The sequence below is a fragment of the Nyctereutes procyonoides genome, unplaced genomic scaffold, assembly GCF_905146905.1.
Source record: "Nyctereutes procyonoides isolate TBG_1078 unplaced genomic scaffold, NYPRO_anot_genome, whole genome shotgun sequence".
NCBI lineage: Eukaryota > Metazoa > Chordata > Mammalia > Carnivora > Canidae > Nyctereutes > Nyctereutes procyonoides.
In genome coordinates, this window is record NW_026575148.1 from 7733935 (window position 1) to 7806023 (window position 72089).

At 38.0% G+C, this 72089-nt stretch overlaps 1 long non-coding RNA gene and 1 other non-coding gene across 4 annotated transcripts; both read left to right on the top strand.

The window, feature by feature from the left end:
• Window positions 1–5145: 5145 nt before the first annotated feature.
• Window positions 5146–23419, top strand: LOC129501675 (uncharacterized). 3 transcript variants are annotated; one of them, XR_008662788.1, is made up of 3 exons: window positions 5146–5179; window positions 11401–11686; window positions 20071–23419. It is a non-coding gene; the product is annotated as an uncharacterized LOC129501675 (long non-coding RNA). The 3 variants fall into 3 exon arrangements; XR_008662787.1 differs by lacking the exon at window positions 5146–5179 and adding an exon at window positions 5334–5489; XR_008662789.1 differs by lacking the exon at window positions 5146–5179 and adding an exon at window positions 5334–5489 and having other exon boundaries at window positions 11460–11686.
• LOC129501713 (U6 spliceosomal RNA) lies at window positions 20930–21038 on the top strand. The gene has a single exon (XR_008662802.1). It is a non-coding gene; the product is annotated as a U6 spliceosomal RNA (small nuclear RNA).
• Window positions 23420–72089: the final 48670 nt, after the last annotated feature.

Consider the following 72089-nt stretch of genomic DNA (forward strand, 5'->3'; position numbering starts at 1 on the left):
GCTATTGAGCACTTGAAATAGGGTTAGGGAAATTAAGGAATTGAGTTTCTCATTTTAAATACTTTTAATTAATTAAAATTTAAATTTAAATAAGGTACACATGGCTAATGGCTGCCCTATTAGACAGTACAGATCTGGAAGCATCAGAAGTAACTGGTACATTTTAAGAAATCCACTCAGCTGCCAAAGATCCACTCAAGCAAAAGAGCCTGAATTTCTGAGAATGCTATCTGGCCATCAGTATGTTTTAAAAGTTTCCCAGGGGACTAACGTGCAGGCACGACTGAGAAGCATAGTGTTATTGATTCACCAACTGCATGTACCCTAGAGTTTTGCTGATTCCAGACATTTTGAACTCAGAGCACTAGGTAAGGGAGTATTGTGGGTAGAAAAGGGTGTTGTGGATGGTAAGTAATAAACAGTTGAATGAGTGACTCACGGAACCTGAAGGTAGATAAGACAAAAGAGTTGTGATAAGTGCTTCGGTCATAGGAGAGCTTCGGTCATAGGCGATGTAGATGGGTGCAGTGTAGGAAACGCTGGTGGAAGAAAGAGCTTTAGGATAAGTAATCTGTATTGACCTTTCTTCCATTTGACATCATCTGTTGAGAACCTTTTGCACCAGCCCCTGCCATAAAGGGCACAAAGGTAGAAAAGAAGGGTCGTCGCCATGGAAAAAGTTACAGGGTGTGGAATTAACAAAAAAGAAGAGAAAATTTTTAAAAAAAATTTTTTAAAGAAGAGAAAAATCAGAAAAACTTGACCAAATTGAGAGTAATCCTTATTTAACTCCTTATGTGTGTCATTTGCCATTATTACCTAGCATAAGTAGCCGTCATACACGTCATTAAATGGAGATTGGGTTATCTCTGTTGTAACATGTGTTCCTTTGCAGCAGTAGCCTCTGTTTATACCTTCTTAGCCTTCGTGTGGTCTGTTTGTGAACAGTTTAAACAAATTGAAAGGAGCCTTAGTACAAATCCACCTGCAACTTCCCATAAGCAGTATGTATGGAGTAAATGTCTGTAATAGTTTTTGGCAAGTGCATTAAATAAATCTTCTCATCTTGTTGTCCACCCACCTTCACCCCTTTCCCTTGACCACATCACACGTAGCACATTTCTGTTTCTAACCATAGCCTAAATCAAAGTATTTTCGGTGCTCTGATGGGAGTAAATAGGAGAATTAAGGCAAAATTTCTCTAGTAGTTAAGTGTCAGAGGGTGTGTATGTGTGGCGGGGGGAGCAGCCCACAATCCTCCTCTCCCTTGGAAGCAGCATCAAGTATGTCTCCGTGGCTTTGTGCCTTCCTGTCAAGTGCTTCAGCATCAGCATTCACTTGAAAAACTGCCTTAATTTTATCATGTGTGTAGTGTTTGGGATAGGGCTTTCTACCAGGAGGATGTGAAAGCTTGGAGGATGACAAGCACTCCTATTCTCTGGGCACTGGACTTCCTCTTCACACCAGCCTAACAAATAACAAACACAGCATAAATTAGTTCCATCCATCTTTGTGCTTTATATAAATGGTACCATAGAGTGTGCATGGCTTTTATGTCTGCCTTCTTTCCTTTAACACATGATTTGTGAGATTCATTCATATTGTTGCATATAATTTTAGACTGTTTACCTTCTAACTGTAGTGCTTTCCCCTGTGTGACTAAACTCAAATATATTTACCCATTCAGCTGTTGAGGGATGTTTGGGTCATTTTCAGTTTGAGGTTATTACAATTGCTGCTATGAACAATCTGATACATGCAGTCCAGTGAATGTATGTATATATTTCTGTTGGAAATATAACTAATAGTGCACTTGTCAGGTAATAGGATATGTGACTATTTCAGTTTAAATAGATACTTGCCAAACAGATCTCCGAAGTAGTTACACTGATGCTCCTGTCCATCAGCAGTGTAGGAGAGTTCTGATACCTCTGCACATCCTTTTCTATCTTCTCATTTGAGGCTTTCTGGTATATGTCCAGCACCACACTGTGGTTTAATTTGCATTTTCTTGATGACTATTGAACTTGAGCGCTTGTCATGTTTATTGGCCATCTACAAATAATTTTTGTTGTTTGCTCTAATATGGTTATTCTAATAACATATAGCCAAATTTCTTACCCTATTTTTTCTCTAGTACTTTCATAGCTTTTTAAATATTTTTTTAACCAGTTAATGTCACAGAGAAATCAAATTCCCTCCTTTTAGGCTAATCTAATATAGTTGTTTATTATATAGTTTTTTTTTTTAATTGTTCAGTTACCTGGTAGTAAAGGGAACAATTTTTATCTTTCAAAACAAAGGGAAAGATTTCACCAAAATGAAATAACTTGATGTATAATAAATGTGAACAGACTCAAGGAAAATTATGCATAGTCATATTGGAATATGAATAACTGATGTAATTTTTTGGATAAGATAAAATGTTTTACATCAATTATATACTTAAAAGGCAGTCAGCCTTAATATTGAGAGAGAAAACAAGCCTAGAGAAGAAGGCTGATGGAATTTGCTTTCTATATGAGAATACTTTCTAGAGTTGATATGACATTGACAGATTTTATTTAAATCAAATGAGCTATTGTTTAAGAGGCCTTTTATATTATTAGAATTCAAGGCTGCCAAGCTGTTCTGTGAAGTGCAGTCATGGAATTTCAGAGAAGGCTTCCATGGTTAGGTGAGTTGGATAAACTCATTAAACAGAGTGATTGGAGCATTTTGAGCTTTGCTAAAGACCACATGGGTAGTGTGACAGCTAAGAAAAGGAATGCTAGAGTAAGCTAGGTTGTCTGGCTGTGTCCTCATTCTCCTGTTTTAAGCAAATACACAGTGGATTTATTACCTGACAATGAGTGACAAAGGTATATAAAAAGTACTGGCTCTCCTTGTTGAAGGAAAACTTAGTTATATATTGCTGACTGAAGCTTCTTATCCTTTGAGGCATCAGTAGGATTTCAACTGACCCCAAGTCTTTCCATATTGCTAGCTTAGATATTATTCTACACAGAAAAGATTTTTATGAAAATGTCTAATTCAAGGAACAGTTTTCTCACAGGCTTGAATGTCTTTGAATGTTCTATTTCATTGACCAAGAGTGAACACAATGCAGATCTCTCATCACTTGATAGTTCTTGCCTATGTGTGCTCCTGATTGGCCTCAGTGGCAACGGATCAGTGATGTACTGAGGGGGCCCTGGAGCTTCACTGACCATGGTCTCATTCCTGTGCCTGTCATTCTATCATTATTGCTGTACCCCTTTGAGTTTTGGAGGATTTGGGAGTAGGATTTCTTTTTTTATTTTTATTTTTAAATATTTTGTTTATTCATGAGAGAGAGAGAGAGAGAGAGAGAGAGAGAGGCAGAGGGAGAAACAGGCTCCATGCAGGGAGCCTGATGTGGGACTTGATCCTGGGTCTCCAGGATCAGGCCCTGGGCTGAAGGCAATGCTAAACCGCTGAGCCACCCGGGCTGCCCCGGGAAAAAGTACATGTATACTTGAAATTTTTGTCATTTGGCATCTTATCAAGGACGTGCTAAAATAGGTCCTGCATAGGGAAGAGGAGGAGATGGGAGGGAACTTGTGGGAGAAGAAATGAGTTAGAGCTCCCAGTTTTACTGTCCAGTCTTGATTCTGTCCCAAAAATTTACCAAAAGCATCACTCCTGAAAGGTGTTTGTGTGTAAAAAACAAAACAAAACAAAACAAATATATATATATATATATATATATATATATATGATATATATGTTCCCTTTTTTACCCCAGGAGTATCACAAATTTGAGAGTAAAATGTATTTTGAAACAGATATCAAGAAATGTGTTCAAATAGTTTCTGTCATTATTAAATCTGTCCTCTAATCAAATATAGGGTATGTGTGTGTGTGTGTCTTCATTTACACTGTTACTTTCTAGAGATGATGGGTGTGACAACAAAGAGGAAGGGAGACAATAATTTCTCCTTATTATTGGCCATTGCCTTTAACATTTCTCCTGGCCTTTCAAACTGGCATGCTTCCCTCTGCCTCTAAGTGGCTCATGTTTCAAAAATATTTTGAGAGAATTGTTCCAGCGTGTTTTCTATCCTATACTGAAAATCTCTGGTTATATGTTCTAGAAAAACTTGGTCTGATTAATAAACAGGAAAGAAGGGTTCACAGAAAAGATCACCTGATAGACCTCTCTTCAGTTCCAGATCTGCTCTGTGACACTCTCTTTTCTTCATCCTTTCTGGAAATGCCTGAATTATACCCTAATGGTCAATGAACTCTTTGTGCTTTAAGGAGGGAGAGTTGAGGATCTGTTTGACTTTTGCTGAAGCTAGTCAATTAACACCTTGAGGTAGTAGCAGATGTTACTACCTGGAACACATAATGACCTTTGATTTGAAAGAAGCCAGCACTTTAAAGTTTTAGTTAATTATGTTTGAGATAATTCACAGCTGCTCTGGGGCCCTCGCCTCTTTCATTGACACTAAGCCATATTTTAACTCACCCCCAGATGTACCAAGTCTATTCATTGACTCAATGAGTCATTAATTGCCTTTAAAGTTTCATTAGAAGCAGAGACATTGCTAAAGAGCTTGTATTAGTCACCCTTTGATCCATGTTCAGTTAGACATTTGAACAAGAATTGATAACGTAACCAATGATGTCAAAAAAGAGAGACTAAGGCGGGTATTGGATTCTCCACTGTCCAGGTCCAATAAATAATGAAAAATGTAAAGGACCTCTTGGAATGGCTTCCGGTCAGCCAGTGTGAGATGCTGCAGAGGTTAGATAATAGATTGTCGTAGATGATAGTTTGTGTGAGCTCACATGTTTGCCCTGTCTCGCCCTCCTTTCTGCGTCCTCATTTCTAGGTCATTTTTTGCTACTACCCCTTTCACATAAATAGCACATTTGCTCAAGACATAGAGTTTATTTTGAAGGACACAGGTAATTCAAAAGCTATTTATGTTCGGATACTACTTACCTAACTTAAATAGCCCAGCAATGATGAAATACTAGCATAGCATAATCTAAAATAGTTTGGCCTAGCTTATTAAGTTGTTATGATGCACATTACAAGCTCATTTGCTGTAATTAATTAGTGGAGCAAGGATAGAGCCTCAGCTTTAATTGCTTCTATCTAACAAATGTTTTCGAGGAGAGTTCATTTATTAAGAGCAAACTGAGAAGGGTACGTATGCAAAAAGCTCCTTTTGTTCTCTCTTCACTTTACATTTTTTTCAATGCTATTATTTAAAATAAAATTTTTAAAGGTCTAAATAGAAGCAAGTATTGTGTTTCTTTGCCAGCAGTGTTTTTTACTAAATTGACATTTCCTAAAATATCATCTTTACATGCAGTGTGTTTTCCTCCCAATGTTGCTGGCTGATCTTCATGCTTTAACTCTTTCAAATCCTTGGACTGCTGAGGGGCTAGAGTTGGGAGCAACGATGGGATGGGATTCCATTTTCTCCCTTGCCTTGTCAAGTCTCCAGAGTAAGGTGAGATGACAAGTATAATTTCGCACTGTGAAAACAGCAATATGAAACCAATGGAATAGATAATACTGTGTGTTGATATCAGCCCCCTGAACTAGTATTATTATTTTTTTATGGATATTCATTTTTATACTGTCAACATGCAAACAGTAATAGTTCTTTCATTATTTAGCTCTGAATAATTTTCAAGGTGACTTTTTACATATATTGTTTCCTTTAGTCATATTCCAAACACTGAAGCTGGCTGGGCAAAGTCCTGTTCCTCTTCCTTTACAAGTAATGGGACTGACATTGAAACATGCTAAGGGATTTGGCTGAGAGCATGTATCTGTGTTTAGTAGAGACTAGAAACAGACCTGGCCTTCTGATAGCTGGCACATATCCCTCTATACTATTGTTGTTAAAGATTTTAAACATATGGGAACTCAATGAAACAGATACCCACAAAGCCACCTTCTTAGATTTGATAAATGTTAGCCTTCTGTTTACTTGCTTCAGATCATTTTTTGTTTGAGCGTTTGAAATCAAGCAGGCATTGTAAATGCATCTAATACTGTCCTTCCCCCATCTCTTTTGCATCCTTCTGCTCTCCCTTGAGAGTCACCATAATCCTGAATTTGTTGGGAAGCCTTCCCATGAAACTTCTCAGAGTTTGTATTTATATATCCATGAACATATACAATATTATGTTATGCTTTAAAATTTAACATATGAGGAATCATATGTACCATTTTGCAACTTCAGTTCTGTCCTACTTCTTCAGTAGTATGTTCCCAAAATTTATTCCTATAAATCTAGTTCATTCATTTCAACAGGTGCATAGTATTCTATTGTATGAATAAGCCATGTTTATTATTCCATTCTTTATTTATGGACATTTAGGTTATTGTCCATTTCTCCCTATTTCAAACAGTGCAGTAAAGAATATCTTTGTGCAAAAGAATATCTTTCCTGCTTGGCAAAAGGTACAATAATTTCTCTTGGCCTGAAGGATGTACCTAGGAGTTTAATTAATATGCTATACTCATTTTCAAGTTTTCTAGGGGTTAGCATATCTCTTTCCAAAGTAGTTGTGCTAATTCGTTCTGCCACAAGCAACATATAAATTCTCTTTCCCTATATTTTTTCCAATAATTGGTTCCATATTGTTCTCTCCTACTTCCCTAATTCCACTGGTGTATAATGATTCCTCCTTGTTTTAATTTGATCCTTATGTTTACCTGTCTTTCCCTATACTTAGTGGTCACTGAGATGTCTTCTTCAGCCAATTACCTGTTTATACTATTTGCTTTTTTTTCTGTTGAACTTTTTGCAGTAATCTTATTATGTATAGGAATTTCATATATATTCTGGATATTTTAGCAATTATATCTTCTCCCAATCTGTGACTTGTCTCAACCTTGCCTATGGTGACTTTTTTGTGGTACAAAAGATTTTTATTACAATGTGCAATATGATTTATTAATATTTCCCCTTGTTTTTGTAATATTCTGCCTTTTAAGAAATTCCCTAGACTGACATCATAAAGATATTCAACTATATTTTGAGAGGGCTTAAAGCTTTTTAGGTCTCTTTTTTTAAGATTTTATTTACTTATTCATGAGAGACAGAGAGAGGCAGAGACACAGGCAGAGGGAGAAGCAGGCTCCCTGTGGGGACCCTGATGCGGGACTCGAACCCAGGACCCCGAGATCATGACCTGAGCCAAAGGCAGACGCTCAACCACTGAGCCACCGAGATGCCCCCCTTTATAGGTCTTATAATCATTTTGAACTTATTTTTTGTGGATGTTGAGAGTTAGAAATCTACTTTTACTTTTCCCTTGTGGATAGCAGTTATCCCAGTGACATTTATTGACTAATCCATACTTCAACTTTTGACTTTTTTAAATTTAGTTTTTATTTTCTATCAAATGGCATGTACAAAATACAAATGCTCAAGAATTCTACAGTCTATTTTAGAAATGAAAACTAGAAGTTCCCTGCCATTATACCTCTTACCATTTCCTGCACCCCAAATATAAATGCTATTTTATTTCTTTTAGTCTTTATAAAGTTAAAAAAAAAAAAAGAAAGACAAAAGAAAAGAAAAAACTCTTTGTCCCTTAATCATATGCTTGTGATAACAGCTCTTAATTTGTCATATTGGGACATTAGTCTTTAAACTTTGGAAGTTGAGGGTGTTTGTTTCTGTTCTCCTAAACTAATGATACTGTAATGTTGGTTCAATAAATATTCCATATTTACATTATTTTCATTATGCAAACTATTTACAAATGATCTTTGTACTATACTTTAATTACTTTTTCTTTCCTGCACATTTTTGGGTTTGTTTTTCTTGGAGTTATGGACTTATTTTATTCATGTATTTATTTTTTATGATCTTATCATAATTCGCCCCAAGCTATTTCTTATATAAATCTCCTCTTATATTCAAACACTTCCATTTTCTGACAATATTGTCTTTTAAAAAATATTTTAATTGAGATATAATTGACATGTTACAAATTTGTTAGAGGGGTACAACATAATGATTCAATATTTGTATACATTGAGAAATTATCTCAAAAAAAAAAGAGAAATTATCTCTACGTTAAGTTTAGTTAACATCCATCACCTCACATAGTTACAATTTTTTTCCCTTGGGATAAAAAATTTTAAGATCTATTCTCCTAGCAACTTTCAAATGTATAACATGGTATTATTCACTATAGTCACCATGCTGTACATTATATACGCATGACTTATTTATTTTATACCTGGAAGTTTGTACCTTTTGATTCCCTTCACCCATTTTGCCCATTCCCCAACCTTCCTACATATAAATGAGATTAAATAGTATTTATCTTTCTCTGCCTGACTTATTTCACTTAGTGTTCCCAAGATCTGTTCATGTTGTTATGAATGGCAAGATATTCTTTATTTATGAGTGAATAATATTCCATTGTGTATGTTTACATTTTCTTTATCCCTTTATCCATTGTGAGTAATAGTGCAGTGACCATAGGGGTAATGTATCTTTTCAAATTAGTGTTTTCATTTCCTTTGGGTAAATACCCAGAAGTGGAATTGCTGGATCATATGGTAGTTCTATTTTTAATTTTTTGAGGGACCTCCATGCTGTTTTCCATAGAGGCCATACCAATTTACATTCCTACCAACAGTGCACAAGGATTTTCTTTTCTTCACGTCTTCTTAAACACTTGCTATTTTTTGTCTTTTCGATAACAGCTATTCTAACAGATGTAAGGTGATATCTATTGTGGTTTTGATGTGCCTGTATCATCATCAGGCACTTTTTAAAGATGGCTGTCTCAGAGCTCTCTGACCTGCAATCTGGACAAGTTGTTCTCTTGGAGATAAATAGCTGGTGTCTTGAGATCTCCTGTTATCATCCTGGGAATTCCCTTTGCTTCCCTCTTGTATTAGATTGCTTGTTTTCTGGATCCCATTCTTCCTCTCTTTGCTTAATTCCCTTAATTCAGTGGAATATATTCGTTAGTAGCTCCCTAAGAAAGAGTACATGTTAGATAAAGTTTTGGGGACCTTTAACACCTGAAAATATTCTCTCCATAACTTGACAAGGTATATGTTTTTAGATTATGTTCCTCGGGTTACATTTTCCCTCAGAATTTTGAAGGCATTGTCCTACTTTCTAGTAATGCTCTTAAAAAGTCAGAGCCATTTTATCCCTAATCTTCATTAATAAGAGAGGACCGGAAATATAGAAGAATCTTCCTGAGCTGCAGAGCATGAGTCCCTTAATGCTAGTGTGGAGTAACAATGAAAGAATTTGGAAGAAACTAATGCATGGTCACTCTCTTCCTGCCTGGGGGAGGTGGGCAAGGGACACCTATAGGACCCCAGTGAGGAGAGAAGTCAGTAAGTGAGGATACATGAGCTTCCTGTGGGCCAAGTGAAAATAGATTTGTATTGTCTTCAAAGAATCTCCCCCAGGAACTACCTCCTAGGCCTGGAGACCCCAGCAGTAAGAAAGTATGGGTATACTCAAGATCTGGGGAGGTGCACAGGAAGTCAACTGGAAAGTTGCACTGTTGCAATGTGGAGGCTCCAAGGTCAGGGGTCAATCCTCAAAGGGCCCTCAAATTTAACCTTTGCACAGTCAGATTTCAGCATGCACCATGGAGGGCTCAATGGAGATGTTCTCAGTCATACCAAGTTTGCCACTAAAGAACCACTTTGTAAACACTTTTGGAGGAACTACTCCAATGAGAAGAAAAATAATTCTAGGAGATACAACCAAAGATATGGAAAATAAGGATAATTAGATAAATGTACTAAAGGGTATTTTTTGTTCAAAAAAATTATGAGAGGCCAAAGGGCAAACAAACAAACAAACAGAAGCCAACAAAAACCTCTTACTATTCCAGACCTAAAATTCTAGGTAATTCTATGATGGGGAAAAGAAAAGTGTAAACTAAAGGGATGAGAGTGTATCGTAACAACACAGCCTTAAAATCTACAGACCATTATGATGATGTATGATTTTTTTCTTCACAAGAAGTGGGGAAAATCCCCTCCTTATCTTGTACCAGGATGATTCAATGTCAGAAAATATCAATGGATTACAATATATTTGCAGTCTTAAAAATAAAAATCATATATTCATTTCAAGAACTACAGGAAAGTTATTTAATAATAGTAGGCAGCCAATGGTGAGTAAAGCAGTGGTATGCTGGAAATGTAATAAAAAATGATCCACTACCTCTTCCAGACAGCTCTACCTTGAATAAAGGGTGGAAATGAAAATGGAGGTTTGCTTTGTTTTATTTTGTCTTAGATCAGGTTCTCTAGAAACAGAGAGTGACTGTAGAATTCAGGGCAAACGTGTTTTTGAGGAGTATTCTTCAAAAAAAAATCAATAAGGTTAAGGATAAGAAAAGTGGGAAAATGGAGCAAAGATATGATTTCAGGATACATGCCATGTAAGTGACACAATAGAACTGTCCTTCCTGGAGTCAGAGACTGGCCTCTTGCACCTTTGAAATCAGTTGATATATATGTAGTGGTAGTGGGGTGGTGGTGTCATGACATCTCAGGAAAGTTGGCACCTGTCAGGTGAGGGCAATTCTCCTGAGAGAATTGTCTGGTAATCATTCATAGACAGCCTTCACAGCAGCTGAGAGGAGAATGTGCAGGCCCAGTAAATGGATGAGGGCAGGCTGGAGAGGAACAACTTAGCTTCTACCACACTAATTTATATATTAAACTGAAAATTCTAGTTTCTGGATCAAGATTGCATTTTACAACTTGAAGTGATTGTAGGATTTTTTTTTCATATCACATTGAAGATTGCTTGTTTTTATCCCAAGGCAGAGGAAGATGTTCTCCAACTGAAAAGGACAGCAGAAAACAGAAAACAAAAACATTTGTTTCTTTTTTAAGATTTTATTTATTTATTCATGAGAGACACAGAGAAAGAGAGAGAGGCACAGACACAGGCAGAGGGAGAAGCAGGGTCCACGAAGGGAACCGGATGTGGGACTTAATCCCGGGTCCCTAGGATCACAGCCTGGGCTGAAGGTGGCGCTAAATCGCTGAGCCACCTGGGCTGCCCAAAAACATTTGTTTTTGTTATTTGTTATTATTACATCCAATGAGTCCTACATGCTCGACATACTACATATGTATACACCTATTATACACATATGCATATGTACACACGTCGTCACATTTCATGCCACACATACATGTTGGCACATATGTACACGTATGTGTACCTGGATATTTCATCTACTGTCTCATATTCTATAGACTAGAAAAAATCAGTGATATATTCTTACAATGATCTTATAAGTAGCTACTGTTAACATCGGTATTATATATGCATTAAGATCTAAATGACTGTTATTGCTAGAGTGAAAGTGTAGATGATATTCATATTTTCTTTTTAGCATTCCCCTTCTTTGAAATAAAGAAAGTTGAAAAGAGGGCACTTCTTTTTCTGCCAAAGATCTGGAAACACTTTGTCCCTGGATGGACTTTCAGCCAAATGAGGATCTCCATAGGAATGGAAGAAATCACACGCTCTGCTCCAGGATCCTCCATTTGCCAGGTCACATTGCTTTACTTTGGATTTCTACCATCTGAGAGAAGGTCAGTCCAAAGACCTAAGACCTACCATGGTGCTGCAGATTGCTGAGCAACGCCAGGGAATATGTCCTCTTGTGTCTTTGCCAGGTAAGGATCTGAAGATGAGATGTTTGCATCCCCGGTACCTCACATTTTGTGCCAAACCAGGACTGCACTGCAAGAACTCTCTTTGCCAATTTTCCTTTATTAAAAAGATACTCCTCTCCATGCCCAAGAATAATATTATGGAAAAGGATAACCATTTAGCTGTGTTTGACCATGGTCCTAAGGAATTCAGCAGGATCCCACAGAATTCCAAACTACACATTTTTTAATTCATAAGCAAAGGATGAAAGGTACATCATTGGACATGATAATAGAAAATATGCAAATCTTTAGAATGCTTTACAGTGTCCCCAGAATGCAAAGCTTCGATATGATGGATGTCATGTACCATGGTTATATACATAGTATGCAAACATTATTCTCTGAGCAATAATAAAATATGCTTCTTTGGAAATTGTGAAAGCTGAGCTGACCATTAAGGATTTGGCATTTCGTTTTGCTGTATGGAAAGACATTTAGCATGTGGTTTCACACCCAGTATTTGGGAGGTGGTCCAAGCTCAGTGGTCCTAGACATAGTCAACATCCGCTTCTTCTAGGATTTAGATAGCCCCACTAACATTCAGAATCTCCGGGCACACATTGCACCATTATTTTAAAGCACCTTTCTTAGTGCCAGACAACAGGCAAACACTAGTGAAGTTCCAGGGAGAGGCATGTTTATTTGTTTTCTGTGGTTCAGAAACCATTTCCGTTTGCTTGAATAAGACAGTGTCTAAAAGCAACTTCCTTTCTTTTCCCATGGCTCCTTGAAATGGCAAATTATTAAAATTATCAGGATTACTGGCGTGAGAATGAATGAGAGGTGATCTCATTTTGGAGGAGGCACTGAGCAGAAGAAAAGATTTGAAAAATTAACATAAATCCATTCTATGGGACTCAAGGTTGGGTTTTTTGGGTGATTGTTTGGTAATTCCTCTCTTCCCTCCCTTGATAAACACACACACACACACACACACACACACACACACAAACCCCTTGGTTACTACATCATAAAGATGATTCACCTCGGGAATTCAGCCCATGTCACTACTCAGGAGAGGTCATAAATGAGAAGAAAACAATGAACAATGAAGTAGAATTAACAAACAAATGAAGTTGCTGAAAAGGAAACTTTGTTTATAGGTGGCTTTCTGAGTACAGAGAGATCTGGTATATCGATACTAGATTGCTAATCAGAAAATCTGGAGTCTGACCCCTGCTCTGACACCCATGTGAGTTTGGATGAGACCCATAATCATACCAAGCTTCAGTTTCCATTTCTATAAAATGCTGAAACTAGTTGCTTTGCTTACTCCAAAGAATTATTGCTAAGTGTCGAATAAGAGAACATGTGAAAATATGTCATGAACTACAAAGCACTTTACTAATATACCAGTAGAGCATAAATATGTTAAACCTAAAGATTGAATTGGTTTTCTTAACTTTGTCCCTTCCTATTTGTTCCCTGTGCCATGAGGCCCTCATCATCTCAATTCCTACTCAAAACTGGTCTCCTATTTCCAGTCCCATACTTCAAAATCTTTTCAGTCTCTTCTGTTATTGAAAGCTGGTAAATCTTCCTAAATTACCATTTTCCTCGACAATGTCTTAACTCTTGGAAGCCACTGAAATCCCATGTGGTATTTTAAAATAATAAAAATAAGATGCTATGATAAAGGCATAATGTGGGTGCTAATGTAATCTAGATATCAATTTAGATCTCTCTGTTGCTTGAGAATCAGGCATCTAAATAAATTGGTTCCTATTCCCGATTCCATAGCCCATAATTGGTCAAAATAATGTCACATACATTATTGAGAACATGCTTGCTAAAGATTGCTAAATTGATCTGGGCCTTCCCCCCCCCCCCCCCAAATGATAGAAACTCAACTTAATGGGATTTCTGGGTGGCTCAGTGGTTGAGCATCTGCCTTTGGCTCAGGATGTCATCCCGGAATCTTGGGATCGAGTCCCACATCAGGCTCCTCCCTGGGGAGGCTGCTTCTCCCTCTGCCTGTGTGTCTCTGCCTCTCTCTTTCTCTCTGTGTCTCTCATGAATAAATAAATAAATAAAATCTTTTTTTAAAAAAGTGAATCTATTTACTTTTAAAAGATATATATATATATATATATATATATATATATATTTAAGATTTTATTTATTTATTCATGAGAGACACACACACAGAGAGAGAGAGAGAGAGAGAGGCAGAGACACAGGCAGAGGGAGAAGCAGGCTCCAAGTAGGGAGCCCAACTCGGGACTCAATCCTGGGTCTCCAGGATCACGCCCTGGGCTGAAGACCGCACTAAACCGCTGAGCCACCCAGGCTGCCCCAGATTCACTTTTATAACTAAAAAATAGAAAAGAAGTATGGCTTCAGGCATGGCTAGATCTAGTATCAACAGAATTGTATCAACAGAATTCTGCCTTTTTCTTTTTGCTCTAGTTTCTCTCTGTGTTGTCTTCACTTGAAGACAGTGTCTCTTCATGTGATAGACATGCTAATGAATGATTAATTAAGATTTATTAGCAGTTAATTAGTGCTACAATTTAAAAAATAAAATAAAAATGGTTTAAACAAGATATTTCTCACTTATGGGTCTAGATGTAAATCATATAGACAACTATGTCCTGTAAAGTCTTCAGATACCCATTCTTAAAAGTGTGAATGGCCATCTCTCAATCACCCTTTGGTGATTGGTAATACTAGAAAGTATTACCATTGGTAACACTAGGAAGGGTTTTTATTTTCCATGACTCTTTTGGGTAAATATTCATCATTGCTACAACCTAACCACATGTTGTCTTTTTAAAAATCATTGTGAAGTTATTATAACCTTAGGAATATTTACTAAATCTACTATTTAGAAAACTGCTATTTTTATCAGGTTAGTGCTTTCAACTTTGGCTGCTACACCTTAGAATCATCTGAAGGATCTTAAGAAAAAAATGGATTCCAAGATTCCATTGTGGACCAATTAAATCAGAATATCTAGGCAATAGAGCCTGGTTTGTTTGTTTGTTTATTTAATTATAGGTTTGGGGGCACCTGGGTGGTATAGTCAGTTGTGTCTGACTTCGTTTTGGCTCAGGTCATAATCTCAAGGTCATGAGATTGAGCCCTGTATCAGGCTCTGTGCTTTGGACTCTCTCTCCCTGTCCCTTTGCCCTTCCCTGACTGTACTTGCTTTCTCTCTAAAATAAATAAATAAATAAATAAATAAATAAATAAATAAATAAATAAATAAATAAAATAAATGTAGGTTCATCACACTGGTGTCCATATGCAGCTAAGATTAATATTGTTTGAGGTCTATGTGGACTAATTGGTCTTCCCTAAACAAAAAAAAATTTTTTTAAAGATTTTATTTATTTATCCATAGAGACACACACAGAGAGAGAGGCAGAGGCACAGGCAGAGGGAGAAGCAGGCTCCATGCAGGGAGCCCGACATGGAACTCGATCCAGGGTCCCCAGGATCAAACCCCGGGCTGCAGGCGGCACTAAACCGCTGCGCCACCAGGGCTGCCCAACAAAATTTGTCCAAAATGGAGTAAGAAAGACAGAATGACTTTGTCTTGTATCTGGTCACATATATGACTTAGGTATTCTCTAATGTCTCCATCATCTGAAGATGTAAGAACTCCAAGCATCTTCCTAGTCATGGGTTTTTGGACTCACTCTCAAGAAGGATCCCAATTCCCTGTCCTCCCCATGTCTCTGACCCTTTGGCTGGCAGGGCGTATTCTGTTGTTTGGACCCTGTGGCTCATCTTTGCTGATGAATAGTCTTATCATAATTTCCATTTTGTCTAGACTAAAGCTCAGGGCAGCACACACTGTTTAACAATTGAAAGAAATATCCTGAGCTCAGACCTGCCCTAGGACACTCTTCTAAAGCTCCCATTTGCCTTAATATATGTGCAGAGGCCCCTTGCAGCCTAGAGTTTGGCATTATACCAAGCAACTATCTTTTGCTTATCCAGTGTCATAAATTCATCAGTAAGCCTATTTATTTAACTTGGTTTCTTTCTCAAATGACTTTACAAAATGTTAGTAACTGAAAGTCAGGTTCAGAAAGAATTTATGTTTATGGTCAGGCATTTTCAATGACAGAAATCTGGTTACTGAAACATCTGTGTCTTTCCATCCCTTTTCTTCAGCCATTGTTTAGAAGGCACCATATTTGACTCCAGTGAAAATGTGAGGTGCCAGTTTAGAGGCGGAATCTGCACCAGCTGTTAGGAGGGACATGAGAATCACATAGTTACCTGCTATAGCTGTTACTTCTAGTCTACAAGGAATGAGCTTAGTGTTTCACTAAGAAGAAAAGGAAAGAAAGAGCAGGGGTTGGTAATAAAGGATAGCATGGTATCCTTACAAAAGTGTTTGGGTGTAGCTGGTGAGGAAGAAAGATAAAATTGATCCACCCATCACCATCGGGGACTGAGTCCTGCAAAATAACTATTGACTGGATTATTACCTTCTTTCTCATTGCAGTTGTAAATCAAATCCTGGGGTAGGTGAGTTCAGATACCTCTAACCTCTCAGGAACACTGGAGTGCTAATAATCAGGTGTCTAGTTGCCCATGTTTTACTCATATGCCACAGCACCCCCGCAGCTAACCAGTAGAGGGTTAAGCTTTTGTTGAGTTCCCATGTCAAGGGTGATGGTGGGCTCTGTTCTGGGCCTACCAAGAACTGCCTCTAAGGAGCCAGGTCCTCCATTGAGGCAGTCTGGTGGGGAAAGAGTCTGGCTTTGAAGCCTGATCTACAGTTTCCTTGCAGTTTCATTCCAGGGGATGAATGAAAAATGCCTAACAATGTGTAAGAGGGGCTCAATAAATGATATCCGTAGGAAGGGAAGATACCAGGAGGGAAATCATAAACACAAAGTGGGTGCTGAGACAACAAACATATCAGCAGGGGAATTTAATTTAGGAAGTGATCCAAGAGAAAAGAAAGCTGACAAAGGTTGACAGCTGTGGTTGTAGAGAAGGATGTGAACTTACTCATTTTTTTTTCTCTTGCATCAATCTTCATGAAAAGTGGAAATGGGCTGATTCTGATGGCAGTAATCTTGGACTACCCATAGTCTTTGCACAAGTCAGCAAAGAGTAGTACTATAATGGACCTGGATCTTTCTAAATATGACTGTTTATACTATTATTAAATAATTTACTGTTTTGAGTCCTGGTTTCCTCACTTGTAAAGAGAGTGAGATATACCTGTCCTTTTCTCTGGGGTTTTCAAAGCTCAAATTCAGTAGTGTTTATCCATTTTTATTTATCTCATTTGTTCATTTAACAAATATCTATTGTCTACTATGCATCAAGCACTGTTCTGGGTGCTGGAGATATAGAAATGAACAGTGCAGGATAACATCCTTGCTTTTATGGAGCTTACATTTTAGCAGTAGGCAAAAGATAATAAGGAAATAAGCAAATAAATGTCCAATATATCAGGTATCAACAATTGCTATGAAGAAAATACATAGGTAAAGGGGATAGAATTACTGAAAAAGCTTTGTAAACTATGAAGAACTACGCAAAATTAAGATTTTACCCTATTTCAAACTCGACTGAATAATAGGATTAAGCTCAAGGTCTTTGGCACTGGAGAGTGCATTTGACATTTTCAAACAAGAGGAATTTCTGTTATTGCTCATTACAAGATCAGCCTTTTTTAAAAGGCCCCATTTTCCCACCTTCTCTTAAGTCCTTATATTGGCCCGAGGCTTCTTGGAAATGACTCATCCTCTTTAAAATAGAGGGAAATTTAAGTCAGCATCAGAAATATCTAGGATTTGAGTGTTTTCTAAATCTTAATTCTAATCTTTCTGTCTATGGAAAGTTCTTTTTCTTATTTTGCCTAATCCCCATTTTGGGAAATAGAAGCACTCTTCTTTTTTCTTTTCTTTCTTTTTGTGAACTCCTCAGTGCTTTATTTTGTTTTAATGTCTGTTGAAGATAGAATCATATTATCTTTATAGGTGCTACGTATTGAATATTAATCTTCAATAGAGGTTACACTCAGTTCATTTAATGTAATTTCTTGATTAATGTTAAAAGCGTACTTCTCAAACATTTATGACTGTCTCTAAATGGAAGGCATGTCTTTGAATAGAAAGAATAGCAAATCACTATTCTTTCACCAGTGTGGGCACAACTGAATTAAAAGTGAAGCTAGAAGCCAGTTGCAGTTTTTATTTTAACATGGAAATAGAGCACTCTCACCCAAGAGTCTGAGTGCTAGCAACTCCACCTGGAAGGATTGCTTCCATATAATATAAATTGCCTTTAGGCGTAAGGTAATAGATTCTAATTATTTTTGATATTCATTCCATTAAGCTGAACTACTTTAAAATGGAACTCTCCTACATTAAAACTCAGTAGTAACTGTTCATAATCTCTTGTTCTAAGATACTTTATTTTAATTTTTTTTTAATTTTTATTTTTTTTTAATTTATGATAGTCAGAGAGAGAGAGAGAGAGAGAGAGAGAGAGGCAGAGACACAGGCAGAGGGAGAAGCAGGCTCCATGCACCGGGAGCCCGACGTGGGATTCGATCCCGGGTCTCCAGGATCGCGCCCTGGGCCAAAGGCAGGCGCCAAACCACTGCGCCACCCAGGGATCCCCTTCCCAAGCTTATTTAACAGTGACAAGACATTAGCTTTTTCTCAAAGGTCAAGGAGGGGTTGATGGCTAGATGCTGTGAACAACTCCGATGCAGAAGTTTTCCTTCACTTGCTTCCTGGACTCAAAGAACAAATATTAAGAATCGATAGAGGATTTTATAAAAGGATGTGCCCTTAAAGTGAGGTGCAGAATATGGACTATATTGTGACTTTGAAAATATGAGGCTTTGCACCACTATTCAATATTATTAGCTTTAAATTGTCCTCAAAGTTTAAATCCAGGGATTTTTCTCTACGTTTATATCTCCAAATATTTTTGATTTGTATGAACTAGAAAAGACCCCTGCATTTTTATTTTTAAAAATTGCTAAGAAGGCTAAAAAAAAATTAAGATAGCATTGAGATCCTAAAACTGAAATCCAATTTAATAGTCTCAGTATGAGGGTGAGTACTTTTTAAAGCAACAGTTCATTATCACTTCCCTGTCTTCAATTTATTCTTTTGTTTTTTAATGGAATTAAAGGTTTTATTTTTTGCTGTTTGTTAAAAGAAAATAAAGTTCTACATGATATGAACACCAAAACAAACACTCATTTAATTAGGTATTTAAATATTCACTAAAACATTATCTATTTCTTTCTAAAATCCTACTTAAAAAAATCAATTACTTGCTTTGAAAAGTAGACTTTTTTAAACGTTTGTGTGTGTTGTAATTTCCAGTATGAAACTTGCCTTTTTAAATTAAAACTGAGGATCAGAGACAAATGACCTGTTGCATTTTTTTCTTTCTTAGTTTGCCTACCTTTCCTCTCCAGTCTCAATAGGCTGTGTCTTTGTGCACCTGAAGGAGAAGACAAACTTCTTTTTTTGAATAAAGCTATTCTATACAACTTGCTGGCATAAGTGAGAGGAATTCTCTCAGGCATGCTCTTTTTTCCTCCATTTCCTCCCACTATCTTGACCAGAGGTTCTCTCTACCCATACTCTAATCTCATAATCTGAAAAGAAAAAGAAAACGTTGTTCCAGCTCATTCTGGTTTGAAATAGGCCTTTGAGCTCTATTTACAAAGAGTCATTTCCATGACAATATCAAAGCCCTCAATTTCTATTCGGTGTTATAAAGAGGAAAATCTCTCATTCAAGTGACCCTTCAGACCTGTATTTTTTCCAAGGTGTGAGATCAGATGTGAAATGAGCCCATAAAGAAACTGGTTGGGAAAAACCAATAACTACACCCTGGGATTCTTTCCTGGGGTGTTAACAGTTCCATGTAACCCTCAGTTCTATTTGCATTAGTCCTCTGTTGAATATAAGAATTAGAGAAAGCACTTTAAATAAGGAAATTGAAACTTTATCCACTTCTATTCTATATTCTATTGAAAGTCTAAGGACATTTGATAAAATAAAATCACTTTTGTATAGGTAGTGGCACTTCCAAGAGATTAAAAAATGCAAATAAATAACTAAGGAATTTGCAAGATGAGTATTTAAAGTGCAGTCATATCTGTTGTTTCTTTAATGCTGATGAAAGCCATCCTGCAAAAGGAACCTCAGTATTTTCGGTAGCCTTAGAAACAGGAAACTTTGTTATGGTGAAATTTTGAATACAAATTCTGCTTTTGGTATTTTTCAAAACACTGGAGATAGTGAAATAAGACAGAAATATGCTAAACTTTAGAAATATTCACTTTTCCAAAAGCTGTTCTGAGTTTCCGATGGAATTTTATTCCTTTTCTTATTTTGTAGGAACGATTTTGGCTATTAAACTGCAGAGTGAATCTGACTGTTAAGATCAAGAAAATCTTGGATACACGTTGAATTAATGCTATAAACTTTCTTATATGTCTTCAGATGCTTTGGAGGAAATTAAATAGACAAGGGGACTGATTCCCATCCAGTCTACTGCCATTTGTGAAGTAAAAATTACCTCTGAACACAGAGCTTCATAGTAATTGCATAATTATTTTTGTTTTCTCATCAATGCCAGCCTGCTACGAGTGAGGTACAGCAGTCTGAAAAGAAGTAATCTGAGATGGAATTCTAACAAATTAAAAAATATTTCCTGCAGCCACCCCTCTTCTTTCTGATTTGTAAAAAGCCATTTCAAGAATTTATGGTGACACTGTAAAAAAAGTAAACTAAAGATCAATATCTCTGATGAATGTAGATGCAAAAATCCTCCACAAAATTCTAGCAAACTGTATCCAACAATACATTTAAAAAAATCATTCTCCTCAATCAAGTGGGATTTATTCCAAAGATACAAGAGTGCTTCAATATTTGCAAGTCAATCAACATGATACATCACATCAATAAGAGAAAGGATAAAAACCATATGATCATTTCAATGGATGCAGAAAAAGTATTTGACAAAGTACAACATCCATTCATGATAAAAACTGTCAACAAAGTAGATTTAGAGGGAACATACCTCAACATCACAAAGGCCAAAATGAAAAACCGACAGCTAAAATCATACTTCATGCAGAAAAACTAAGAACTTTTCCTCTAAGATCAGGAATAAGACAAAGATGTCCACTTGTACTCTTTATTCAACATAGTACTGGAAGTCCTAGCCACAGCAATCAGACAACAAAAAGAAATAGTGCTTGCTTCTGCAGCACATAATTTAAAGAATTGGAACAATGCATGGAAGATTGGCATGGCCACTGTGCATGGAAGACATACAAATTTATGAAGTGTTCCATATTTAAAAAAAAAATCAGCCAATCAATAAAAGACATCCAAATTGGTAAGGAAGAGGTAAAACTTCCACTATTTGAAGATGATATGATAGTGTATATTGAAAACCATAAAGAATCCACTAAAAAACTACTAGTACTGATAATTCAGTAAAATCATAGGGCACAAAAATTAATATACAGAAACCAGTTGCATTTCTATATAATAATAATGAAGTAGCAGAAAGAGAAAGTAATAAAACAATCCCATTTACACTTGCACTAAAAAGAACAAAATACCTAGGAATAAACTTAACTAAGGAGGTGAAAGGGCCTATACTCCAAAAACTGTAGAACACTGATGAAAGAAATTAAAAATGACATAAACAAATGAAAGATGTTCCATGCTCATGGGTTGGAAGAACAAATATTGTTAAAATGTCCATTCTAGCCAAAGCAATCTATAAATTTTAATATAATCCCTATCAGTATTTTTCACAGAACTAGAACAAATGATCCTAAAATATGTATGGAACCACATATTTTAAAGCCCAAAGAACCAAAGCAATCTTGAAAAAGAAAATCAAAGCTAGAGGTATCACAGTCCCAGGTTTTAAGATGTACTACAAAGCTGTAGCAATCAAAACAGTTTGGTGCTGGCACAAAAATAGACACATAGGTCAACAGAATAGAATATAGAGCCCAGAAATAAATCCATGGTTTTATGAACAATTAATCAATCACAAAGGAAGCAAGAAGATACAATGGGGAAAAGGCAGTCTCTTCAACAATGGTGTTGGAGAAACTGTACCACTTTCTAATACTATGCATAGAAATAAACTCAAAATGGTATAAGGACCTAAATGTGAGACCTAAACCATAGAATTGCTGGATGAGGGATGCCTGGGTGGCTCAGTGTCTGAGCATCTGCCTTTGGCTCAGGATGTGATCTCAGGGTCCTGGGATCGAGTTCTGTACTGGGCTCCTTGCAGGGAGCCTGCTTCTTCCTCTTCCTATGTCTCTGCTTCTCTCTGTGTCTCTCATGAATAAATAAATAAAATCTTAAAAAAATAAAAATAAAATTCCTAGACAAAAACATAGGCAGTAATCTCTTTAATACCAGTTGTAGCAATACTTTTCTAGATATGTCTCCTCAAGCAAGAGACTCAACAGCAAAAATAAACTATTGAGACTACACCAAAATAAAAAGCTTTTGCACAGTGAAGGAAAGCATCAACCAAACAAACAAACAACAAAAAAAACAACTTAGTAAATGGGAGAATGTATTTGCAAATGATGTTTCCAATAAAGGTTTAATACCCAAAATATATAAAGATTCATACAATGCAACATAAAAACCCCCAAAATAATCCAATTAAAAATGAGCAGAGGGTTACCCAGCTGGCTCAGTTGGTTAATTGACTGGGTCTTGATTTTGGCCCAGTGCCTTAGAATTGAGGTCCACATCAGGCACTGTGCTCAGGGGGCAGTCTGTGTGAGAATTTTTTCTCCCTCTGCTCCTCCCCCTGCTCTCTCTCTTTCTCTCAAATAAATAAATAAATAAATAAATAAATCTTTTTAAAAAAATGAGCAGAGGAACTAAAAAGACATTTTCTAAACAAGGTATACAGATGACCAATAGATACATGAAAGGATCGACATCACTCATCATCAGGGAAATGCAGATCAAAACCACAATGAGATGTCACCATACACCTGCCAAAATAGCTAAAATCAAAATCAACAAGAAATAACAAGTGTAGTGAGAATGTGGGGAAAAGGAATCTGTTTGTGTTGTTGATGGAAATGCAAGCTGGTGTAGCCACTGTGGAAAATGTTATGAAGATTCCTCAAAAAATTAAAAACAATTACCATATGATCCAGTAATTTCACTTCTGGGTATTTACCCAAAGAAAATGAAAACACTAGTTAGAAAAGATATATGTACCCCCTGGTTATTCCAGCATTATTTAGAAAAGCAAGCTATGGAAGCTGCCCACATATCCACTGGTAGATGGATGGATAAGGAAGATGTGGTATATATACACAATGAAATATTACTCAGCCATAAAAAAAAGAGTGAAATCTTTCCATTCGCAGAAACATGGATGGACCTAGAGGGTATAATGCTGAGTGAAGAAAGTCCATCAGAGAAAGACAAATACCATGTGATTTCACCTGTGTGTCAAATTTAAGAAACAGAATGAACAAAGAAAAAATATACAAACAAACAAAGCCCATACTCTTAACTATACAGAACAAATTGGTAGTTGTCAGAGGGAAGGTGAGCAGTGGGCTATGTGTGAAATGAGGGGATTAAGAGTACACTTGTGATGAGCAGTGAGCAATGGATACAATTGTTGAATCATTACGTTGTACACCTGAAGCTAATATAGCACTGTATGTTAATTATAGTTGGGTAAAAAATTTCTGAGCAGTGATATAGCTACATAGTATGAAGTGATAAAATAGTAATTATATAATTATTAGATTAACTCCAAAGTCTATGTATTAAAATAATAAACTTCTGCTTGTTAAAATTTTCAGATTATGTTAATCTTAATATATGTATATATATTTATATGAACTATCTCATTTTCCAAAGGATGAGGAAACTTTGGGTATAAGACTATGTTACAAGGATAAGTAAAATACTGTACCTTTCTTTGGCTGACTCCATTTGTATGGCTTGGGCAACTCACAAGAAGGTTGACTTCTTTTGACTCGGTTTCTCTCTTTAAAACATGGATAAAGAGACCCTTGGCTAACAATCACAAATGTTCAAGTCTCAAAGTTAAATTTGCCTTCTGGTAGTTGTAACTAGATGAGAATGAGGAAATAGGATAGCTGAAGAATATTTTATAAAATGAAGACATCTAAGGTTTTCTCTTAGAGCTGGTTAATTAGTATGCCTTTTCCCTTATGTCTGGTCCGAGAAGTTTTGCAGTCAATACTTTAGACTGCGGAACCCACTGTGTGGTAAGGCATTTTTCATTTTAGCTGTCATGTTCCATCGCACTGCTGCTGCCATGACACACTGCTCAGTTTTGGAGGTATGTTTTTAATTATTATTTTTAAAATCTTAGAGTATTTTGGACATAGTAGGTACTTGTTAGAATTGATAATGATGGTGAATTTCTTTCTCCTTCTATGTTATACATTTGATATTTCTGTAGTAAATATTTTTCTCAAAATATTTTAAATTTGCTTTCTGTTCGAAAAGGAGACCACTTTATTGGCAAACATGTGCTTAAGGGTAGTGAACACAGGTTTTGGAGTCAGGAATTTCAACCCTGGCTTTACTAAATATTCTTGGGTAAGTTATTTAACCTTTCTGACTCTGAGATTTCACATGTGAAAACTGTAAATAGTAATGCACAAATCTCAGGTTTTTTTTGGAGACAAATGAGATGAAAAAATGTGCCTAGTATATAGTGCTTAACATACAAGTGATTTATTTTATTATTTTATTATTGTTGTTATTTTTAATAGAAGTAAGACTATACAATATAATTCTGTTTAAAACCTTTGAAGATTTTTTTTTAATTGAGTTGACTAGGGGCACCTGGGTGGCTCAGGCAGGTAAGTCTCTGACTTTGGCTCAGGTTATGATCTCAGGGTCCTGGGATCAGGCTCCCTGCTCCTGAAGGAGTCTGCTTGTCCTTCTCCTTTGGTCTCTGCCCCTTCCCCTGTTTGTGCTCTCTTTCTCAAATAAAATACAATTTACAATTAAAAAGATAAAATGAAATCTCTAAAAAAATAAAATAAATTGAGTTGACTAAGTGAAGTGACCAAATAGATTAAATTTCCAAATTGTTTTATTTCATGTTGATAAAATTAGTGATATTTTTGTCTTCTACTTCAAGCATTGGTTCAATTTTTATCAGAATCCTTGGGTAGTGGGTGTTTTGGACATGTGTGAAAGAAATACAACCTATACCGTCTTTCTGTGTCTTAATTTAGCTTAAGCCTTTATTGTGCTATTTGCATTTTACTTACCTTTCCAGGATTATACACAGGTTTGGGGGCTTACACAATACCAGGGCACAGAGGTGGGAGTCGACAAATGCTCCATTAGTCATTGGTACACAGCAGTTGCTGCTAGTAATTCTTTGGACACAGATCAGGAAAAGCTCTATTCTCCTTGCCAGGTCCTAAGTTAGTTGGTTATTTTCATTAAGTGATGAGTGGAAGGTTAGGATTTTAGGAAACAGATATTAATCAGAAGAGTTTTTTTTTTTATAGCAATACCCCTTATTTTCCATTGAAAATAAAATTAAATAAAAATCAGATATATCCACAATGGCTTCCCAGTGCTTTACTGATGAGGTTTCATGTTTCATTTTTTTGGCGTAAGCAACAAAGATGAATCTTTCCATATCCCTATGATGCCTTGTCTTTGGGAAATGAACAAAAAGTTCATTCAGAGTTAAGTTCAAAAAACACTGCTTCCTTTAGACGGTGGTAGCCAGCCTTCAAGGTGGTGCCTAATGAGGCATTCCTTCTGGCATTCTTGTTCTTGTTTGATCTTCTCTCATAATCAGTAGATTTGATCCATATAACCAATAGGATCTTGGAGGAAATAACAATGTGCAATTTCTGAATGTTAGTCATAAAAGAGATTGTGGCGTCTGCCTTCTCTTCACTATCTGTCTCCCCAGGAAAGCCAGCCACCATATTTTGAGAATCCTCAAGCAGTTTTGTGGAGGAGAGGAACTGAGACCAATTGCCAACAGCCACGGTGAACTTGTTCGTCCTGTAAATGACCTACCTGGGAAGTCAGATCTTCCAGACTTAGTCAAGATGTTACATGAGTGTAGTCTTAGCTGACATTTTAACTCAGGAGAGAACCTGAACCAAATTGACAGAGCTAAGCCACTCTGAAATTCTTGACCTACAAAAACCATGTGAGATAAATAATTATTATAAGTTTAAGCCATTAAGTTTGGAATAATTTATTGCAGCAATAGATAACTAAAATACAGGCATATAAGAATTCTTATGAATAGATGTAAAGGCTTTGTCAATAATCCCTTGCTTCCCCCCCCCCCCCCTTGTAATATATACACATTACTTTTTGGGAACAGAATGGTTCGAGTTTTGTGGTCTTGCACTCTGCAAATGACATTTCATCTTCACAAAGTTCATTTTTTTCTCCAGAAGAAAGATTGAATGCATGTCAGATGACCAAGAGGTTTAGTCAGCTGAGTCAGGACAGTCTAAAATTCTCCTATTTGTGTCCACCTGGCTCTCTTAGCTTCTCTATCTCCTTTTATTTCTGTGCCAATCTTGGTGGAGTTGAGTGGGTGGGGTACAGGAAAATTTTTGCTGTTTCTGTGTCAAGCTTTGGGAGTAAGGAAGCATGAGAGACTCTGGGTTTTCTTTATTCTCATCTGCTTAAATTCACCACAATTATGTCTTCTCCCTAAGGGTCCTGGCCCCATTATGTCTTCCATATAGGGCTTTCCAAAATCTCTATAATCACCAATTAGAGAACTTATTTCTAGTCTATATGTGTGTCTGGCAGAGGGGGTAGGTGGAGGTGACAGATATGGTACCTTTCTTTCTTCATTTCTTCTGAGTATTTTGTCTCTACCCCAGATATTATCCATTTAAGTTCTTTGGCTGTTGAAAACCATAGCCAGAATGACTGTTAGGCTTTTCTGGTTTTTGCCTTGTTTTACTCCTCTCAGGCATGTTTTTTTTTTTAATAATAAATTTATTTTTTATTGGTGTTCAACTTGCCAACATACAGTATAACACCCAGTGCTCATCCCGTCAAGTGCCCCCCTCAGTGCTCATCACCCATTCACCCCCACCCCCGCCCTCCTCCCCTTCTACCACCCCTAGTGCGTTTCCCAGAGTTAGAAGTCTTTATGTTCTGTCTCCCTTTCTGACATTTCCTACCCATTTCTTCTCCCTTCCCTTCTATTCCCTTTCACTATTATTTATATTCCCCAAATGAATGAGAACATACACTGTTTGTCCTTCTCCGACTGACTTACTTCACTCAGCATAATACCCTCCAGTTCCATCCACGTTGAAGCAAATGGTGGGTATTTGTCATTTCTAATGGCTGAGGAATATTCCATTGTATACATAAACCACATCTTCTTTATCCATTCATCTTTCGATGGACACTGAGGCTCCTTCCACAGTTTGGCTATTGTGGACATTGCTGCTAGAAACATCGGGGTGCAGGTGTCCCGGCGTTTCACTGCATCTGAATCTTTGGGGTAAATCCCCAACAGTGCAATTGCTGGGTCGTAGGGCAGGTCTATTTTTAACTCTTTGAGGACCCTCCACACAGTTTTCCAGAGTGGCTGCACCAGTTCACATTCCCACCAACAGTGTAAGAGGGTTCCCTTTTCTCCGCATCCTCTCCAACATTTGTTTTCCTGCCTTGTTAATGTTCCCCATTCTCACTGGTGTGAGGTGGTATCTCATTGTGGTTTTGATTTGTATTTCCCTGATGGCAAGTGATGCAGAGCATTTTCTCATGTGCATGTTGGCCATGTCTATGTCTTCCTCTGTGAGATTTCTGCTCATGTCTATTGCCCATTTCATGATTGGATTGTTTGTTTCTTTGCTGTTGAGTTTAAGAAATTCTTTATAGATCTTGGAAACTAGCCCTTTATCTGATACGTCATTTGCAAATATCTTCTCCCATTCTGTAGGTTGTCTTTTAGTTTTGTTGACTGTATCCTTTGCTGTGCAAAAGCTTCTTATCTTGATGAAGTCCCAATAGTTCATTTTTGCTTTTGTTTCTTTTGCCTTCGTGGTGGATGTATCTTGTAAGAAGTTACTGTGGCCGAGTTCAAAAAGGGTGTTGCCTGTGTTCTCCTCTAAGATTTTGATGGAATCTTGTCTCACATTTAGAGCTTTCATCCATTTTGAGTTTATCTTTGTGTATGGCGCAAGAGAGTGGTTTTTTTTTTTTTTTAATCAGGCATGTTTGTTTGAATAAGGGAAAGGGATGGAGGAAATGCTGGGGAGAAAAAAAAGAATGTATGTTAATACCTCAAAGATATGCCAACACACTTATGGCAATTCATACTGAAGGTGAGAGTAAACACAGGGAATAAAGTCTGAGAAAAGCTGAGATACTTCTGTGGGTCCTGGCCATTTTAGAAAACCTGAAACACTCTTTCTTAAGACTGCCACAGATAAAAAGTTTGGCAATAGTATAATTTAGATACATTTTAATATTAGAATAACTATTGAATTCATTTAAACATTTCACAAAGGTAGGAAACTAGTTCTTGGTGCTATCTGTTGAATGTGCAGACCAGTGGTCTTACGCAACATATTAAGTAGGCACTCAAGCCCTGCCCCAGCAATTCTGATTCAGACCAAATTATCTGTTTCATTTTAAGGGTGTGGTCACTTTTATTCCTCAAGTTATATATCCATTTATTGACTAATAGGCTGGTTGTTCTCACAAGATAAGTCTGTTTCCTTTGGAATTGATGAAAGCAGGAGCAATGATTAGTAACAGAAAAGTTTGTCTTTTAGTAGTTTGTACAGCTCTAAACAATTTACAAAGTACTGTCAAAGAACAGTCAACACAGAGGAAGTGGAGCCAAGGAGTGGAGAGAGACACACAGGATTCTCATGATACCATCTATTTGTGTAAAGTCAGTATACCCCTGAACATGAAACAATAAATTCCTTTAAAAAAAAATAAGTTAGGTTGAATTGGATTTTCTGACCCCTTAATTAAAAGAATCTCAACTGATAACAATTCCCCCCAAATGGTTGTTGAATATATTCTTGAATGGAAGATTGAAGTATACATGGGAGATGGGGAACATACAGTAGCCAACCTCTCCTGACATTTCTCTTTGGATAAGAAACATCGCTTTTGCATAGTACAGTTCCAGTGGTCACCATTTATATGGAATATAATACTAATAGTGCTCCCCAGAATGTAGGCAGCAAGGCAGCCCTGAAGGAGGATGATTGTGGGGTGAGAATTTGTGGTTCTTAGTGCTGCATCATTCATATCCTAGAGTCCCATTTCCCAAAAGTGGACAGACCACATTCTCTCTACGTTCCCATGTGTTGTTACGGATCCTTACTCTTCGGGAGTTCTATCCAGTTTTTTTCTTCTCCTATTAGGACAAAGCCAGAAACATTTAATTTGACTGTATGAAATAGTATTTAGAATATGTGTAGGTTGGGCAGCCCAGGTGGCTCAGCGGTTTGGTGTTGCCTTCAGCCCAGGGCCTGATCCTGGAGACCCGGGATCAAGTCCCACGTTGGGCTCCCTGCGTGGAGCCTGCTTCTCCCTCTGCCTGTGTCTCGGCCTCTCTCTCTGTGTGTCTCTCATGAATAAATAAATAAAATCTTAAAAAAAAAAAGAATATGTGTAGTTCTTAAGCTTAGACCTCGTTATCATGTACATAATTGTTATTTTTATTGTAAGTTTTATTCCGTTAAAGTACTTATTTTACTGAATCACCTTATGGTGACTCAGGCTTTATAATGTATTGGTCAATAAATGTTCAAGTAGTTACAACTTTAAAAAAAATTGGGGGAATTCTTGCTCTATAGCCATGCATTGACTTCAATTCAATCTTTCTGTTTTCTGTTTCTTTCATTTGTGTATCTCGCTTCTTTGTACACTCATTCAGTAGTTTAAAGGAACACAAGGAAGAGAGAATGGAGCAGAAAATTGATCTCTTTGTTCTCATTTTTAAAATCTAGCAGTATGCTTCCTCAATAGAGCTCACCTCGGGGATTATTATTGTTTTCTCATGAAATTCTGTGACTCTCTTGCATTTAAGTGACTCCTTTTGTTCAGCTGGCATAGGTCCAGCTGAATCAGTTTTCAATGCCCAGGAAGTTGAGAAAAATCTGATTTGTTTTTCCCTATCTGCAGAGAAGGAACACATGTTGCTATGTACAAAAGGAAATTGCCAGTCTCTGAAAATTTCCTTTTGCAATGTCTAATAGAATAATGTGCAAGCATTTTTGTTGAGTTCTGAAAATATTCTGTCTTGTAATATTTTTGCAAGTGGCCAAACCTAAGTAATATGTTTTATACACTTTCTCATTTAAAAAAAATAAAGTCATCAGCCAAGATTGCCAGTTTAACATTGAACATTTCTATCCACCAGGCTTTGAAAGGGTAACCATACTCTATATGATAGAGGAAGGTGAACAGTTCTAAGTAGTAGCCAGCATAGATACCTTCTTGCCTGGGCTTATTTTCATAATTGTTGAAATGGTTCATTTCCATAACTTTTCATTAAGTTTTCAGAAATAGAGGGAGAGCAAGGCATAAAATATTTATCTACTTATGATACCTGGTCAGAGCTGCTGAACACCTGTGCATCCCCAGAAGAAAGCTTCATCAGTTAATAGGGAAACTTTCTCCAATGTTATTCCCTAGTTGTGGAACATTCACTACTAAGTGAAAAGATACTTCCTAATGTCTGTTCCTATGATGAATACTGAAGCAAGCAAACTATAGAAAGAAATTTCCAATAATAGATTTAAATGCATAATGGAGATAGATAGATGGATAGACGATAGATAGGTATTTTGTTTGTAAGAAGAAAAAGAATTGTCATTTTGAATAGCCACATTTAACATAATAATAATAGTGCTTTTATTTTTTTATTTTTTTATAATAGTGCTTTTATATCTTTCTTTTGAATATAATGCCCTGCATGGAGATGTAGTAAAAATGAACTAATGCTTTTATGCCCAAGTAGGATAAGCTGATTTTGGAAGGGGGGCATGTTGGACTTTGGGAATGATGAAAGGGTAGTACATTACAACATTTTGAACCAGTGGGTCCACTGAGGATGTTATGCCCTTGATGTTACCCAATTCTTTCATAAATATGACTTGATAATGATATTGACAATGGCCTAGGAAAGTATTTCATCATTAATTTTAAGACAAGATTTCTGGTTTCCAAAGTGAAATAGGAACATACGTTAAAAGCCCTGAAGAAATTTGGAACAAATAGTAAGGGTGTATTCCACAGGACCAGGGTGTATCAAATCTTTATTAAGATAGTCATTTCTGAATATTTTAGTCTAGGAAACCAAATTAAGGTATTATACAGCTAAGAGATTCATTCCACTAAAGATTATTTATTATTGTTATTTCTTTCAGACAGTATAACTGGATCTTTTATTTGCAATTGCTTCTACTTGTCAAAAATAATGCAAACTGAAAAAAAAAACAAAAACAAAAATAATGCAAACTGGAAAAAGATTAATGAAATCAGAACAATGGAAAAAGTCCTAGAAATAATGTCACATAAGGCAGATGTTAATTTTAAAATATTAAAAGTGAAAAAAAACTATATTTGCAGTAAGATACCCAGTTTTGCATATAATAAAGCATATAATATAAAACACACACACAGAGTATAATGATTGAAGGGCTGTAAATGTTAACAATGGTTATGTCTAAGTAGTGGTATTTTGGAAGATTTTGAAACTCCTCATTGTACTTTACTATATTTTTCACATTTCCTACCGAGAACAGTTGTTATTTTTTAACTAGAAGATAAATGTTATAAAATGTCTAAAGCTTTATATAAAATTTAATTTAAAAAAATCTTTACACAAAATTTCAGAATAGTATTTCCTATTGAAGAGAAGCCATGTTGTTTTAAGTAAAAAACTATCCAACATACTAAACTCTAACTGAATTGCACATTCTACATGACATCATTTTCTTCTACAGGGCTTGCTACATTTTCTGCTTTGGTTAGATCTTCTTTTATTTCTCCATACCAAATTTTTTCCATTGAACCAGTATAGTATCTTTACCTTTGCTAGTACCTTCTACTCTTCTCTCTTAAAATCCATGTCTGTAAAGTCATAAGCTGTCTCCTTTCAGGAAATCTTTTCTTACTTAGGTTTCTTACTTAGGTTGATTACTTTTTAATGTAAATCTTCAGCTAGTGTGCATTTGTTTTTAAGATAGTAGTTTATGGCAGTTGTCATGTAACTTTATATATAATTCTCTGTAATTTATTTTTTGTTGAAGCATTCCATTATCTAGAGGAGAAATTCTCAAGGTACATAGGCTAGAGCTTTGCTATTTTTGTTTCCTGCAAAAAAACTGGAATAGTGAATCTATACTAATCAAGCAGCTGAAAATATATAGTAACAGGTGAATCAAGAATCCTGTGAGAAAAATTGGACAGAGATAATGAGGTAAAATTCTGAACCTTTGGCTGCTGGTTGAATCAAATCTTTCCTGATGGTGTCTGATCAGCTGTGCTGGTTATATCCAAACTATTTCAATAATGTGGATGTGGATGAAAATGTGTCTTGGCTCTTTATTCCTCATTTTGCATTATGGACTGACTGGTTTTCAGAGACAGGAACCCTAGGATTTAACCCAACCTCAGATTCCATAGCAGCTTGCTGACCACTCTCGTAGGCCTGATAGTTTTCTATTGTCCCTCCACATTGGACAGTGTTTGGTAATTGGGCATTGTGTTATTTTGAATTATCTTTATGTCTTCCAGTGTCAGTTCTAAAATAACACATGTCATAGGAACTAGAGACTATTTCAGCGTGAACCGTTATACACAATCTTAAAAAGTATTTTTAATGTACAGGTTGAAAGTTAGTTTTGTTGTTATTGTTGTCATTTGTACATATTTAGGCAGCTTTCTTTTTCAGTAAGTCTTTTATGAAATGTGGCATTTGACAAAGGGTCAGTATTAGAAAGTTTAGAGCAGGGAGTTAATATGGCTAGGTGCTTATTCTTTCCAGGAATACTAGTTTTTGAAAGTGAGATTTGGGGAACAACTGCTTTATACAAAAGAACAATCTGAGGGGAAAATTTGGGGGTTAGGAAAGAAAGCTAATAGACAATTTCTTATTTCTATTCTCAATAAGGTTTTTCTCCATATCCAACCAGATGTACTTGTGCTTATGTCTCAGGGATTTGCTGCTGTTGTGGCAGTCTACTGGCAATGAGGGAGAGGACTGGAGTAATGCCTGCATTTATCTCATCCAACTTCATGTTTGATGTGAAACATGGTTCTTGGGATGACATTTTAGAGGAGCTACACCAGCTGCTGGAGTATTCTTAAACTCTATATCCTCCTGTTGACTGAGCAGAAAGATAACCTGAAACAGTGGGAATTAGAAAGCTGTCTTTTACTAATGGCAGAAGAGCCAAAAGTGAGCTAGGAGCAGGTAATCTGAAATAGATAGCTATATTGTTTTTGTTTTGTTTTGTTATTTCCCCCCCCCCTTTTTTTGAGTTGTGTTATGGCTATGCCAGGTTTCCAAGTTTTTTAAATCTTAGTAGGCACAAGAAAACATTTTTCCTAAGTTTATTGTACCTCCCATATAAGTCTTGGGAGCACTGTTTGCAGAATAGTTTCCAAATATAAAGGTTGTAAGCAAATTAGAAATTACTGGAGCTGATCTTGTATGGTCCTTTCTGTAGTGAGTGTGTCCATGTCCTCAGAGAATAGAGAAACATAGAAGCATCTGATTCCCATCCATTTCACTCTAGTCCTACCACAATATACAGATGTTGTGTTTTCACATGGTATCTGCTGGCTGTGAAGTAGAAATCTAGCCACAGTTAATGCACGTGCATCCAGCATGTTTGTTGGATGACCCTAGGCCCACTGGCATCTTTCACAACTCATCTTAGACTTGTTTGGAAACCTGCCTTCTCTGCATCAGTGATGTAAAACCAGCAAATGACCATTTGCAAAGAAGGGATGGAAACAATCCATAATGCAGAATCCTGGACTCAGAATATTGCCTTTCTCCTCTTTTGGCTCTAAATCTAGTCTTTTTGTTTGCTGCTTGATAAGAGAACTGCTTGTACCTGAGTAATGCAGACCTTCCTTGCCAGGAAATCATATAAATTCATCTTTGTTTAAAATTACTATTTGGCAGTCTTTGTTTCTCATAGTCTTACACAGGATAAGTATGATTGCTCACCTAGATGGCAAAGAGGGCTGTGAATACAGGAAGGATGTTTGACTTCATTTCTCATTGTTAAAGTACTTATACCTAATTCTGTGGATTTTTTTGTGAAGTTCAAATAAACTAATACAAGTAAAGTGACAGAGCCTGACATATGGTAAAGATTAGCTATTATTATTAATTATGTTATTTAGGGATATTAACATCATTTTCCAGTGTCTCAGGACAACTGTTCTGCAAATCCCTGGCTATGGCTTGAATGATAAGGAACTTTAATCTATAAATGAACTTTCAAGACTTATAAAATTGAAATTTAAACAAATAACAGTTTTAATGCCAAATACTTGAACAAAGGGTCCAGGTATTAGCTCCTTTAAACAATTTCAGTCAGCAAGAAGATTTGTGAAAAATGCAAATACCCTAAAATAAGTATATGCATGTGTTAAGTGTCAAAAATTAAAGGCAGAATAATAGAGAATTCTTATTTTTATAGAAAGGCCTATTAATTTGCTAACTAATTCAGTATCTGGGTTCAAATTAACAAGACACTCAAAAGGGAGGCAGTGTAAAAAGGCTGAAATATTCTAATAAAATCACTTTAAAGCGGTTGGCTTCCAATAACGTATTGAAATGCTGGGCGAACAAATCACAATGTTGGGAAACATCAAAATGTTCTGCTCTTTGGTAAAGTTGTACTTTATGCCTGCCCAGCCCCCATGCTCCTGTTGGCTGGGAGCCTCCTCCCTGCTCCACCACACACTAGTTACTGCTTTGTTGGCACATGCACATTTCATAAAAGTACTACTGCCAGGAACACTGGGTGAAAGACACTGATACGAAGCAATATAACCAGCAGTTCACATGTACATTCACAGCACATAGTTTAATGGAAAACTTGCCTAAATATGATTGTGCTTTATAATGTCAATGCTACATGGATTTTTAAGGTTAATTTTCTCCATGCCTCTCACTTGATGAGTAGTTGGTTGTAAACTTAGTGCCAGATGTCTCCTGACATGCTTCAGACGTCACTGTAGAAAATTGGTCTAAGGGCTACTCTTTTGTTGTGTTTCTCAAGACCCACTGATTTTTTTTTCTGTCCCCTTGATGAGCAATTTATTAACTTAGATTAGCCATTCACAAAAGAAGTCTAGTCTATTGAAGGAACACCTCCGGAGTATTACATCCCAACACCAAGACTATCAAAACAAGAAAGATAAGAAACCTGTTTTCAAAGGGAAACATTGGCTGCTCTGGTGAATTAGTCTTGGCTTTGTGTTTTGAGATTTGTCTCTGTCAATGTTCTAAGAAAGCAAAAGAACTTTTGCAGAAAGAAAGTAGTAAAAGACCATGGGGAAAAAAAAAAGACCATGGAATATTACTCAGCCATTAGAAACGACAAATACCCACCATTTGCTTCAACGTGGATGGAACTGGAGGGTATTATGCTGAGTGAAGTAAGTCAATCGGAGAAGGACGAACATTATATGGTCTCATACATTTGGGGAATATAAAAAATAGTGAAAGGGAATAAAGGGGAAAGGAGAAAAAATAAGTGGGAAATATCAGAAAGGGAGACAGAACATATGAGAGACTCCTAACTCTGGGAAACGAACTAGGGGTGGTGGAAAGGGAGGTGGGCGGGGGGTGGGGGTGACTGGGTGGCGGGCACTGAGGTGGGCACTTGATGGGATGAGCACTGGGTGTTATTCTGTATGTTGACAAATTGAACACCAATAAAAAATAAATTTATTTTTTAAAAAAAGAAAGCAGTAAAAGAAACCTGTCCATATTTCCCTCTGTGGTACTCAGGACTACTTCATAAAATACAGTGCTCAAGATATACAACTATTTGGCTGCCACTGTGTTAATATTCCCAAGTGGCCTGTTTTTTGCCATTTTAATCTATGTAAACTACAGAGTCAGTTGGGATTCCTCATCTAAACCATAAAAGACAAAATAATTTGAGTGACTATATCCTCAATCTTTTTAAAAGACAGTACGTAACTAGCTACATAGGGGAGTTTATTACATACAATGAATGCCATAATTAGTAGGAATAAATTCTCTCAAAACTGGCTACAAATGGCTGATAGACTTTCAAGTCTATCTTTAAATATGATCTTTAGGATATATGTTATGCTCAATAAAAGTCTAACGAATGGTCAAAAGCTTCCAGAGCTGGAAATGTCAAACGATACTCAAATGAAAATTCAAGATAATGCCCATTCATATTTCGTTTTTTTTTTGACTTAAATAACAAGTTGATTTTGCTCTTTCTTGAGCTATAATCTACACATAGTAAAATTCCCACTTTTTAGATGTACAGCTCAATGAGTTTTGACTAATTCATGTAGTCATGTAACTACCACCGAAATCAAGATATGGGATAATTTCTCATTAGCCTTTTTAGTATGCCCTTCCCCTGACCAACTACCAAAGCTACTGATCTCCATTTCTATATTTTTTTCCTGTTTTGTAATAACATATTAATTGAATCATTCAGTAGATAGTCTCTTGAGTCTGATTTTTTTCTCTTAGCATAATGCTTTTGAGATTTATCCATGTTGGTGCATCTATATATAGCTTTTCTTTCTTATTGTCATGTGGATATAACAATTTATCTGTTCACCAGTTGATGAACATTTTGAGTTGTTTTTGGCTGTTAGCATTTGTGAATTAAGTTATTGTAAACATTCATATGCATATCTTTTTTTAAAGATATTTATTTATTTATTTATTTATTTATTCATTCATTCATTCATTCATTCATTCATGAGAGATACAGAGAGAGGCAGAGAGAGAGAGAAGCAGGCTCCATGCAGGGAGCCTGACACAGAACTCGATCCTGGGTCTCTAGGATCACTCCCTGGGCTGAAGGCAGACACCAAACTGCTGAGCCATCCAGGTGTCCCTTATATGCGTATCTTTGTGTAGATACAAGTTTTCATATCTCTGGGATAACCTGCATGTAAGTTTACCTGTACAAGAAACTGCAAACTTTTTTCCAAAGAAGAATTCTCACCAGCAATATGTAAGTGTTCTAGCCACTTTGTATCCTCATCAGCATTTGATATTGCCATTTAATTTGAGCCATTCTAATAGGTGTGTAGTAGTATCTCATTGTCTTTCAAGTTATAATACGATTATAAAATCAGTTATGAAAGACATATCAAATAATTGAAGTCATGTTACACATCAGAAAGACAGTTTCTGTTATTTTGTTAGACTTGCACATTGGCTGTTTGCCATGTTCTCCTACTGATGTTGTACCACTGAGCCATCTCTAATCATAAATTATAACTACATAATACTCAAGCATACATAGCATTAGCAGGCACAGAATCTTTGCTTTCTAGCCAGATTGAAATCTTGCTAACAACAGGATTTGTAATAGAATCATTAGAAGCTTTTTGCTCTTTTTTTTTTTCCATGCAATATGACAGGATAATACCTACCTGGGAAATGTCTCTGCAGCATCTCCAAAATTGAAATGTAGCCAATTACTTCCTGGAAACTTCCAAACCAGCCTCATGTAGAAAGCTGGTTTTTGCCACAGTGAAATAGGAATAAAAGTTGTTAGAGCTACAGCAGCAATTTACTTTTATCTTTACAGAAGTTAGATTCACCTTTGATTATTTGTTGGGCCCTGTGACACTTGCTCTTATTCTTCAAGAGTTTTGATTTGGACTGAGGCCATCCCTCATCATTCCTATGTAGTAGTAGTATGAGTGAAACTGAAAGATTGTGGCTCTTGTCCCTCCTCAGAGTTTTGACTAGACCAGAACCTTCCCTGCCTTACAAGTATAGCAGCTCCTTCATGACTTCATGACTTTTTTTTTTTTTTTTTTAATCCCTGCTGGGAATCCCTTTGCTCTCCTTCTCTGCCTGGGAAGTTCTTACTGGTCCTTCAAGACTAGATCAAATGTTACCTCCTCTAAGATCCCCAATTCCTTGAGTCCTGTTAGTCACACTGAACTGCGCTTTTGTTTTGTTTGAAAAACTATCACATTGTTGTGTGATTACCTATTCATGTTGCCGTATCTCTCCTGGATTCTGAAATCTTGCCAGGCAAGAACCATATGTTAATCATTGTTAACACATAGTACACACTCAATAAACATTTTTGACTGACTCTGTATACATTTGCTATATGGCTATGCTTAAATGCAGAGATTTTCTTCAGCTTAAAAAAGGAATTATTAAAGCATCTGCTGAACAGAATTTTTTTTTAATAAAAGCCATTCATATATAGATTGGCAAAGTGGTGGTTGTAAGCTTTGATTGATCTCAGAACTGGATTCGTCTCACCCTTACCCTCCCGGTGAGATTATAAACCTCTTGTAATGGGAAAGAAAAGTCAAAGAATTAAAAGAATTCTGTGACTTTCATCTTCATTATTGCTCTTTGATATGTATTTAAGTAATTGCTTTAATTGTGTCACCAAAATATTAAGGCTAGGAGACTAAACAAAAAATTGTTTAGTATGAATATATCCCATGCAATATTTGAGAAAAACTTATACTAAAAATGGTTTTTTGTTTATCTGAAATTCAGATTTAACTAGGTATCCTATATCTTATCTGGCAACTCTAGCCAAAGCAAAACCTCTTCATCTTGTATACTAGAATCACTGATAGGGAATGGTTAGTGCTCTTGGAAGTCAGTTCAGAAATATATAATGGACAATGTGAGACTATTACTCCCCCAGTTTGGCCAGTATGGGTGAATTCAGCTGGATGATCATCTTGGCCAGTCTAGGGTACAAGACCAGGAAGAGAACTGATGCCAGAAAGAGAAGGAGAATTAAAGTCACTGATGCTTATAGCGATTTGGGTCATGTAGAGGTCTATAGATATATGCTATATTTTTTTCAGATTTAATTTATTTATTTATGAGAAACACACAGAGAAAGGCAGAGACATAGGCAGAGGGAAAAGGAGGCTCTGTGCAGGGAACCTGCTGCAGGCTCAATCTCAGGACCTCAGGATCATTACTTGAGCCGAAGGCAAGTACTCACAACCACTGAGCCACCTGGGTGCCCCTGTAGATATGCTAGATTAAAGAAGGCTTCATATTGTATACTACTCTTCTCACAAGAGATCTGTTTTTTTTTTTCCTTTTGAATGTGAGAAGGCTCTGTAACTGCTGTAACTAATAAAATATTAGCAGAAGTACCACTGTGCCAGTTTTTGAGCCAAGGCCCTAAGAGCCTCTCAGTTTCTACTTCCCGTCTCTTAGAACTCTTTTTGGGAACTGCGAGCTCCAAACAAGAGTTCCAGCTTCCCTGACACTGTCATGCTAGAGAGGGCTTGTGTGGGAACTTATGTTGACAGCCCACCCTTTCTGCCATCTGCATCAAGCCACATGACAGTGAGGTTTTTGTGGATGCCTCCTGCCCCCAGGACCCACCTAAGAGTTGAAAATCACCAAGTGAACTCTTTTACTGCCACAGGGAACAAAAGAAACACCCAGCTAAGCCCAGCCTGAATTTTTGACCCATAATATCTGGAGATAACAATAAAATGGTTGTCTTTGTAAGCTGCCAAGTTTCAAATGGTTTTATAACACATCAATAGATAAATAGAACAGTAAATACAGACACTAAGTTCCCCAACTCCGTGGTGACTTTGTCAAGAAAAGGATACCTTTGATCATGGAGTATTCAAACTTCTCCATTTGTTTGTTTGCAAGGAACTCAAAGCCACACTACCCCAGCTAAAGCATAGATAGGAATTCAGGGTGACGTCCTCTCTGCCCATCTCTTGTCCTGACTCTCCAGAAGCCAGGAGGTGTTCTGCAGTGCATCCAAGAAAAATTGTGAGATGTAGCTGAGGCCTAACCTAGGATGCAGGTTAACAATGAGATAATGTACAAATCTGGATCTAGATGCAGAGAAGAGCATCACAGGGGAGCAACACTACCAATATGAGATAAAGCCACATAGAAATGTTCACGGGGTAGCAAGAAATCTGGGCTGAAATTACCCATAGTAGTATTTGCTGTAACAGAGAAACTTTCTACAGGCAGAGGGAAAGGCTGAGAGTCTGCAGACAGAATCTGAGAAGCCCCTTTGGGGAATGTCACTGGGAATCCCAAAGGTGGATGATGCAAGAAAGGGGTTGACCCAAGCCACCCAGGGCCAAAGACTTCACTAGTTTCTCTGTGAGGAAAGTAAATAAGACCACACCAGGGTTACATATGCTGTATGTGATATTTATCTAACTTAATTGTCAAATAAATCTGTTTCCAGTTTTACTTTGGGTCTCCTCAAAGAAGGTCATTTGTTTTCTGAAATATTACCCAAAAGATCTCTTTTGAGATATTGCTGGGTGAAAGGTACCCAAACCTGGGTGGTCTTAAAAGATTATCTAGCTATCTTCTTGGTGTCTAAGGACTAGATATGAGTCAGCAAGACCTCTTCATAACAGATGCTAGTGAGAGAACAGATGCTCCAGGAGGGACTCACCCGGCGTGGACACTGCCAAGGAACCCTTTCACACACAGTTAACTGATCAGAAAACCGCTGGTTTTTAGTGGTTTAAAGCGAGGCACACCTGCATTAGAAAGCTGTTATCCTATTTCAGAATTCAAGTCTAGCATATTTTATTCTGTATGTGCTTGAAAAATAATTTGATTTAATGAATATGTATGATGATTATAATAATTTAGTCACATTACATGAACCCTTTCCCTAAGGAAGTTCAAAGCCTTTAAATAAGCCACTTCTAAAAACCATCACATCCTACTGCATGCAGCAACAATCAGAGAAACCCTGACTTTGCACGTTACTGTATTAACTTAATAAGCTGAGTGAACTCCAAGGTTACCTGAGGCAGGCTCCTTAGAGGATCTTACAAGAGTTTTATTAGGAAACAGAGAGCACGTTTAAAGGTTTGTTAATATTTGTACCCTGGTATTACTCATAATATACGTTCACAGTCTACAAAGCCAAGGCTTCCTTCAGAGCCAATAATGCTGCGTGCTGGAAAGCATATCAGCAATGGCTCAAATTCATTCATAATCTGTAATGCTGACTGCATGACCACAGAAAAAACAGTCATGAAATGCTATCATGAAGTGGTCAGTTATTATACCAATAACTCAGTGGCTTGACATTTTCAGCAGTAAAATATCCAGGCATCTGAACTTAAAGAAAAAAAATCACAGCAATTTTTAGTCATGGCAACAGAAACATTTGTGACCACAAGACGATCCATTTTCTTGCCTGTTAACCTTCGTGTTGGAGCAATTGCTCCCCTGGCTGGCTCATTTGATGATGAAGTGATCAATTTCTGGACACCTAGCAAGTCACTGTGTTTGAAACTCTCCAGCGCAGGAGTGGGCAATTATTTTGACTTCGAACACAACTTAGTATGTTTGGCTAAACGCAGAGAACTCCCTGTGGGGAATGAGTGCTTCTCTGCTAATGTGTCAGAACACATCTGTCAGAGGTAACTTAATGGTAATAGCTCAGTGAATTTTTAGGAATGGTGTTTCTGGACTGAGGGACTCTATCCTTCCTCCTACCTGTCTTGGCTCCAGAAGGCCATAATCTTCTCATGGAGACTTTTATGGTTCTGTTCAAAGATTGGACCCATTGCTGTGTCGTGGACATGTCTTCACCTTTGTCACTCGTCCTTTCACACCTGTTAGGATACTCATGGGCCATTGAGTGAGGTGGAAAGACACCAGATATGGTGTCAAGAGACCCAGACTTGAAATCAGTCTCCCTCTTTGCATGATGGATGGCTGACATATCACTCAACACTTGGTTTCTTCATTTAGCAGGAGTGAAATGGTCAATGAACCTGCATTCTGTAGTCAGACTGTCTGGGTTCTCTGTGCTCGGTTTCCCTATCTGGAAAATGATGGTATTGATGGCTAACGCTATAGTGTTTACTTTATGCCAGGCCATTTCCTAAGTGCTTTCCATATATATTAACTCATTTAATTCTAAGAATTTGTATCACCACTTCAAGCATGCCCCAGTGCCCTGCTTGGGAAAGAAGGATGAAAGTGGGACTTGCTGGGAATTCTGATTCTTCAGGGGCATTTTGGAAGGTACCTGATTGGCCTTGAGGGAGCTACAGAGGCTGGTGGGCTACGCAGTGAGTCAAGGAGGAGGAGGTGTTCTTGCTACATGATATTCCAAGCTCCTGTGGTCATTTGCAGAGACACCAACAAGCACCCTTTCCTCCCATCTCCAAGCTAGCCCTTCACCCCCCTCAGCCCCAAACACAGTCCTTCTCTACTTACACATGCTTAACAAGCTGCCTATTGCCAAGTAACTCCTTTCCCTTTGAAAACTGTCCTTGATGATCATTCTCACCCAGTTCTACTGGTGCCCGGGTGCTTTTGGGGAAGAGCAAACATCGCATCAGAGACCTTTGGGAAGGTTTTCTTATCTACCGGAATGTGCAGCAGCCTTTGGTCCAGAGACAGTAAGGGCTGGAGCCATGCTTTTGGTTTGCAGTAGGCAGGGACCTTGAAGTTTCTGCAGTTTGACTTCTTTGTTTGTCTCAGTAGCTTGTTTCTAGGCTGTTGCCTCTAGTATCTTTACATGCTAGTTCTAAAACCCTCATGTTGCCTCGAAATACCAAAAATCACCAAATTGGGCAGAATATATAGTTCTCCCCTGCTCTGCTATTAAATAGATGACATCAGCCTCCAGAGTTGACTCCCTTCAGCTGCTAATGGTGGGTTTTACAAGGAAAAAGAGACCTTCAGTTTACTTCTGTCATTCTTTCCATACATCATTTTGTATGAGGGCTTTAATCCCCTTCCTGCTTAATACCCTCCCCCACCAAAGCCTTGCTTCCTGGTCTGAGGAAAACTGACTTTCACGGTTGGTCTGCCTCTCTTAGTCCCTCCACTGACCCTTCAGTCCAAGTTGATTAACCAAACTTCAGTCTAGAAATTTCTATAGATTTTTAGGGTTTGGAGCATTTTGGAGAAGTGGAAAGTAAACTGAGGTCTGGATAGGCAGTTGTTTGTTTTCTTGCTTGCCTCTGCATACATAAGATATTTGATGCCTATCTTCAAAGAAGTGTTCATCCAATCACAAAGTGTTGGGTTAACAAAGACACTTTCTGGTTGAACAAGTTCCTACAGTTTTTAAGCTTTGGCTCCCAGAGTACATTGTCACTCAGGAGATTGAACTTTGAGGTCAGCACTTTATGTTGTTCATTATACCCAGGGGTTATTTTGTTCATAGTGGTAGGTTATAAAAGTACACTATCCCGGCACCTGGGTGGCTCAGTCAGTTAAGCATCTGCCTTCAGCCCAGGTCATGACCCCAGGATCCTGGGATGGAGCCCTGTTCAGTGGGTAGTCTGCTTTTCCCTCTCTGCCCCTCCCCTCCTCATGCACATGGGCTTTCTCTCTCTCTCTGTCTCTCTGTCTCTATCTCTCTCTCTTGTCTCTCCCTTTCTCAAATAAATAAATAAAATGTTTTTAAAAAACAGTAAATTATCTGGTTACAAGTATCAGGAGCTGCAAAGAGAAATAAACCACAGTCCCACACTTCATTTTTCATTTTCAGACGCAGGACTGGAGAGAATGAGATGATTTCTTTTATATTTTTCTTTTTAATTTTTTTATTTAAAGTCTAGGACTGCTTTGCCTGCTGGTACCTATTCAACACCAACAGGCAGTAATTACCACTCTTTTTTCTGGCCCAAGGACTTATTGTTTTAGCTTTTTTTGGGTTGTTGTTGTTAAGGAAATGTGTTTATAATTCAGATTTTATAGTTGCAAGGAACCGTAAAGGTCATCTAGTTCAATCATTCCTTTTGACTAATGAAGAAATTGAGGCTCAGCAGTGAAGTGCTTCATTCTAGTTTATACAGCTCGCCTCTCACAGAGGTGAGAATAGAACCAAGACCCTCACTCCAGACCAGTCGTTCTTTTCTGTGCATGAGGTTGTTGCCCTTTCCCTTTTCCCTGCCTATTGATAGCCCCCTATTCTCTGGGCTTTCTAGAGCATGAGATTATAGGACACACAATTCTAAAAAACCCTACTTAATTATTGTTAGCAGATGGCCTTCAGATACTAACCTTTGGTTGCCTTAAGGAATAGCCCATATCTTATTGATAGAAATTCTTCATGCTGATCTTTATTTAATTCACTGTTTCCCAGGATCCTCATCCTTTCCAGCTGGTTATTAATTATCAGGCAATATCCTCTCGAGCTGTCTCTATTTCTTAATTACCTTATTAATTGTATTCACATAAATTGATCTCTCTGACATTCTAAGTCTGACTCACTGAGGAAATAAGTCTAATATTCACAAGAGACTGCAACAGTCTCACTACCTTAACTTATTACTTCCATTAGGCAGACTGATATCAGTAGAAACCAGATGTGGCTGCTTAGCTGAATAGGTCTTTATCCTAATCGTAATTACAATGTCCTTTAACAATTCTCTCTTGCTCACCTTTCTTGCTTGCTCAGACACACATGATACTTACCAGTTCATTTCTACCTGTGCTCTTTAATCTTTAGCATAGAAGGAATTTCCTCCCTCATATTATCTTGCAGTAATCTTCTATTTGCAATTCAAGGCAATTATGGTGAGTAAACATGAATGTATTTTAATTTTTCAGTTTTTACTGTAACACTGCACCCTAAGGGCCTGATGCCCAATTAAACATTTAAAAACAACTTTTTAAGTTTTTGCATACAAAAAGAGTTTCTTAATGTGTGCTATTTAAGGTATACCACTGTTAACCCCATCTTTTCAGCCAGGTTCCACTTAACTTTTATGAAATGACAAGGGTAGACAGATCTTAATATATATAACTTGGCCGTTGTTCCGTACAATTCTTTGTGTATTTGCATTAGAAATGGTTGACTGGTAGGAAATTAGAGCTGAAGACAAGAATCTCTATGAATAAAATAAGTATTAAAAAGAGAATCCTATGTGTGCTTATTTGTGGTTGGCAGCAAGTCAGCTCCCATCTCTTAGAAAGAAAAGGGTAATGTAAATTCAAAATGCCATTGTTTTTCATAATGAGAAAAATGGTCACCTGGATGCCACTAATGGACAGATTTTGTTTTTGTTTTTTCTGGGGGTACAAGGACCCAATTTGATGATCTACATGACTGAGTCTCTCTGTGTTATCTACATGCCTACAGAACATTTATCTATAGATACCACCATCTCAAACTACTCCCAGCTACCTTGCCCATTCACTCATCCCATTCATTCCATCAACCTGGATGTCATCTTCTAGGCCCTTCTTCTCTCCCTCCCACTTACAAGATGCGTCATCTAATCAGTAAAGTCTACTTCCATTGATTTGGCTTTCTTATTGCTTCTCTTCAACCTGTTTCTTGTGGTGCTGCTGCTTCAGCTTTGCTCCTCAGCCTTTCTTTCTGAAATCATTGCATCTAATTTCAAAGGTATCCCTTCTTTCATTGAATGATTTAGGGGCCTCCTTGACCAGCCTCACTAGTCTTAAATCTTTACTGTCCTTTCTCTCATTCTGTACTTTTGCCAGGTTTATCCATATCCACAGGTCCCAAACTTCCCATGGGATTTTGTATCCCATCCATCTGCATGTTCTTTTCTTGAAGTATCATTCCCACCTAATTTTATCTGTCAAACTCCTACTCACATTTTAGGACTTAGCTCCAGCATCCTTCCTGGCTAGCTATGGTGACATCCCAAATAGAGTTGAGCGTTCTCTTCTTTGTGCATCTTTTTAATTTGTACAGATCTCACAATTATATATTTATTAACTGTACTGCAATCATTTGTGTGCCTCGATTTCCTTTTAGAATATAAATTCCTCAAAGGCAGAAGTATGATTATTTTTCATTTTCAGCATCGGCTCATGATGTATGTAGCACACCATAGATTCCCAGTGGATATTATTCAAATGAATGAAGGAATCTATGATCTTTTGAAATTCTTCAAGTTACATTCTTATGGAATTCATGATTTTACACTTATGTTTGGTTTGATCCAAATGTCAAGGGCCAGTTGGTTCCCCAACCAGTGTTTTTGTCAGCCTGCCTATAAGCCTGCTGTTTCTCTGAAACCACGAAGGCTGAGGTAGAGAAGAAGCAGTCACCCTGTGCAACAATAGTGTGCCATCCACTGTTATTAAGTGTCATGGGGAAGGAAATGGCTTTGGAGGAAACTGAACTCAGTTTAAACTTCAGTTTTGTCATGTGTAAATGTCAATAATAATAACAGCTGACTTCCAAAGTCATTGTGAAGATTAAATCAGGTAACATGTATAAAGCACTTAAACACAGTCCTTAGTATGTAGTAAATTCTCAGTAAATAACAGTCGTTATCATTATCAGCACACTTATTATATAATCCTCTGTAGAGGAGAGGCAAGGAGGAGTGTGGCACTACTTTACTGTCATCAAGGCACTCCTTTTTCAAAGATAAGTGTACTACCAGTGTTCTTATCCAAACCGTAAAATATAGACAATTATTTCAGTAACTGTTTTCGCAATTGTCTAAGGATGGGAGCTAACTTGTGCCATTTTTTGCCTAGGAGAGATGTTAATTCATTATGCAAAGTGTGCCTTAGGGCGTTAGTTCTCAAAGGGAGAGAACTAACGCCCTAAGGCACACTTTGACTCCCACATTTTGGCCTAAACTCAATGGCTATTGGGCTGGAAATGTGTTTTTAGAACCAGTAATAAAGTTTATAAGACACTTGAGGACCTATAAAATAAAAAAGTTTTCTTTATATAGATCCTTTTAATTCTTTTGTGCCTTTAAAGTAGAGGGAACAATTTTTTTTCAAAACCATCTTTTTTTTAAAAAATATTTTATTTATTTATTCATGAGAGACAGAGACAGAGACAGAGGCAGAGACACAGGCAGGGAGAAGCAGGCTCCATGCAGGGAGCCCGACATGGGACTCGATCCCGGGACTCCAGGATCACGCCCTGGGCTGAAGGCAGTGCTAAACCACTGAGCCATCAGGGCTGCCCTAGAGGGAACAATTTTGTGGTCAAAAGACCACTGGACTAGAAGTTAGAAGATGGCTTCAGCAGCTTACTCTGGGAACAACTAAGGATGGTTACTCCCATAGGTGCTGAGAGCTTCTAACTTCTCTGCAATGAGAGTAAGACCCATCCTGTTGACAGTTCCAATTCTAAAATGTTTTAAATCACAGAATATATTTGAAAGTGTTATACAATTTATAAATACTATACAGATCTAAGCTATTATGAAGATGATGATTCTGCTTTACCGCCATCCTGCTTCCTTCACCAGATGACACTAATCAGCCCAGATGTCTAAGAGCAACTCGACTGTTTCAGAAATGAGGAAATGAGTGGCTTTAGTTAAAATTGCCCAACTTTTATCTGTTCTTTTCCTGTCTTTCATTCTTGTACTGCTGGGTTTCCCTTGGCCTTTTCATTGACTATTAAAGATTTATTCATGCGATACCAGTTGCTATTTCTAACTGCTTTTCTGAAAATTGTTAAAAGCTCACAGCAATCTGTCATCTCTGTCAGGCCACTTAACTAAGCTCTTGGACTATGGGGAATAGCCCAGGAAGCCCAGATTAGTCTTTTAATGTGCTAAATGGAGTTATCTTTTGATTTGTCTTTGCAGGTTGGAAAGTGAGTTTAGCTATTATTTCCTTTTTTGGGTGTGAGCTAGCTACTTTAAAAAAATTGAGTCTGTATTTTCTACTGGATTTCCCTTCTGGACATTTATGTACTCTACTCAGAACATCAGAAACCAAGGTAGATTCCAGGCCAATTATCTTAAAGGAGAGCAGGTTAACAAATCATTGATCTTTCTCACTAACCCACTGCTGGAGAAAAAGTTACATTACCTCCAATAGCATTTCAAATCCTCTGATCTAAGACTAGAGTTAGATGTTACCTACACCCAAAAATAATCTGGTTCTTTATTCCCAGCCAAATTGTTCTATACTCACTAATTGTCAAACATGACATGTTCTGCTCCTTCATTTTGGTTCTCATGGCTCTCCTCTTGGTACCCTATACCCTTTTTGTCTCACAGTGGTAAGGTAAAACAAAACAGGAAGGCATCAATTAAAACTCAGCCTCTTTAATGCTTCCTTGTCCCCTCCTGATCCCATTTGAGATCCTTTTTCTCTTTCTCCCATTGGCATTTATCAAGTACATTATGCAATTTAGGAATTTTTGCTAAAAGTCTATCTGTATTTTATTTGGTAACATATAGCTATTAAAATAGCTTCATGAGTTCTTTTTCTCCAATCCAAATTGGAAGAACAATGTCATATTTTCTTTATTGGTACAGAATTTTACCTAGACTTGTAATTATTATACAAATTTTAAATTATTATTTACCATATGTTATTAATATCATTAATAATAATGCCTGTGGCTTCACTGGTAATAACTGAGGGTCCAGTGGAAACTATGGATTGTCCCTGAACTCACATACATGCAGGGGTGCAACTGGCCTCACTATTACACTTAATGGAAGAAATGCTCAGAAAACAATGTGATAGAATGGGTTTGTTTAAATTGGTGAAAGCTGCGAATTTTTAAATTGTATTCATATCAGTGTATTATCTGTTCTAATACTTTGACTGAACCACAAAGTTTTCTTTTATTAGAGACTTCAACTTATGAAACTGAAGCAGTCCCTTTCTGGATCCCTCAGGAAAAAGCTGAACAAACAGATGGGCCTTCCTTGGAATGTCAACCAACAAGAGCCCTGCTTCTATTGACAGAGGTTGTAAATTTTACTGGTGGCCCCTCAAGAACATAGGCTCCACTGCCCAGTTCCCCTGGGGAGCGACAGCTAAAAGTAACAAGGCGGAGCCTATCTTTATTGCACTGTTGCTTTTCTTTAAGAGGCCCAGTAACCAGCAAGATGAACAAACTGTAAATTGAGGTCTATTCTTCATGCCCCTAAAATTTTCTGCTCCCAACACAGCTGCAGTGCTTATCGTCAAGATTTAATAATTTCAACTACATCAAACTAAAAATCTTCTGAACTGAAAAGGAAACTCTAAACAAAATGAAAAGGCAACCTCCCAAATGGGAGAAAATACTTGCAAATTGTGTATCTGATAAGGGACTCACATTCCTAATACATAAATATATAAAGAATGCATACGACTCAATAGCAAACAAAGAAAAAAACAATTAAAAACTGGGCAGAAGAACTGAATAGGCATTTTTTCAAAGGAGCATGTAAGTGACACAGGTGTTATGATAAGGTGTTCAACATCACTAATCATCAAGAAAATGCAAATCAAACCAAAATGAAATACCACCTCACACCTGTTAGAGTGGCTATCATCAAAAGACAAGAGAAAACAACTGCTGGGAAGGATGTGGAACGAAGGGAACTCTTATACACTGTTGCCAGGAATATACATTGGTGAAACTACTATGGAAAACAGTATGGAGTTTCCTCAAAAAATTAAAATTAGAGCTACCAAAGATCCAGCAACCCCCCTTCTGGGTCTTTATCCAAAGGAAATGACATCGCTGTCTCAAGAATATGTATATAATGCTATGTTTGTTGCAGCATTCTTTATAATACCCAAGACATGGAAGCAATCTAAGTGTCCATCAATAGATAAATGTACAAATAAAATATATATGTATACATATATACACACATATGCATATACATATATGTATACATACGCATACACATGTACATATACCTATACGTAGAATGGCATATTATTCAGCCATTAGAAAAAGGGAATCTTGACTTTTGCAAAAAAAAAAAAATGGGGGCAGCCCCGGTGGCTCAGAGGTTTAGCACCGCCTTCAGCCCAGGGAGACCCAGCCCTGGAGACCCAGGATCGAGTCCCACATCGGGCTCCATGCAGGGAGCCTGCTTCTCCCTCTGTGTCTCTGCCTCTCTCTCTGTGTGTCTCTCATGAATAAATAAATAAAAATTAAAAACAAAAACAACCAAGATGGATCTTGAGGGCATTATGCTAAGTGAAATAAGTCAGGAAAAAACAAATACTGTATGATCTCATTTATAAGTGGAATCTAAAAAAACCAAGCTCATAGACAGAAAAGATTGGCTCTTGCCAGAGGCAACAAGGAGTAGGGGAAGAATGGGTAAAGGAGTTCAAAAGGTACAAACTTCTTGTTATAAAATAAATAAGTCCTGGGGATGTAATGTACAGCATGCTGACTGTAGTTAAGAATATTGCATTGAACATATGAAAGTTGCTAAGACTGTAAATCTTAAAAGTTCTCATCACGAGAGAAAAATCTTGAAGCTGCGTGAGGTAATGAGTGTTAACTGAACTTACCGTGGTAATGGTTTTATTGTATATACACGTATCACATCATTATGTTGTACACCCTAGGCTAGTACAGTGTTCTATGTTAGTTATATCTGCATAAATCTAGGGTTGGAGAAGCTACCTAATGCTTTAAATTTTGCCATTTGAAAAATGATCTTCTTAATTGTTAAATTCTCTAAGGAAAACCTAGGAACTTTGAGTTACAAAATAAATTTTAAAAAATAATTTGAATAATAAGTTAATAAAGCTAATTGATTCAGATTTTCCCTTGGGTTTGTAGGAGATGAAGACCTTCCTTAGTCTCACCTCTTGGATGATACTTAACTAGAGAGAAACCAAGAAACTCTATGCTTGGGAGAGGCTGAGCAGCCTTGCCTAATGCTTCTTTCATACATTCCTAAACTTAGGAAATTTTAAACTAACCTTTAAACTTTAATAGGTGCCAAACTTTGCATAGAATAATCATGCCAAACCCAATTGGTTTTAATATTGAATATTATCAATTATAGAAAAATAGAAAATAGGGCAGCCTGGGTGGCTCAGTGGTTTAGCACTGCCTTCAGCCCAGGGCATGGTCCTAGAGACCCGGGATCGAGTCCCGTGTCAGGCTCCCTGCATGGAGCCTGCTTCTCCCTCTACCTGTGTCTCTGCCTCTCTCTGTCTCTCTCATGAATAAATAAATAAAATCTTTAAAAAAGAAAAAAAATTAAAAAATAGAAAATAGAAAAGTATTAGAAATAACCTATATACCAAGCAATTGGGGAAACTGAGAATTAGGTATGGTATCCAGACTAAAAAGAAAAAAAAAAAGAGCTAACAATTTCAGAAATGATGCTGATGATCCAGAAACATTTATTTGTTAACAAATAATTCCTGAGGTATCAGCTATTACCTATTTTTTGAAGGATTTCTTGCTTCTTTTAAAATGAATCCTAAGAAACCCTGCAGATGTCCGTATAGGCAGCAACCTGTGCTTTGTGCAAAATAGGCTCTGGACAGAGATTTGTTAAATTGAATTCTGTAAAAAGCATAACTCTATTTCCCGAGTTGGTTTAAGAGCTATCTTGGAATTTTAACGTTTTTCTTTTTAGACATTATTATAATCATTTAGAATGGGCCAACCTGATTTCACAGTGAATTACCCATCTCTTATCTTTTTCTCCAGAGTCTTAATCATTTCTGTCAAATAAAGATGAGCCAGGAACACCTTGTTAATGCCAAAATGACTAGAATGTCCTGGCTTTGGAGGTTTTACTGTATACTAGGCTGCACCGTATGACATTACCAATATTTGACCATTTTTTATTTTCCATAGATGGTAGTTGTAAACGGTTCACACTAAGACATCTTTTCTCCCCATGTCCAGTAAACATAATCTGGGCTTCCAGGTGTGGGCAGAAGAGAAGCTCTTCCTCTGGCTTCTCCCCATCACTGTGCCAACAAGGAAATGGAAAGGGTTACTGCCAGCTTGTCTCTCTCACCTAGCTTAGTAAATATAGAGTGACTGTGATAATGTCTCCAGGGAGCTTTAGTTTATGGACTGATGTGCCAATTTTGGATTTTTAATTGTCATATATTTTCAATTGCTCATCATTTTATTATTGCTTCTTTTCACCCCTGTCCTCCCCAGTTTCCTTTCAGTTTATTGGCTTCTGTACTGTTAGAAGGTAATCAAAAGGACAGCCTGAGTGGCTCAGTGATTTAGCGCTGCCTTCGGCCCAGGGTGTGATCCTGGGGTCCTGGGATTGAGTCCTAGGTCGGCTTCCCTGCATGGAGCCTGCTTCTCCCTCTGCCTGTGTCTCTGCCTCTCTCTCACTCTCTCTGAATGAATAAATAAGTAAATCTTAAAAAAAAAAAAGATACAAATTGCTCTAAGTTGATTATGATTTCTTCTAATAAATTGTTGAGAAAAATTACCTTAAAAAAAAAGATTCCATAATCAGGAGTCCTACTATCTTTTTTACACATAGGGAAACTGAGGACCAGGCAGATGTAATGACTTGCCCCAGAATATAAAACTTTCAGTCACAAATTGGAGAGTAACTAAAACACGGTTCTAGTATCTCCACTTGTAGTTCTCTTTCTGTGAGGTCACTTGCCTCATTGTCATTCTCTTTCTTACATGTGGAACCCCATAAAACCAGGCTGTAGGAAGAGGTAGGAGAAGTTGACAGAGTGAAGTTTTGTGGGATCCCCACTTCCAAACCATGCAACCAGGAAAGGTGGGCAGAGACTATACCAAAAGCATTAATAAACTTGGTCAATTTATTGAAAGAAAATTCAATTCTTTCAGACAAAATACCAAATCACTCATGTTTCCACTTTTCATTTGGATCACCTCATGCCCCATGGTAGCTTATTTTCTTTATTTCTGCATATTTATCAGCCATGCAGTAGGTCTAATTCTTGCTTTTATTAATTTTCTTCTGAGAGAAACTACCTAAAACAAAGGATATACTTCAAGGAAATAATTGCATTGACAATGTCATTTTCTTTTTATTTCTTTTTATTGAAGTTCAATTTAATGTCAACTTTATCCGAGCACTGAACCAAGTTACCAGCTCTGCCTGGTTGGGTTTATACACAGAAATGTCACAGATTTGGAAGACTTTTCAATGCACAGATTACTATGCATTAAATCCTCATCTAACTGGGCTTTTCCAGTCGTAAATGATAAAGAAATGAAGAAGAAAGATGCAGGCATAACCATTTGTGGGCCAAAGATTATCTTACGTCATATATGCAAATTAATGTGACCTTCCTATTTGGCATACAACATGTCATTGGAAACAGGTGGAATAGTCACTTCTTACACTTTGCCATTTTCTTTGTAGGAGGCCTTTGTTAGGAACCAGAAGCCCTTCATGGCTCTCCTAATCACTATCTTTGTGAGTGACCTGGGATAGAGGAGGTCTGAGTCCCCCTAAATACAAAAAGGGAGGAAAAAAGTACTCCTGTCTGAGGAGTTTGAACAAGAGACCACCAAAGAGCTCCCAAATACAAACAAAACAAAAGAAAAACAAACTTCCAGGATATCTACACAGGGCAGGAGGATTCACACTGTTTATTATAACATGATGCTTCAAACCTTGAGTTTTTGCTTCATGCTTAGAGCGAGACACAGCTGACTGCAGATGACATTTCTCCTTGTTTGGGAGGATCCTGGACAGCATTTCCCAGATTTCAGCTGTTATATATCATCTTCAAAATTTTGTCAGAATCGTTTTCTCTAAATTGACTCAGACCTTTTTTTTTTTTTTTTAACTTGAGTCAATTCTTTTGTGTGTCATAAAGGGAAAATTAGGGGGCGCCTGGGTGGCTTAGTCACTTAAGTGTCTGCCTTCTGCTCAGGTTCATGATCTCAGGGTCCAAAATCAAGCCCCTCAGTGTCTGGCTCCCTGCTCAGCAAGGAGTCTGCTGCTTTCTCTGCCTCTGCCTCTTTCCCCTTCCACCCCTGGCTTCCTCCATGCTCCTGCACTCTCTCTCTCTCAAATAAAATCTTTAAAAAAATAAAGGGGAAAATTAATATTGCTTATAACTCTTAAGTGACTGTAAAAACAAACGTATAACTAGGAGTATAAAAATTATTGTATGCCTTTAAAATCATTTTGCACTCAGAATGTATTTACCCTCCTTGGAGATGCCCAGGTCTCTTGGAGATCTTAGAAATTCTGGCTTATAGGTAGGTTCTGACTTGGAGATGGAGTCAGGACGTGGAACTCTAGGAACTCAAAGCAATGGAGTGGTTTTATTTCCAGGGACAAATCAGGGAGATGAGAATCCACAAACTTAGCCAGCTCACACAGCAAACTGATGTGGACCTTCGCTGGCTCCGCCCAGCCTGTTTTCTCCTTCCCCACCTCACCTGGTCTCCTGGCTTGGACCCCATCTGAGCCTTTGGCTTCAGTCACATGGTTTCCTTTGGCACCAGCACTCACAGTGTGGATTTCTGCTTTGGTCATTGTTGTTTGCCCTCCTTCCCCTGAAGGACCTGGGGCTTCAGCTGCCAATTTTATAGGGGAAGCCCTGGTCTTTTTATAGCTTCCTGCCTTGCCATGCCTTGATCCCATTAGCATCCCATCACTCTGCTAAGTGTAGAGTTCTGCTTTTCCCTCCCCCTTCCTCAGCGTGGAGTGGTGAGTGGCCAGTGAACATGAGGCAGGAACACAGGGTTCCTCTGCCTCTGTCAGCACTTCCAGGACTCAGTGTGTGCCCGAGCTACAGTGACCTGTACAGGGTGTTCTTGGTGGGGATTTTAATACAGAGAGGTGTTTGCCATTTTCTGCACAGTCTGAAGAGGAGCTGTATGTTTGGAAAAGGAGCTTGGAAAAACAAAAAACAGAATGATCAGGCTTTTCCTATTAGATTCCCTAGGTCTGTGTGTGAGTATCTGGGCTTCTCCTAAGCCTCAGTTCCCTTCTTGTAAGTGCAAGAATGGGAAACTCTGGGGCCTTGTCCTTTGGGATTCTCTGTCCTCAACCTTCCTCTCTGCATCCTGCACAGCTGAGCCCTGCATCTGCCTGGTTCTGGCAAGGGTGGCCTCCTGATGTCAGGTGGGCCCCAGGACCAAGTTCAAAGCCTTTGTCCTGCTGCTGGAAGTCAGCTGTGAGAAGGAAGCTGGACTGCCCGGACTGGTCCTACTTTTTGTGCTGAGACCTGAAGTCAGGGAAGCCTCTGTACTTATAATAGCTGTGGATAAGGGGGTGTGTAGAGCCCAGGGGTCGCCCTGATGTGTACTGGAAAGGGCGACTGCTTTAACTGAGGATAGATGAGGGAAGACAGGCTGAAGTTCTACTATGCTGTGTGGCCTTAGATACAACCCTTAGCTTCTCTGAGCTTTCTTGTCTATAAAACATACGTGTGGAAGAGACACAGCAAAGTCTAGAGAGTTCAGTAGGTCTCTTCTAGTATCAACTTCCTTTGCATAAATCTAAAGACTCAGCAGTTAGAGAATGATTCTCTCCCTACTATTAGCAAACTCTCTGTCTTGTCAAGAAAATAGACATGTGTTGGAATGAAGGTTCTCCATGATACTCTGGGGCAAGAATGTCATATTGCACTTTATTATTTTTTTAATTTTATTTATTTTATTCATGAGAGACACACAGAGATTGAGAGAGAGAGAGAGAGAGAGAGAGAGAGTTCAGTAGGTCTCTTCTAGTATTAACTTCCTTTGCATAAATCTAAAGACTCAGCAGTTAGAGAATGATTTTCTCCCTACTATTAGCAAACTCTCTGTCTTGTCAAGAAAATAGACATGTGTTGGAATGAAGGTTCTCCATGATACTCTGGGGCAAGAATGTCATATTGCACTTTATTATTTTTTTTTAATTTTATTTATTTTATTCATGAGAGACACACAGAGATTGAGAGAGAGAGAGAAAGAGAGAGAGAGAGAGAGAGGGGCAGAGACACAGGCAGAGGGAAAAGTGGGCTCCATGCAGGGAGCCCGATGTGGGACTCGATCCCGGTCTCCAGGATCACACCCTGGGTGGAAGGTGGCGCTAAACCGCTGAGCCCCCCAGGCTGCCCCATATTATACTTTAAAAAAAATAATTTAAGTTCAAAATTCTCTCTCAAGAGTGGCAGCATTCAGTAGAATTTATTATTGGAGCCCGTTCTCTCCAAGGGCTGTCAGGATCCCAGGAGGATTGTTCAGTCCAAAAAAATTGAGGAGAGACATTCCTTCTCCAGTCTATCATGGTCACTGCTTTGTTGTCTATTATCTGGGTCTGAATAGACCATTCTGCAGCTGGAGTCTCTAATCCCCAAGCTCACCCACCTCACTCTAGCCCTGGCCCAATTCAGCTGTGGTGACCCAGATCTCATGACTGGGGAGCTCAGGACAGCTTGGGACCCCTGACAACCATATGCTACCTCTTCAGAGATCCTGCTGTGCTTCAAGGAATGGCCTGGCCTTCAGCTGCTTGGACAACTTGCTGCCACTGGCCCCTTTCTCCATTCCAAAAAAGTCACCTCCATGGTCTTGTCACTCAGCCTTTTCAACCTCAATACCAGCTCTACCTCTACTTCCTTAGGTATGAACACAGTCACACAGAAGTTTAATGACCATTTGTAGAATCCCAATTAAATAACAGCCTCAAAGGAAAGCCTAAAATAAAGAAGCTGCCCTCCTGGTATCCGAGAAACTTGCTTTCTGCCACAGAAGCACAGAAGTCATTCTAGCCCGTCCACGCAAGACCAGGAAAACACAACACAAAGGCTGACTTGTTCATTCATTGGAGACTACTAGAGTAATAAGAGTAATATAAAAAAAAAACTCAATAAATTATCCTGCTACAGGGGCAATTGAGCATGAGCTCCTTCGATTCCTTGCCTCCTCTATACCTACAAATTGAACTGCTCCCACACCCCTCATTTTCCTTCTCCAGTCTGAGAAGATGTGGTGCCAGACCAGTTTCACTTGCCAAAACCAGGCTCCATGACCATCCCCCCTCTTGAAACTTCATTCTTCCCTCTTGCAGGAGTGTGTTCCTTTCAGAATATAAGCATATTTGGCTCCCTCCCATTCACTGGAAAAGAAATCTACCTTGGGACTCATGTCCCCTGGCACATGTCCCATATCTTCTTTCCTGTTATCCAAACTTCTAAAAGGAGTGACCTGTACTCAGTGTGACCACTTTATGGGCCATGCATTCACTCTGCATCTCCTGCTTCTTCTCCGATTAAGGCCACCAGTATGTTTGTAATTACAAAATCCAATGGCCCTTTCTTCCTTTGTGTCTCTATATACTTGGGGTCCTTTGGCAATGTTGATTTTATGGCTCAAAAATGCCTATATTCTTGAAGTAATATACTTTCCCAGTTTGTCTCGTTTGTTTCTGCTCCTTCTCAGCCATGGGCTCCTCACTCTATCCACCATTTCCACACTAGTGCTCCCAGGTGTCTGTTTTCAGCTCACTGCTCTTCTCACTATTGACACTCTTGTTGGGTGAATTTATCCACTCTCAGGGGTTCAACTACCACCTGTATGTTAATGATTCTCTAATTTAATCTCCAACTCAGATTTCTTCCCTCAAGCTTCAGACTTACCAACTCTAATACCTTTCAGGCACCTTCACTTGAGTAATCTTTAGCTATTTCAGATTTGATTTCACAAAAACTACGTAGTACTTCCCTCTAACCTCAATCTTTATTTACTGTTTCACCTCTCTTTACCTTCTTTAGAATGTGAGCCTTGGGACACCTTGGTGGCTCAGTCAGTTAAGTATCTTACTTCGGTTCAGGTCATGATCTTTGGGTCCTGGGATCCAGCCCTCAGGCCAGAGTTGGGTTCCTCCCACTCAGCAGGGAATCCGCTTGTCCCTCTGCCTCCCCTACTGCGTGTGCATGACACTCTCTCTGTCTCTCATAAATAAACAAAATTTTGTCTCTAAAAATGTGAGCCTTGACTTTTCTCTCTCCCTCACTCTCTTCATCCAACTGAGCATTACATGCCCATGGTTCCTTTTCCTATGGGTTTCTCAAACCCATCCTCTCCATGAGCCTCTTACCACTGTTACCCTAGGTCAAATGTACGCTTGATTGCATGGGCAATGCAACAGCCTCCTAAGCAGTGTCCTGGTTTCTAGCCCTGTTCCCCTCCATCCTGCTCTTTCCAGAGCCACCCAAATGATCCATATAAAACACAAATCTGACCCTGCCCATCTCTGCTAAGCCATTCCATGGCTTCCCGGATTCTATATGAGTAAGTGCAACTTCCTTGCCTAGCATGCATGGCCCTTTCTGGGACCCTCTTGTCTGCTTCTCAGGCCTTGGCTCCTTCCTCTCAGACTCCAACAATGCTCAACTAGCAGTAGTTTTCTGCACACATCCCATCCCCCCCCCATTTTTTTTTGCTTCTGCTTTTAAATTTAAATGTTTTACTTCAGAGCGTTAGGTTGGTCTTATAAGGGAAGCTTCAAGTTCATTTTATATTAGTATTAAGAGTGTTTCAGTTTGGGGAAGGAGGAAAGAAGAGAAAAGGCCAAAGCTACATACTTATTTCAATGTCTTTCTCTCCTGAGAGGCCAGAAAGGGTACTGGACCTTAGATATTTGTGTGTCCTGTTTGATTTAAAGCTCTTAATAAGTATGTCAAACATTTTAGGTTTTCACTCCAGGGAGTTCCTCTAAACCCCAGAGAATCTATCTGTTATGAAGAGTGCACTGCCCTCTAGAGGTGGCTCCCAGGGAAGGAACATAACAAATCCAAAATATTAAAGCATTCTGCAGTTTCTCATATAAAGTAAATTTTATAATAAGACCTTCACTATTACTGCCATTGTCCAAAATGTGCTTTTCCAGATGACTAATTCTGATTTACACATTTTCAATCAGCTTCAATAATAGTGTTTGGGGAGAAAATACACGATGCACCTCAAAGAGCATTTGATTTGGAGTTAAGGGACTCAAGTTCCAGTCCTGGTTCACCCATTAATGCCTGCAAACTTAGATCTCTCATTTGTTAATCAAGGTGTGCAAGATCCCATTCACAAAACTGAATTATCAGAAGGTATATTTTAGGAATAAATTAGAAGTATCAGGAAGTATTAATCATACACTAAGTCTACTAGGCTCAGAGCTTTTTTACAGAAGTTACATGTTTATGTTTGATCTTAGGAAGTTAAATGAAAAGTATTTGAAAAGAAATTTGGAAAACATTTGAGGTTTCAATTTAAATGGAGGAGGTTAGCACTTATACCATGAAAACCTGAAAATGAAACTGAGCTAAAAGTAAAACTTACTCTGGGGTTTCCAAGAATCTATTCCAGTATGAAAGTAGAAATGAATCATACAAACACACACACATACACATACTCTTTAATTTTCCATAAGGTTCTGGTGTAAAACCCCTTTAGCCTGATTTTCCTTCCCCTACTTGCAACAAAGAAAATAATTTTTTTTTGTTTAATGATAACAGCCAACTATGATCTCTATATATCTATATAATAATGATTGATGATAGGTAAAATTATATTTATTATCTTACAGTGGCAGTTGGTTCCTTAGAATTTCTTAGTATGTTAGAGAAGGGGAAAAATAATTAGGATGCCATGTGTGCTCATAGTCACACTGAGAGGAAGATGCCACAAAGCCTGAAACACACTAGCTGGGAGACAAGAGGTCTGCATTCTTATGACTCTAGCCATGCTTGGAGGAATCTGGGGACATCGGGCGAATCTCCTGTCATGGAAGGAACCACAACTGTATACTATGCTTGTAGTACCGCTCCTGTACAGTGGAATGTTAATGCCTTCCTTGGCATCCATGTCCTTAGATGAAAGATCCTGCCAAGTTCAAAACTGCCCTGCTGTGTTAGGAGACCAGCAACCTAAATAGACAAAATCTTTTTCAGTTACAGATCTAGGTATCTTTGGATCTGATTTCTGACATCAAGCCAATCACTTTACCTCTCTCTTCATCAAGTTACAATCTATAACTTCACAAAATCCTGTGGGCATTATCTGGAAGATACCTAACAGACTCTCCCGAACATTTTGAATACATACAAGACATTTTTACACGAAATTCTTTCTTATGATTTCATAGCTAAGGAACCCTTTAAAAATATGTGTGTGTGTGTGTGGTGGCAGAGGGGATTGGTTTCAGCCTAGTCTTCTCACAATTCCTTGCTGGAGGCACAGTCTTGAAATGAGGAATGAAGAGAGTGAAGAGACTTTTAACAGTGTCCATATTTTTATCCCTGGGAGTTGTGGCCCAATAGTTGTTAGATCATAATCATTAAGAAATTCTCATGGGGAAAAAAAAAAAGAAAGAAATTCTTATCGGGCAGCTGGGTGGCTCAGTCAATTGAGCAACCGACTCTTGATTTCAGTTCAAGTCATGATCTCGGGGTCCTGGGATCAAGCCCCATGATGGACTCTGCGCTCAGCAGGGTGTCTGCTTGAAGATTCCCTCTCTCCGTCTCCCTCTACCCATCCCCCACCAAAATAAATAAATAAATATTTTTAAAAATTCTCAGCATCATCTTACAAGAGTTAGGCTGAAAATACAAAAAAAAGTATAAATCAATTTAAAAAAAGGATGTAATTTTATCTTGCTCTCATATTTCAGATGCATTTCAAACTTTGGTTTCAAATATTGTTAAGGTAAGACTCTGCTTGCTGCTGTGGGATTCTCTAATTTATGACTTAATGCCATATGCTACCTCATGCTACTTTGCCCTCTCTAGGGTTTGCTTCACTTATTATTCTTTATTCCCCTTCCCCCTTCCTTTATGATCTTGATTTACTATATGTTAATAAAACTTTAAATTCCACCGTGCGTGGTCACAATATAAGTAACTCGTGAGACTTAACGGTATATTTAGATGATGAAAACTACTGAATGCTGAGTCTGGAGGGGGCAAAGTTATTCATATCACTTCTCTCTCAGAAAACAGCTCTCTTAGACTGAGTCAAAAGAGACTGAATTCTCAATATGTAGAAATGGGATTTGGTGGCTGGCCTTGCTGCTCTTTCTGAGGTATATCCTGTTGCTCTTCCTAAAGGTGAGCCCTGGGGAGGAGGGTGCATTATGAGCAGCAGATGCCCTGCCCAGAGGCCAGGGTAATTGGAAATGCAGCAGAACATCCTGTTCCTGGGAGACCTACTGCCTGGTTGTTTGTACCCTAGGGATTTGGCTCCTGGCATTCTCGCCCAGACCTTTGGACTTTGGCAAGGCCAAGTCTTTGTTTCTGTCTTCATCCATGTGCTATTCTGCTCTTTTACAAGGCTTCATTTTGTGTGTGTTATGGCAGTGAAGGCTGCTCAGACTGCCTGGCCACAAACTTGCCCATGGACACGCTGCTAAATTTCATAAGCAACAACGGAATATGCACTTAACTTGGAAATAAAAACCATTACTTGAGCAAAAATATTACAAAACATCTTTCCTAATTCTTGCCAAAATAATGAGGGCCAGGTCTCTGGCTTTCATGGTGATTATTAAAGTTTTTGACTACTGCCATACAACTGCTAAATACTTTTAGCTATACATCTTGATTTGAATAGTATATATGAGAAGAGCACAATTGTCACGTAGTGTCAAGTGAATATGGTAACACATTATCCTAGGAAAATCCTTCAAACATCTTGGTGCCTTTGATGTCGGTATCTATAAAATGGAACCAACATGTAAAAACAGTATGAATAACAAAAACTTCCTAATTGGGGTTTTGTGAAGGATATGGACACTGTTAAAAGTCTCTTCCCTCCCTTCATTCCTCATTTCAAGACTGTGCCTCCAGCAAGGAATTTTGAGAAGACTAGGCTGAAACCAATTAAATCTCCTAATTATTGGTCATAACATTGCACATTATAGATGGGAGATGGAAGAGTGGAGTGACAAGATAAAACCACACAGTGACCAGGGGAAGATCCCAAAGTAGAGAGGAATCCAGATTTCAAGAAACAAAGCCATGTTTGGGCACAGCCTCAGAGTTTAAGTAATAAGAGTACCTGAAGTCACAGGCAGGTAGACAAATTATACAGCTACACTTGTGAAATGCAGATGGAGTCACACTAATCTTTGTCTTTGGAGGAGAGCTGAGGTGGGTCTTGTGATTGCCTGGTAGATACAGTGAGCCACCCTGTGGGAAGCCTCCCCAGGTTCGTGATGGAGACAGGTAAGGAGGCCATAGGCAGAAAGGGAAAAAAACACCTCCAGTTCTGCGCAGTGGGATACTGTCTTTAACCCCTGGCCACTTACAGTCTTGCCCAAACTCATGGCCTTTTAATTGGGGAAGCATCACAGAAAGACTTTATGGCAATTGGTTATGGAACAGGAAAAGATGACTGGGCAAGACCTTACCTTATAAGCAGTCTGAAGAAAAAGAAGGAAATTCAGGCAAGGTATGTCTTTGCTATTTGCCTTGAGGTTATATTTTGCAACACAGAATGGCAACAATTAAATGAGGGCACAGTATTATCTAATTTGTGCTGTTTACTTCCCAGGATGTGGAACATTTTCTGCAGGAGCCCACCTTTATCTCTCGGAGCCTCTGGCAAACAGCTCCATTTCAGCTCTTTTTGTAGAGCTTGATGCTAAAAGCAGCTGGCTCCTGCCCTCAACCCCCTCTGGTGGTTAACACGTTTTTCTTCTTTGTCCTGAGTTGCCCTAGTCTGGTTCAATTTTTATTTCTGTTAATTTTTAATGAGTTAGTAACTCAATGATCCTGGCTCTGAATCTCTGGAACCGTGGATTGTTAGTAAGGATTGAATCAGCTTGTTGGCTCCTAATAGGCTCTGAAATCCAGTAACATTCAAGGTATGTTTATTTACTTGGGTGGTTATTGGATCCCAGTAGGAGAAAAGGGCTGAAGAGATGAATCTGGTCAAAGCCTCTCTGGTGGCCCAGAGAGCTCTAGTTGCGTAACCTCTGCCCTCACTGAAGCATCACACTTCAAAGAAGGATGTTCCTACCCCCTTCTATTATTACTTACCTGGCTTTATGAGAACTTTCACATCTTCCAAACCAGTAGGCATGTAAGACTTGCTTCAGATACTATGAAATGTGTGCTATGATGATCTTCTAATTAGAAATTAACTTACACTACAGCTGTAACTGTGTATGCTGAACCTTATGCAGAATGAAAATGGACCCTGAGTAGTCAGTAATTTGTACCCAAAAGCTATAATCATCACTTATGCCCTGGGAAGCATTAGTGAGTATATTTAAGATACATTTAAATGAAAAACAAGGGGCATCTGGGAGGCTCAGTTGGTAGTTGGTCAAGCATTGGACTCTTGGTTTCCACTTAGGTTGTGATCTCAGGGTCCTGAGATCGAGCCCCCTATCAGCTCTGTGCTCAGTGGGGAGTCTGCTTGAGATTTCTTCCCCCTCATTCTCTCTTCCTCTCCGCTCCTCCCTTGATTCACCTATGTGCTTGCTCTCTCTCTCATAAATAAATAAATAAATAAATAAATAAATAAATAAATAATAATAAATAAATAAAATCTATTTTAAAAATGAAAAGACAAAAATAGTGCAGTAGAGAAATCCTAACTGTAGGATTAATAAAGCCATATTTTCAACCCAAATGCTTACAAGGTTATATACAGGAGGATAATTTGTGCACAGCATGTAAATAATCATGATTCTCGGTGGGAATTATTTGCATTTTAATTGCTACTAGTAATGGAGAGAGTTGTGCCTTCCTATTTGTCCTCTTGTCATTAGAAAAAGTAGTTTACCATAATTTAAGTTTTTCTTAAGATTTTATTTATTTATTCAGGGGAGACAGAGAGAGAGAGAGGCAGAGACATAGGCAGAGGGAGAAGCAGGCTGCCTACAGGGAGCCTGATGCAGGACTCGAGCCCAGAACCCCGGGATCACGCCCGGAGCCACAGACAGAGGCTCAACCACTGAGCCACCCAGGCATCCCATAATTCAAGTTTTTAACTTAAAAATGGTTTTCTAAAAATCTTGGTCACAGTCTCCTCTTGTTTGACATTCTTTGTCTGTTTCTGTTTTGGTTTTGTTTTTGTTTTGTTGCTATTGGTTGAAATCAACTGTTATAACTGATCGACTAGGGCTCCAGGTAGTATGTATGTCTATGGTTTACTGAAAGCCAGCCTGAAGGCTGGGTTAGAAATACCAATTGTCTGTTTGAAAAGAGGAGCCGAGTTGGAAGTCTCATTAGTTTAAGTGCCAGAGTAACAGCCCACAGCTGTCCTTAATCCAGTGGTTCCTTTTTACACACTATATCTGCAACTATCTCTACTGTAACATGACATTTTTTTTTATAAATGGGGCACCTTTCGCTCAAATAAACTTTCGGTAAATGAAACTTTTAGATGATGGCTTCAGATAGGAAACCAGCATCCCCTGCCACAATAAGTGATAACCATAAAAAGAAATAATAGTGAAAACAAGACAGTATTATTGAATTCTAGCTAAAAGCCGGAGTTTGCCAGGGCATTGAGCCTAAGGCTTTCTCTGTTTTGTTTTTGTTTTCTCTCTCTCCTTTCTCTCTTTCTTTTTTGGTAAAGTGTTAAAGATGTGTTAAAGACACCAAATGGAGACTTTCTCTAGACATACTGAGGAGTGTAGGGAAATTGAAAAGGGAAGAACTTTCTCACAATATGGTTTAGTGAGACTAAACCCTTGCTCCAACTCCACATTACCTTCGCCTTAGAAGACAGTGTTTCAGGAAAAACCACCTAACATCTCCTAAGTTTCACAATCGGGAATGATAGTGTAATGACTCTCCAAGTGAAGCCAAGTTGGAACCAAGGCTCTTTTTTCTCCAAGATTCTTCTTCCTTAGACTTTCACTAACTGCAGCTGCTGCCTCTACAGTGCCCCAGGTGAGCCCTGCAGGACATTCGGCCTCAAGCATGAACATAGGCTCCCTTCCTTATTTCCTCTGAGGATACCCGAGAAAAGCCTGGATATTTAAATAAGGCTTTCTAAAAAAATGGATTAACAAAAAAATACACAGAATGACTTAAGCTTTTTTTAATCTTTGGTTTGGAGTTTCCCAGAGTCAGTGGTTCTCAGACTTTAGCTTGCATGGAAATCACCTGGAAGGCTTCTTAAAAACATCGTGTGCCGGACCCATTCCCAAAATTCAACAGGCCTGGGTTGGGGCTGAGAATCCACATTTCAAGCAAGTGACCAAATGAGGCTGGGGCTGCTGGTCTGGGAATCATACTGGGAGAACCACTGTCCCAAGGAGACCTGTTGCTGCCTGGCGCCTCCCGCCTGCCTTCATCTAAGCAGGCCCACGTCTGAGGTATGTGGAGTCTCTTTAAGGGCTGGATCCTAATTCTAAAATGGCCAAAGGCAGCTAGCCTCATAAATAAGAGCTGAATTCCGTCTCTCACGAGTTAGCATGGATCAGCTCTACTCATACTACCCACATGTCTCCCTCTCACTGATGTCACCCAACCACATTTTCTCAATTCTAAGGAATTCCACATCTCTGAAATTGGCATATGTTCCACAGTTACTGTTGGTCATGCTGCAAAGGCCCAAGTTTGGAGGAACCCGGTCCTAGTTATTCAAGTTATTGTTGCTTCATGAGTTGGATGCATTTTTGGTACTGCACAAATGGATTTCATTGACATGTAAAATGTCTTTAAAATTAAAGTATTGTCATTAAGCACTGAAACAAAACGTTATTGTGTATGCGGAAAGGTGTGGGAGTAGTGCAATGGAGCTTACATTTGGTATAGAAGCAAATAGTTTCTTCCTAGAATGATTGCCATTCCATATTTTAAAAGCAAGCCAGGATAAAAGTTTTATTTTTAAATAGCAACATTTACAATATCCCCATACATAGTTTATAGTTCTTTAAATGATATGATTGTGAAAAATGCTGATCTCATCTTAAAAATAAGGTATATATAGATTTTAAAGATTCCTTGAGGGAAGCATGAGCAAAAAAAGTGGAGACCTCAGCTCTAGATTGCAATTTTCCAAGTGACCCTCAGAGTACTGGCACCTGGCTAAAATAAATTCTTTATCCATGGAAAAATGAGAAAGTAAGGACAACTTACTCATTTTTTTAAAAATGAAGCTAAATGTTTTGGGTTTAAAGTTCTGGCTTGTATTCTGAAATAAGTTCCTTTCCTCCTTTTTAGAGGGGAGTTTCTGATGGGAAGTTAAAATATCCTTTAGTTTCAAAATTATGTTAATACTTAACAGGCTTTTTTTTTTCTTTTCCTCATTTCCTTTTAAAGCCACAACTGAATGCTTTATAGCACCTACACAAGGAACTGCCCAATAGTAGATGAAGCTGAGTTTCATCTTGCTACTGGGATACACAGAAAAATGTGGCCTGTAACTTGCTAAGCATTGCATTCGAAAGCAGAAGAAATTGCTAAATCCCTGAGAATATATAAAATAAATGTCAAAGCCACAGGACTATCATTCTTAGGCATTGCTGTAGTTGAATCAGCATTATTTTTCTTAGTGGTTCAGAAAACAGTAGTGTGATGTACAAAAGATACTGCTTTAGCTATGCTCAAACATTTTATCCAAGCACCTAGATAAACCAATGCTCAATACATCCATGCTAAAGGCTTTGGGCTGAAACTCTCACTTCTCTATGACTTTACGTTTACTTTTGTGACCTTGTTAGCACGAATAGCCCTGCATGGCCAGAGGGATAACTTTAAAGCAGATGATTGGAAGATGGAGCAAAGGACAATACTGAAGACAGTACAACATGCCCTAAAGCTACAGGAAGATTTACACACACAGTTTCTGATGGGAGGCAATTATGTAGAAAGGTAGTGGTTGTTGGGATGAGGAATTAAGTAAGGATATTCTTGTACAGCCTGGCACGTAGTCAATATATAACTGCGTTAATGAATGGATGAGCAAATGAAACATTTGAAAACTTTTTCCAATGTGATTTTTTTCTCATGAACCAGTAAGTTGTTTTTTAAATATCAATCTCCTCATTCCTCCAAGGCTAAATAAGATATCAAATAGTGTGAGAAGTAAATCATGTCTTATCCATGAAAGCGAGTGGTGGCCCATATATCACAAAAGGAATTCGAATGAGTGAAAACTAGGTAGCAGGCAGGGTAAATATTCCAACAAGTGGACTGTGACTTACTGAGGAATCCATCATATTCTGCTTTTCTTTTATGTCCTCATTTATTTTTGCTTGGTTTTGTGGGGATATGCTGGATTATTTTGCTTCTGATGACCATATCCTTCCTAGGAGAAATGGAACAAGTGAGTAGTACCTAGAATAACCTCTTTGGGGATGGCAGATAGACTGATGTGACAGGATGACAGCTGACGTATGTTTTCTGTGCTAAGCATGATTTCCCAGGCTGAATTACATTTGAAATTTGTTTGTATTGGTTCCTTCATTGTTACACAAATGCACTAAAAAACCAGATCAAGTGTTTAAGCGCAGAATCACATGATTTAATGTTTTATAGACACAAGGGGTCAGCATTTCAACACAGATGATTCTGTGGAAGCCTTGCCTTTCTTGTTCAGTTCTGCAGCTCTATGCAGGCTTGTTGTGTTCATGTGTTTGAGGATGGATAGGGAGATGAAACTTAATTTGTATTTTGCACATCACTTTGTTTTCTGGTTTAGAATGTTGATGCTTCTCTTGTAGATGCAATCAATCTGCCATTGCCATGGGAGTGATTTCTAACAGTGAATCCTCCCAGCCTCACTGGTCCCTGTGGTTTCAGCAGGCTTCAGTGAACTACTGATCGACACATGTTTTCCTCTCTCCCAAACAGGTTCTTAACCCACAGAGTCCTTAATGTATGCTTGCTTAATAAATATGCATTTTTTTCTGAACTATGCTAATTTATTGATGCCAGCTTTCCTGGAAAAGAGGCCATGGAATTAGTGAGATTGTATGTTGATTCTGACTTAGCATTGGGTTCCATGATATTGCTCTTTCTCTGATCCAGCCTTTCACTTGCCATTTGTAACTCAGTACAAGTGCATGCTACAATATCTCTTGGAATACGTTATATTTTTTTTCTCAGAATTAAAAAAAATATGCGAGCAGGAAAAATGACTGTTTTTGGTGAACAGTTCTACAAGTTGTAACAAATGAAGAGAGTTATATAGAACCACTATAATGAGGGTAATATTCTTTTCTGCCACACCTTGTGGTCATCCTCTCCACTATCCTAACCCTGGGCAACTGCTGATCTGTTCACTGTCCCCATAATTTTGCCTCTTCTAGAACATTATATAAAATGATTAAATAGTCTGTAATCCTTGAGTCTAGATTCTTTCACTTAACATAATGCATTTGAGATTTACCCATGCTGTTTGGTTATTTTCACAGCTGTCTAGTATTCCATCATGTGAATGTACCACAGTCTGTTTATCCACTCACCAGCTGATGGACATTTGGGTTGTTTCTGGGTTTTGGTGATTATGAATAATGCTACATAAACATTTACGTACAGGTTTTTCTGTGAGCCTATATTTTCATTTCTCTTGGGTGGAGAGGTGATTTAAAATATCATTTAGTTTTGAGAATATGATGTTAATACATAACTAGCTTTTCTCCCCCTACATTTCCTTTTAAAGCAACAACTTTATGCTTTACAGACCAACACAAGGAACTTATCTGTAAGTGAATGAAATTGAGTTTCATTTTGCTATTGAGATAGACACAAAAGTGTGTCCCATAACTTGCTAGGCTGCTGAAAGCACCTAGCAGTGGAGTTGCTAGGTCAAGGGCACTCTATATTTGCATTTGCTTAATCATTCTCTTCAAAACCCTCCAAACTCTCAAGAAAATTGAATACATGTATGGAATCTAGATTTCTGCACTCAGAGAATGTTCATGCATTTATAGAGTTTAGGCTCAAACAGTTAATAACATTTTTAAGCCAGAAGACATCTTATATGACATTTCGACCTTATTTTATAAATGAGCAATGTAAGGAAAGAAAGGGAGATTTTTGCTCAGGGCAATCAGCCACAAGTAGATCTCTGGTCTTCTGACATTGTTTTCAGGACTGTCGATTCTAATTTTCTTGCTATTTTGTTAAGATATTGACTTCCAAATAGAAGTAACAAAAATAATTACTAATCAACAATGTGTGCTTTCATAATGCTTTTAATTTATTAAAAGTATTTTTATTTTGCCATAATCAGCCCCTCCCTAGTCTTTCCCATCTCAGTAGCACCACCATCCACCCAGTTACTGAGACCAGAAACTTTATTATTATCTGTGATGTTCAGACCTTAGAAAGTTCCCTGTCACAGAGCAGGCTTTCAATAAATATTTGTTCAGAGAAGGAATGCTTGAACAAATATATGCACTTGAATGTCTAAAATCTGGTATAATTCACACTTTTTTCATATCAAAGGCATTCACATGAACAGTTGGTCTCAAACACTTGGCATGTAAAAACATTAGATGCCTTTTGGTGTGTTTTCTTATTTTTAAAGTGATTTGAAATAATTGACTATAATAATGCAACATGAAAGATTATAGACTTTTTTAATTTATAGATTTTTTTTAATTTTGTAAGCATTTGTTTATTTCTGAAGCTTGGGATTAGTCTTATTGATGGCTGGTAATTAATATTCAGAATTCTGTTTTCTATTATGTTTTTTGTTATGTTATTTTAAATGTCTCTCTACCTTTTAAATAACAGTTTGAGACAAGATGTTTTAACCTAGAATTACTCTATAAGGAACACATACCAAAAAATAATAAGATTTTTTTTTTGCCATGAGTGTGATATTTCTGTTAATTGATATATAATTAACATACAGGGTTATATTAGTTTCAGGTGTGCAATAATGATTCAACGATTCTATACATTACTCTGTACTCACCATGATAAGTGTAGGCACCATCTGTCACCAAACAATGTTATTATCATATATTGCCACTATATACATATTGACTAGATTCTCTGTTCTCTACTTTTCATCTCGGTGACATACTCATTTTTTGTTTTTGTTTGTTTGTTTTTAAATGAAAGTAAAAAGCCTCATTAGGTTTTTAATTAATTATATGTTGAAATAATATTTTGGATAAATAGGATTAAAGTTTTATTAAAATTAATAACTTAAAATTTTAATGGGGCTATTACACAATCTAAAATTAACATGTGGCTTGATTTTCATATTTATTTTTTTGGAGATTTTCATATTTCTATTGTCAGCACATATTCAGAATATGACACCTCCCATAATCCGACTCCTTTTTTTTTTTTTGACATACTCATAACTGGAAGTTTGTACTCTAATTGCCTTTATTTCTTTATATAATATATTTTTATCTTTCATTTTGCCATTTATTCCCTTTTTTTCATGAACTATTACAAAGTTTTTGTCACTGTGCTAATACTGAGATAAAGATCTGAACAAGAGAGTTCTCTTCTTTGCCCTAGGGAGTTTACAGTTTGGCAAGATAGTCTGACAGAATGGTGACAAATGTCCTTTGTCATGTTGGTTTGGAGTGTGGAGCAGGGGTTCAACTTAGTCTGGGATGGAATCAGGCAAGTCAACTGAGGGAGGTCACATCTGGAAGATCTAAGAGAAGGAGAGCAACAAGCAGAGAAGAGCACAGTCCAGGCAGAGGGAACAGCGTATGTGAGGTAGGAAGGAATGTGGTGCATTTAACACAAACAACCAAAAAAAAAAAAACCAAACCCAGACAAAGTCTGTGAGGTTGGATCAGGATGAGCGAGAGGAAGAAAAATGTGAAATGAGCCTGAAAAAGCAGCAGGGGCAGATCATGGGAGCTTCAAAGGCCAGGGTAAGGATTTTGTACTTAATTCCAACATCAATAGGCAGCAATTTAAGGGTTAAATAGGAAAATGACACAATTGTATTTTCACTTTTAAAATAAAACTGGCTTCTGTGAAAGGATGGATTGGAAGAGGTAAGGAATGCACAAGTGGAGACCATTTGGGAGGCTGTATACAGAATCTATTACTGCATCACAAATTTCTCTAAAACTTAGCTTCCAGCAAACACTTACTATCTCGTAGTTTGTGTAGGTCAGGAGTCCCTGCACAGCTTCTCTGGGTGCCTGTGGCTCAAGGCCTCACAAGCCACCTCTCAAAGTGTCAGCCAGGGCTGCTCTCACATCTGAAGCATAATTGTGGGAGTTGACATATCCATGCTCACTCACGTGGCTGTTGGTAGTATTCAGTTCCTCACGGACTATTGGACTGATGACTTCGTGGCTTCCCTCACTCCCTTGTCATTCGGATCTCTCCATAGGGCAGCTCACAACATGGCAGCTGGCTTCCTTCAGAGCAGGACAGAATGAGAGACTGAGAGCAAGATGAAAGACAGAGTCCTTTCATAACAATTTCAGAAGGGACCTCCCATCATTGTCCCACATATTCTATTTGTATTAGATGTGAAAGGAGAAAGGATTACATAACGGTGTGAATGCCAGAAAGTGAGGATCACTGGGGATGATTTGGGAGGCTGCTGCCATTGTAGGCTGTTGCAGTGGTCTCACTGAGAAATGACGCAGTTTGAACTTGGATGGTATGAGTAGAATGGGAGAGAAGGGCTAATATTCTCCCTCTAGGAGAACAGGAGTGATACTTAGAGGACAGAGTTGAAAAAAAAAATGTGCTAGTTGATTTGATCTGGTGAAGAAAGAACTGAGAGAGTTAAAAGATGACTCCAGATTTCAGGCCAGGGTTCCTGAGTCGATGGCAGTACTCCTCACTTACAGTGATACACACCGCAGGAAAGGAGAGACAGGAAGTATAATTTTGTACCTAGGAGGTTTCAGATGCCTCTGAGGTACCTAATTTAAAAATCAGGTAGTGGTTCCATATTCAGATTTGGAGCTCATAAGAAAGTTATGGATCCAATATGGGTCACCATAGAGATGTTAAAGCGTATCTTAGGTTTGGCTTTCCAGAAGCACAAGTTTCCCAAGTGATCAGTGGGTCGCTGGAAATGAGATGACTGAATTCTTTGTAAACGTGCTCCTTGACTTCCTGATTCATATATTCTACTATCAGAGACAGAACAACACAGAATGACCATTGGCATAAAATATATGCTACTTTGTGAAAGCAACACCCCAACCTCATAGTGTATCATCTCCAACCTGGCACCTTAGAAGTCCCTTCAAGGGGCTCTTCTGTTCTCTATCAGGATGGCAATGTCTGAGTCATAGAGTATATAGGAGACAAGCAGCAATCTATTTTTAGTTTGTACCAACATACCAAGCTGATCCACCAACAGCCAAGCCTGAGTTTTTTTCCTTTTCCATCATTGTATGTATTCTGGATTATATAACAGAACCATTCTAGCATGCCTACATCTCTGGTCCTGAGACAATTTCCTCAGAACTCTGTGGACACTGTTCTGACATCTCTACCTCATTTAGTGTGAACCACATTTTCCCCCCAAGGTCCTAAGAGCCATCCCAGAAATGCATTAAGACTAGCT